Below are 72,089 nucleotides of genomic sequence, written 5' to 3'. Positions count from 1 at the left end.
CGTGTCCAAAAATGGTGTCAACACATGCCCCCCAATTTTGAAGTATAAAATCATTAATGCTCCGAAATTCTCTACAGTAATGATGCCTTTCCGCAATTAATTCTCCTAATTTGGTAACCGACAACCTCAATCTGAACAACCCTGATCCAATCCCTCCGTAGATTCCTCGAAATCCTCAACCTCCTAAACAGACATCTCCACTTTAGTCGCCCATCGGCAATGTTATCGTTACAGAGAGCTGCTGATGGACTGACCAGGACGCCCCGTACAGCGACGTGTCTTATCCTCCCCAACGGATATCTCCACTTTATTCGTCCATCGGCAATATTACCGTTACAAGGCGCTGCCAATGGACCGACCAGGAAATCTCGCACAGTAAAATATCTCCAAATCACGACCGCTTCCTATCAAATCACCTGCGCAATCCCTTGATTACCGTGCGAACAGTTACCATATCTTCCTGAGTATCCTCGGATTTCCCGGATACGACGAAGTGATAAGTCAGATTTACCCTTGCCCATTTTGTCCTATAAATAGTTCCATCTCGGGTACTCCTTCTCCATCACATTATTCTACAGCTCCGACTCCATTTTCCTATCGGCGGCGCTGTTCGAGAGCTCCGAGAACTCCAGCGAAGGCTTTTCTTCACCAATCTCGAAGTCTTCAATCTCCTTCCTTGCGAGGAAATGGCCATCAACTTCACCGTTCCTGAGGTCAGTTCATCACCCTGTCTCTTGTACCTTTACCACATCCATGTTTGTTCGCAATTTATTTTACTGAATATTCTTCTTTTTCTTCTTTTGTTCTTCTCTTCATCTTCAAAACCATTAGGATTTGTCTAACAAAATCGTCATCCCCACCGATCAGCCACACCTCCAATGTCTTGGTCCGTTAGGGGATCCAGATCCCACCAATCTTATTAACGCAGAAACAAACAGGATCCCCTTTAGAGCCGAGAATTTCTCTCTAGATCTGTGGAAGGATACCTTCCGTTCCTGGCCCAGTCCTACCTTGAGATGGAAGGATTGGTTTTTAAGAGTCAGCCACTCAAATGAAGTCCAGTGGGGTGAGAGAAAACTGGACCAATGCATCAGGTTGTCCATTGCCGATATGCATAGGAATGAGTCATTGTTGATAGCTACATCGTATTTCTGGTCAGACACACTTAATGCCTTTATCTTTGGCCACGACCCTGCTTCCCCTACACTTGCCGATGTGGTTATGCTCACCGGCCTAGATGTATCTTCTGCCGATAGCACCCACTTTTTTGATACCAAACCCAGTGCTAAGGTAGAAACTCGCTCCATCAGCGGTTGGTCAGGATACATCCAAAAATACAAACGAACAGGCCCTGTTAACATAAAGGAACAGACCAGCTTCCTGAACATGTGGTTGGACAAATTTGTATTTTGTGGTCGATCGGCAGGACCAACTTCCGTCTACCTAGCAGTAGCAGAAAGATTAGCCAATGGTGGCCGATTTCCCCTCGGCCGATACCTGCTTGGCGCAGCTTACCACCTCCTTCATCAAGTAACCAGGAAACTCCTGCTTGGCCAGTCCATCGGCAACTTGGGGGGTCCCTGGTGGTTTATCAACATGTGGCTCAGCCTCCACATGCACAAGCGTCTTGAGTTTGACCTCTTCGCACAGCGCTTCTCCAGGGACATAGCCGAGGACTATGAACTAGATGAAGAAGAATCGGCAACTCCTCCTCCTCTAAACTTTGGCGAGGCTGCCATAGTTCTGCCCAGTACAGGAGGCAATGCAGACCAGGTCAGCAGATTCTTCCAAACCCTGTATGAAGGCCTGACCAGAGAACAGCGAGCATGGATGCCTTATGAAGATCCAGACACCATGTTTCCTTTGGTTTTCCATCCGTTCAACGATGCTCTCAACAAGGATCACGAGGTGATGATGGCACTGATCACCCCCAGAGCTATACTAGTAAACTTCTTTGGCAGTGGGAAAACTTCCAACCAGACTTATGAGTTCTACAACCCATCGACAGTAGCCCGTCAACTAGCTTTCGGCTAGCTGCCGATCGCACTCTGTTATGCCGATGTGATAAAACCCAGGGAAGCCATCACTAACCTCCTCGAGTGGATCCGAGTAGCCCAGCTGTCACCGAACGCCGATACAGATGCAGATCTATCAGAGTGGGTTCCAGCCCTCTTCATCACTCAGGCGTACAAACAAAGGTGGGAAGAATGGAAGGAGCATTTGTTCTGCAGATCGGCCCTTTCATACTGTGGCATGATTGATCCCAAGTACAAAGTCCCTGATGATACTGTAAGTATCTCCAAATCGGCGTTCTAATCCTTTTATTCTCATCCTCATCGGTAACTTACTTTCTGTGTTATATTGCAGGTTGATGATACTCCCCCATCGGTCAGCAGGAGCGGCAAGCCGATTGATTTGTTCCCATCAGGTCCGATCTCCTCAATCGGCAACAATGCTCCCACTTTGGCTACCATAATGCACCGAGGTGTGCGCCTCAAGAAAGTCACCACCAAGAGGACTAAGACATCTCCATCGGTAGCTGCCTCTGCTTTGGCACAGGCTTTCAAGGTAAATTTTCAAACTTTTACATACCGATTTCATTTTGCATCTGTTACACTTGTACTCACAAATTTTTCCTTTCTGTATCAGCATACCGGCGCATCGGCAAAGACTAGAAGCAAAAGTGCCGATGCCCCCCAGTCCAGTCAACCGAAGAGAAAGGGTGCCAAGAGCACCAGAGCACAAGCAAAGCGCCAAAGAACAGCAACACCTTCTCCTCCCCCAGTATCACCAATCCCAGTAGAATCTTCTCCTTCCTCTCCAGAAACACAGACGCAGCATGTACCATCCCCTTCTCAGCTACAAGAAGCACCACAAGTGGAAGAACCCCAACCAGAAGAACCTCAACCAGAAGTACCTCAGCCAGAAGACATATCGACTGACGTGCATGAACAAACTACCGATCCAGCAGGCTCCATTATAGCATCGGTAGTTTCTTCCATCCAGACAAGTACTGCTCCCCCTCACGGTAACATACTTTTGTGAAATTATTGCCGATGAACTTATCTTCTCTGTCTTATAATTATTCTTGTTATTTTTTCAGCTGACATTGTTACATCGGCAACCCTAGCCGATCAGCCTGTAATCCCATCGGCATCTTCCAGTCAGAGGCGAGAGATTGCCTTGAAACAAGTAAGTCATCTTGCCTCTATCGGTATTACTCGTCAGTACTTGACTATGGAATGACCCACTTTATTTTCCTTTCAGGAACAGGATTCTCCTGACAGCTTGTTCTCCTTTGCCATTGACATCTCTGAAGACGAAGTTGAAGAAGCAAGTTCCTCTCGGACAATCAGAATCACATCGGCAGAAATCAGGGCGAAGTTGGAAGAATTATCAGCCCTCCTTCATCAAGACACAGCCCAACTGGTCGACGATTCTGACCCGGCCAAGGCTTTGTTCAAGACCCTCAGAGGCCAAATCCCTGCCGATGCTGAAGAAATTCTCTTTCAAGTTGCACATCTAGAGAGCCATCAGCTGCAGTACCAGAGGGCTACCCAACGTCTTGCCGATAGAGCTGCATATGCCCAACTCTCTGAGGAGATGATGAAGGTGAAGCTCCTTGCCGATGAGAAGCACAAAAACATCGGCATCTTACAGTCCTCAGGGGATGTATTGAAGCAAAAGATTTCTGACCTATCGGCAAGAAGAGAAGCCCTATTGGCAGAACTCAAGCAAGTAGAGGATGCCTTGTCCCAAGCCCGACAAGAGGAAAGCCAACTGCCGGAGGCAATCAAATTTCTTGAGCAAGAGCGAAATATTCATGGCCGTAAGGCACTGCAGATGAAAAAGAAGCTGAAGCCGGTGGAGGGCTCTGCCGATGACGACGTGAAGGAGATAGAGGAAGCCAACCAGATCCATCTGCGCGCCATATCGGCAATCCAGGCACTGCTGAACACATGAGCTCTTCATCGGCGATACATCACCCTCTCCCCTTTTGAGCACTCCTAGTACCTCAGTCCAGCCGATAGGACTGTTATCGGCACCTTTCAAAACACTAAGCTTAGCTCTACATACATTTTGATCCAGCCGATAGGAATGTTATCGACACTTAAACTTTCACGCATCGACCCATATGCTGGGGTAGTACTTCTTCAGATATTTGCCATTCAATGCTCTAGGAAATTAAACTCCTTCGAGAGTTTCTAGAATATAGGCATTACTAGGAGCCGATCGACTTATCCAATAGGGACCCTCCCAATTGGGAGACCACTTCCCAAAATTTGAACTTTTAGTCCCGATCGGTAAGATTAATTTCCATACTAAGTCCCCATCGGCAAACTCCTTAGCCTTTACCTTCTTATCATACCATCTGGCCACTCTCTTCTTATTCTCTTCTATACTCATTAAAGCCCTTAGCCGATGTCCTGCTAGATCATCCAACTCGTCTGTCATCAAGGTAGCGTAATCATCGGCAGCCAATTGATCTTGAAAAGATAGTCGCCTAGACCCAGTTTTAATTTCCCAAGGTAACACTGCATCATGCCCATACACCAACTGATAAGGTGAAACCTTGGTCGATCCATGACAAGCCATCCGGTACGACCATAAAGCTTCATTCAACAATGTGTGCCACCTCCTAGGATTTTCTTCAATCTTTCGTTTAATAAGCTTGATAATTCCTTTGTTAGATGCCTCGGCCTGCCCATTAGCTTGAGCATAGTAAGGAGAAGAGTTTAACACTTTAATTCCCATACCGATTGCAAATTCATCAAACTCCCCCGATGTGAACATAATACCTTGATCGGTAGTAATTGTTTGAGGAATCCCAAATCGGTAGATAATGTGCTCTTTCATAAAATCAATCATATTGGCCGATGTAGCTTTCTTCAAAGGAATAGCTTCAACCCATTTGGTAAAATAATCGGTGGCAACTAGAATAAATTTATGACCTTTGCTGGATGGCGGATAAATCTGGCCGATCAAATCAATAGCCCATCCTCGGAACGGCCAAGGCTTGATGATAGGATTCATGGCCGATGCGGGCGCTCTTTGAACATTGCCAAATTTTTGACAGCCTTGACACCCTTTGAAATGCTTAAAGCAATCCTCAAGTACGGTCGGCCAATAATACCCATTTCTTCTAATCATTCAGTTCATCTTAAAAGCCGACTGATGTGCTCCACATACTCCCTCATGGATTTCTCCCATCAAACTCTTAGCCTCCTCATCACCTAAGCATCTGAGAAGAATCCCATCAATAGTTCGGTAATATAATTCACCTTCATGGAGCACATACTTGGTAGCTTGAAACCGAACATGCCTCTCAACTTTCTTAGATGGATCCTTCAAATAATCAATGATTTCTTTCCTCCAATCATCGGCACCGATTGCCGATATTGCATTAATCATGGGCTGATATCCCGAGGCATGCTGAGCCAACCGATTGGCCTCTTCATTATGCAATCGAGGAACATGCTCTAACCGGAAATCCTTCAATTCCTTTAACAGTTGCATACTCCTTTCATGATAAGTTATCAGGACTTCACTTCGGCATTCATAGCTTCCAGCCAATTGATTTATAACCAGCATAGAATCCCCGAAGACCTCAACAGCATCAGCATGAACTTCCCTCAGCAATTCCAAACCCTTTATCAAAGCTTGATACTCAGCTTGATTATTTGTGGACGTGGCAACAATCGGCAAGGAAAACTCATACTTCCTTCCCCGAGGGGAAATTAATACTATGTCGATTCCTGCCCCCCGGTCACACGTGGATCCATCAAAGAAGAGCGTCCATGGTACAATCTCCAAAGCTTCCACTGTACCGCAATGTTGAGTTACAAAATCGGCCATAATCTGTCCCTTAACCGCCTTAGCCGATTCGTAACGTAGATCGAATTCCGACAATGCCAAAATCCACTTACCGATCCTGCCACTCATGATCGGCATAGACAGCATGTATCGGACCACATCATCTTTGCAGATAACCGTGCATTCGGCCGATAGCAAATAATGCCTTAACTTAATACAGGAGAAGTACAAGCATAAGCACAGTTTCTCAATAGCCGAATACCTGGTCTCAGCATCAATCAACCTCCTGCTTAAATAGTAAATCACACGTTCCTTCCCTTCAAATTCTTGAATTAACGCCGAACCGATGACCATCCCATCGGTAGACAAATACAATCTGAAAGGCTTCCCTTGCTGAGGTGGGATCAGAACTGGAGGATTTACCAAATAATTCTTGATTTCATCCAAGGCCAACTGTTGTTCTTTCCCCCTTGATCGGCCTTCAACTTAAGTAAAGGACTGAAAGCACGAATTTACCAGACAAATTAGATATAAACCTCCTGATAAAATTTACCTTGCCGATCAAGGACTGGAGCTCAGTCTTGTTGGTAGGAGCAACTATTTTGTTGATGGCATCAATGGATCTTCGACTAATTTCAATCCCCCTTTGATGAACCATGAAACCAAGAAATTGTCCTGCCGATACACCAAATGCACACTTATTGGGATTCATCTTCAACCCTTGCTTCCTTGTACATTCCAATACCTTTCTCAAATCGGGAAGATGCTTCGAAAAATCTCCAGACTTAACCACCACATCGTCAATATAAATTTCCACCAGCTTACCAATGAACTCATGAAATTTGAAATTCATGGCCCTCTGATAAGTAGCACCAGCATTTTTCAAGCCAAAGGTCATGACTATCCATTCAAACAACCCAACATGACCAGGACATCTAAATGCAGTCTTTGAGATATCTTCTTCAGCCATGAATATTTGATTGTACCCTGCATTGCCATCCATAAAGCTGATAATCCGATGCCTAGCCGCAGCATCAACTAGCAGATCGGCAACTGGCATTGGGTAGCCATCCATCGGTGTAGCCTTGTTAAGATTCTTGAAATCAATGCAGACCCGAAGCTTTCCATTTTTCTTGTAGACTGGAACAACATTGAAAATCCACTCGGCATACCGACACTGCCGAATAAATTTAGCTTCAATCAGTTTGGTTATTTCGGCCTTAATATTAGGAAGAATATTAGGATTACATCGGCGAGCTGGCTGCTGATGTGGCCAAAATCCAGACTTGATAGGCAACCGATGTTCAACAATCGATCGGTCCAAACCAGGCATCTCAGTATAATCCCAAGCAAAGCAATCTTTATATTCCTTTAACAAATCGGTTAACTGTTGCTTACACTCAAATTTTAATTTAGCACTAATAAAAGTAGGCCTAGGTTTATCACCACTACCTATATCTACTTCTACTAGATCATCGGCCGATGTGAATCCCTGGCCTAATTTTCCATCATCGGCGAACCTATCCATTAAAACTCTTCGTCAGAACCGACTGCTTGGATCGGTGGAATTTCATAATCGGCAACCTTGAGAAAATCCTTCTCCCAAACTTCTCCTGAAATACACCTAGTCCTCTCGTAGGTGTCTGCCTCTGCCGATGCGATAACATAAGAAGAATCCCCCGGGACTATCTCAATCTTGTCGCCTACCCACTGGACCAAGCATTGGTGCATTGTAGATGGGATGCAACAATTGGCATGAATCCAATCTCTCCCTAACAGCAAGTTATAAGCACCCTTCCCACTGATTACGAAGAAAGTTGTCGGCAAGGTTTTGCTGCCGATGGTCAACTCAACACATATTGCCCCCTTAACCGGAGACACATTCCCTTCAAAATCTTTGAGCATCATATCAGTCTCAGTCAAATCCTGATCTCCTTTTCCAAGCTTTCGATACACTGCATATGGCATGATGTTGATAGCAGCTCCACCATCAATTAAAATCTTGGTCATTGGCTGACCATCCACTCTCCCTTTGACAAACAGAGCCTTCAGATGTTGCCTTTCATCATCGGCAGGCTTTTCGAAGATGGCTGTCATCAAATCTAGAGCCAACTGAGCTATCTGGTCGGAAAACTCCAACTCATCATCACTGGATGGTGCAAGGAACTCCATCGGCAACATAAATACCATGTTAACATCTGCCGATGGGCCCTTTCCCTTAGGATCTGGTTGTTGCTGATCCCTAGACTGGCCAGAGTTCTCGCCCTTGCTTAACCCTTCTCGTCTTTCGCGCTGCAGTCTTCTCTTTTGCATCCTAGTCAACCCTCTGGACACCATGGAGGAAGTTGCTGCTGCCTTACCGATGGGCGACGATTTTTCCTTGACTCCATCCGATAAGTATTGGCATCCCTGCAAAATATGAACTCATCGGGAACTCAAGCATTAGCCATCTCTTCAAGTTCTTCCTGGTTCCTGGGAAAATATCCAACACGATCTCCGAGCCTGTCGTGCACACTAAGCCTGCCCCCCAGCCGATCATGAACGGACGCTCTCCCCCTAATCGGCCCATTAAATTGCCGATCATCATCACGATAGCGCCGATCAGACCTGTCATACTGGTCATAACCGTTGCACTCAGGACAATCTCTGACAGTGGGAAGTTTGATATTTTCCTCCCAACAATGGATGAACAACGGAGAATTCCAGTGGTCCCTATGCCGATTCCACTTCTGTCGGCGTCTTTCTTCTTCCCAACGATAGTCCTCTTGCTGGCGTCGATACCGATCTTCACGCTGCTGCCAAGTATCCCGAGGCCTTCTGTGGGTTATCACAATACCAGATCGGGGAGGCCTTCCTGAGTTAGTTCCTTCCTGGATCAAGCCCTTTCCTTTCGCATCGGCAGTAGTGATTTGATGCTGAGGATCTACCGATGCACTTCTTTCAGTTGTTTCCGATGTCCTTTCCTTGGCCTTTCCCTTAGCATCCAGCATGTTTGTTGGGAAAGGATGTTGATCGATCTTCATCGCCTTCTGGGTCTTGGAGGTGTCAAATTTGATCCTCCTAGATTCTATAGCCGACTGCAGCTGTTGTCTGAATACTTTGCATTCATTGGTGCACTGAGAAGTTGCATTGTGCCATTTACAGTACTTCATCTTTTTTAATTCTTCAGTCGATGGGATTACATGATTGGGTGACAATTTGATCTCACCTTCCTGAAGTAAAAAGTCAAATATCCTATCGGCCTTGGTGATGTCAAACGCGAACTTCTCTGGCTCTTTATGCCCGAAAGGGCAAGACATCGACTTCTTGTTTTTCACCCATTCTGCCAAGCCGATGACTGGCTCCTCATCAGAATCTGAGCTTGCTGCCTCATCAATGAACGATACCTTTTTATTTCATGCTCTCTTGGGCTCAAAAGGCTTGATATCTTGATCAGAAATTCTCTGCACCAAATGACTTAAGCTTTCAAACTCTTGAGATGCATACTTGTCCCTGATATGTGGCAACAAGCCCTGGAAAGCCAAATCGGCTAGCTGCCGATCATCCAAAACCAGACTATAGCATTTGTTCTTGACTTCCCGTATCCTCTGCACAAAACTTTCGACCGATTCATCATTGCGTTGGTTCAGTTTGACCAAATCGGTGATCTTCTTCTCATGAACTCCAGAAAAGAAGTATTTGTGGATTTGCTTCTCTAGATCGGCCCAAGTAATCACTAAGTTGGGAGGTAATGATATAAACCAAGTGAACGCCGATCCAGACAATGATGACGAGAACAAGCGAACCCTCAACTCGTCCCTGTTAGCAGCTTCTCCACATTGAATGATGAACCTATTGATGTGTTCCATGGTTGATGTATCGTCCTGCCCAGAAAACTTAGTAAAATCTGGCACTTTGTACCGATTTGGAAGCGGGATTAAATCATATGCGGGAGGATACGATGTCCGATAAGAGTAAGTGTTGACTTTGGGTTTTATCCCAAACTGGTCTCTCATTACTTCAGCAATCTTATCGGCCCAATAAGCATCGGCATCTTGCCGATGAGGCGGTTGTGGATCTGGCACCTGCTGGTAAGCTCCCACGTGTCTGTGCGGTGCACGATCTGCATGGAACATTGGGTTGGCCATCTGACCACCAACCTGCTGACCACCGACCTGTTGCCCGCCAAACTGTTGCCCGCCGATCTGCTGCCCAAGATTCATCGGCTGATTGGGCAACCCTTGATTTTGAAACCCAGGGTAGATCTGGCCTTGCTGGAACCCTGTAGCTTGATGATGCTGTTGGGGCATTTGTGGAAAGACTTGCTGCTCAGGCCATCCACTATTAGCATTCATCGGCATAGAGCCTGCCGATGACTGGTAATTGGGCATGATCATTGAGTTGACATACCCTGGCTGAGTCATAAATCTCTGTTGCATCAGCATTGAATCTGCCGATGTATTAGGCATCTGGAACGTTGGAGCTTGAGAATTCCCAGTGTAAGGTCTTGCAGTAGTAGTTGTAGTATACTGGGGACTCTGATTCATCGGCATATTGGGAGGTGCCGATGCCATAGGAGCCTTGCCTCTCGTATTAGCCGTCTGAGATGTGCCAGGTGTCTTCAATGTGAACTCTGGAGGCATACCAAAACCCCACCAGTTAGGAGGAGGAACTGGTCCTAACATTGCCGATGCCAATAGATCTGTAGTAAGCTTAATCTGCTCATCTGAAGTCGGTGGATTAGTCATCATCGGCGTAGATTGTGCATTAGTAACTCCCAACGTGCTTGGAGGAACGGTAGTCTGGGTACCCGCAGCGGCTGTAGCAGCCGGTGGAGCTGTGACCACCGGTGATCCTGGCTGATGATGAGAAGGGCCCACATAATTTGGTGGCAACTGTCCCTCTTTGAAAGTTCTAGCCACGGCATTGAGAACCGTATTGGACAGCACACCAGCTTGGTTGATCAAAGCACGGTTAATAGCATTATCAACGATATCTTGAAGTTTACCAGGATTGGCATCAAAAGTAACCTACCGAGGCATCGACAGTGCTTCCTTCTGGATCACCTCGCCGCGCCTGTCTATGCTGAAGGACCTTAAGCACTGCTGCTTGTAATCCTCCATGGCTTTAGCAATAGCTTGCTTCTGCTCATCCTTGAGATTGGCTTCTGTCACGGGGATGACGTTCTCCTGATCAAACTCAGTAGTCGACATGTTGATCTTGATCTGGAATCTGTCCCACTGGGCGTGCCGAAAGATGTGTTGATGCAAAAGCTGATCTGCAAACACAAAGGGCTAATACCCGATTTAAACGTTAAGGCGTGCCAGCCGATTTGACCTTACTATCGGCAAAGGTGATAACTCGAATACTTTGGTCCCGACAACAGTGATGTGCCCGGATGCCACGGCCAAGAGGTATTCACGCGGAACTTGAGAACGTGCCGAGCTTAAGTCGATGAATTCCTAAGAACTCGTAATAAAAGGAAAATATTACGAAGTCGTCGAAAAAGTAGATGCTGGAATATGAGTAAAAACTTGTGTTTTATTGATTGATTCGATTGTGTATTACACGGTACTAGGGTCTACATTTATACCCTGCTCAAAGAGCCACAACCAGACACGACTAGAATTCAAATTCTAAATTTAAACAGAATCCATGTACAAAATGATTTAACTAACTAAGGAAAACATAAAACTATCCTCCCATGCAAACTGGGACACCTCCACAGACCAATCGGTAACCTTCAGGTCCTTCTTCTGCGTCATCGGCAGACCCCCTTATCGTAGCCATCGGCACAGGTCAACGCTGACCATCGGCACAAACGCATCACCACCTGTGGACTTAGTCATAATCGGTTATCCCTTCATCCGCAACCATCCTCATCGGCAACTCCTCCTGCAGACCAAGTATTGCCACCCTATCTTGCCTACACTTTACCGATCCTGGATACGTGTCCAAAAACGGTGTCAACATGGGCATTGTTTCCTTATCTGTCTACTGACTCTTCTTTTATGGTGATGTTATGTGTCTTTTATGGCGATCTTACAGTTGGTGTTGTAGCTGATATGCAGTTTAGTCCCCTGTCTACAGAACTCATTGAATAGGACTGGCCGATTCATGGTGTGAAATGACTGAATGTATATACTCTGAACTACCTATAATTATCTCATGTCACCACATCACTGAACAATCTTTCTATGTTTATATTGTATTCAGATTGTTGCTTTCAGGTGCTACCTCATGAAGAACAATGGACTGTCTATGTTGGCTTATTGAGAACAAGTGTCTCCTGTATTCACCATTCAGATTCTTGTGTCCCCGTGCTACCTTATGAAGAATAATAGCCAGTCTATGTTGGTTTAGTGACAACAAGTTCCTCATGTAACATGTTGTGTTTATGTCAACCTATTATATATCAGTGAAATATGTTGTCATCAAATATTATATCTTCGAGTCACCTATTCTTTGTCATATGTATATCGAGACTAATTTTTATCAAATAGAGCTGTAAAAATATCACGTAAAATTATCACGCACGCAAATTACTAGTATCAGCTATGCACATCTAGTATACTTGGCTGGAAGTAAAGACGTGAAAAGGCCAACCTGATTGTTTTGTTTTTCTAGAGGCAAGTATGGCATGCCATGGGAGATGTACGTCTGAAGTGATGAAAATCCACTTTATTGTGCTACTAACACCCAGCTCAAATACTGACACAAGTGAAGTATATGTTAGAATTATATTCAATTTCCATATCATTTTAATTCCGTAAATTAAAAATATGATGATGACATATAAAACATTATTAAATGATAGCATGGTATGACACATGTTCATAACAACAATGAACATGTGAACAGGTAACATGTGCAGCATATATATAAATGAATATTTAAACATGGGACATCAATAGTACTGCATATGCAACATTGTAACAAAACTAATGAAACACAAAAGCAGTAACATGTGAAACAGAACAATGTATGACAGAAATAAATATGCAGACGACATAACTAGCGGGAACAGACATAAGACATCTTATGAAACGATGCAACAGAGCAAATGAAACATGTTCATAGCAGTATATGAAACAATACAACTGAATCACAGAAACATGCAGACATGGCATATACTTTAGAATGCTAACAGACAGCAACAGACTGACGAAACAGAACAACAAACCATATGAAACAACAGATAGAAACTGTTGAAACAAACACACTCTAGACGACATAAAACAGGGAGAAGATGAACGGTTCATACCCCGATGATCCCGACCCTTGTCGTGTCTCCAGCGTCATGTTGAGGAAGAGGGTGAAGACGACAGCGGTGCTCCTCCCGGCGTGACGAAGAAGCGATCCACAACAATTCACCGGGAAGAAGAAGAAGATGTCGATCGGCGGTGGCGGTGTTGGGCAGTCGCGTAGACGCTCCCCAGAAACCTAGTTGTCGTCCTCCCTGTGCAAGGATCACGAATGGCAAGGGCTTCAGAGGCACCTGCCCTCTCCCTTCTCCGTGTGCGTGGATCGAGGAGATGGAGAAGCCTACGTTGTTGCGGAATTGTGTCTCTGGATTGTGTTCTTCCCTCATTGTACCAAAGAGATGAGTCTCCTATTTATCCTTATGGCTGGAGAGAGAGGAGCAGAAGGGACTCCCATGTTGGCGGCTGAGGAGACGGGCATCTGAAGGGTTTTCACGCGGAGTTGAAACTCCCTCAATTACTTATCGAAACACCCGCAGATAATGAGTTGAAACTCTGACATAATTGAGTTGAAACTCCCGTACCGTCAGCCTACCACTCCAACCCTTAGACTTCCAATTTGGTACAATATATATTGTCCATAATTACACATCATAGAGTTTATTGATTTACTGAATATATAAATGGGTCTAACCCATAATAAATCTAACAATCCCCACCAAACTCTAGGGTTTGTAACTCTGTAGTTCTAGAATCACAATTCTTTGATATACCAGTGTTTTGATGGAGACTGTTAAGTTGAACATCCACCTAGAACAAGAGTTTCACCCAGTCACAACTGAATAATGGACTAAGCCTTGAATTGATAGTTTTGTGCAAGATGAGATTCACTCAAGTCCTTTGTTGTTACTAGGCTACATAAGACATCCCGCTGTTTTAAGCATATAAGTCATACTTTTGTGCCTTTCATGAGTATTTAGGGATTACCAAAGCCCCATAGACTGTGACTACCAGTCTGACTCATATAGCTGTACTCCTCCATAGATTTTCTGTAGGACAACATCTCACCTTTGGAATACATTAAGGTAAAAACCAACCTGCCTTACAGATAGGAAAGATGAGCATCAAAGATGAGTCAAGAAAAGGGATCTTTCTTCTCAATCTACTCATAGCTTGTTTCACCACTCTACTTCACAGGATCTCCGATCACATAGAGCAGGTTACCACTACAGTAGATTTCATGTGGGTCTCATAACCATCTCTCTCGATGCACCTTCTATCACATTGCGTGATAGACCCTTGGTGAATTGATCTGCCAAATTATTCGACGTATGGACATAGTCCACCGTTATAACTCCAGAGGTTTTCAATTTTTTGATAGATTTTAATCTTCTCTTAACATGCCTTGTGGACTTCATGTTATTCCTTGAACTATTAACCTTTGTAATCACAGTCTGGTTATCACAGTTCATGGAGATAGCCGGTATCGGTTTTTCAACTACCGGAAAATCCAATAGGAAATCACGTAGCCACTCAGCCTCAGACCCAGCAGTGTCCAATGCAGTGAGTTCTGCTTCCATTGTAGACTTCGTTAAGATAGTCTGCTTGCAAGACTTCCAGGAAACAGCGCCACCTCCAAGCAGGAACACATATCCGCTCGTGGCATAAAGCTCATCAGCATCAGAGATCCAGTTGGCATCACAATAGCCTTCTAGCACTCTAGGTTGTCTGGTATAACGAATATTGTAGGTCATAGTACCTTTGAGATAACGCAATACTCTCTCAAGAGCACGCCAATGATCATCTCCCGGGTTTGATACAAACCAGCTTAGCTTGCTCACAGCATAAGAGATGTCAAACCTTGTTGCACTCGCAAGGTACATCAGTGAACCAATGATCTGAGAGTATGTCAATTGATCCCTTGCTATTCTTTTATTTTTCCTTAATACCAGACTAGGGTCATAAGGAGTAGGTGCAGGATCACAGTCACTAAACCCAAAGCGACTTAGAACCTTATCCACGTAGTGGGACTGTAACAAAGTTACCCCACCATCACCTTCCTTTATAAGCTTGATGTTGAGAATTACATCAGCTTCATATCCTTCATTCAAAGTTGCTCGTCAACAATTACTTTACTTCCTCAATCACATTGAGCCTTGATCCGAAGATCAAAATGTCATCAACATAAAGGCACAACATTACAGCCTCACCCCCACCATACCGATAATACACACAAGTATCAGCCTCATTTACAGAGAAACCGACAGATGTCAAAGTATTGTCAAACTTTTCATGCCATTGCTTAGGTGCTTGTTTCAAGCCATATAATGATTTTAACAGCCTACACACCTTGTTCTCTTGACCATTTGCAATGAAGCCTTCTGGCTGATCCATATAGATCTCCTCTTCCAACTCTCCATTTAGGAAAGCTGTCTTTACATCCATCTGATGAATGATAAGACCGTAAGAGGCTGCCACTGCAATTATTGTGTGAATTGTAGTCAATCGAGCAACTGGTGAGTAGGTGTCAAAGAAATCTTCACCCTCTTTGTGGGTATATCCTTTGGCCACAAGCCTTGCCTTGAACCTCTCAATTGTACCATCAGGCCTAAGCTTTTTCTTGAGGATCCATTTGCAACCTATAGGTTGACACCCATAAGGACGGTCAACGACCTCCCAAGTTCCATTAGACATAATACAATCCATCTCACTCCTTACTGCTTCCTTCCACAAGTCAGCATCAGGAGAGGAATATGCCTCTTTAATGGTGGATGGTGTATCTTCCACAAGATACACTATAATGTTATCACCAAAAGTTTTGGCAAATCTTTGCCTCTTACTCTTGTGTGTGACTATAGTGTCATCCTCCTCAGGGATGTGCACATGAGAATCATCAGCATGATCTATAGGAATAGACAATTCATGCTCATGGGCAATTATAGTCTCATGACTTGTTTCACTAGGTGTATTCTTCATGGCAAACTCATTCTCAAAGAATGTAGCGTCTCTTGATTCCATGATAGTATCAACATACATATCAGGCACATCAAATTTTATAATTAAGAACCTATATCCAACACTATGGAAGGAATAGCCTAGGAAAATACAATCAATAGTTTTAGGCCTGAGTTTACACTTCTTGTTGATTGGCACATTCACTTTAGCCAAGCAACCCCAAGTGCGCAAATAAGAGATCCCATTCCTCAAATGGAGTGATTTCTTTATCTTTCATAGGAACTCTGTTCAGGACATGACATCCAGTCAGTAGCGCCTCACCCCACCATTCCTTGGATAATCCCGCAGTGCTTAACATGGCATTCACCAACTCTGTTAAGGTACGGTTTTTCCATTTAGCAATCCCATTAGATTGTGGTGAGAAAGGCGGCATCCTTTCATGAACAATACCATGTTCCACACAGAAATTATCGAAATCACAAAACAAATATTCTCCACCTCGATCAGACCTTAAACGTTTAATTTTCCTTTCAAGTTGGTTCTCAACCTCAGCTTTATAGGCCTTAAAATAATTAAACGCTTCATCTTTTATTTTTAAGAGATACACATAGCAAAATCTTGTGGAGTCATCTATAAAAGTGAGAAAGTAACGTTTTCCACCTGTGGTTAAAATTCCATTCATCTCACATAGATCAGAATGAATAAGTTCTAGAGGTGCCAAATTCCTCAGCTCAGCAGCCTTATGAGGTTTGCGAGTTTGTTTTGATTCAACACACACATGGCACTTAGACTTTTTAACCAAGTTAAATTTAGGAATTAGATTCAGATTTGCTAAGAGCATAAGACAGCCATAACTTGCATGACAAAACCATGAATGCCATAAATCCAACTCATCGGAAATATCAATAGAATTCACAAGTTTATTACAAACATCATGCAACGATAAGCGGAACAAACCTCCGCAATCATATCCTTTACCCAGAAACGAACCATGTCTTGACACAACACATTTATTTGATTCAAGCACAACTCTATAGCCATCTCGGCATAGCATAGATACACTAACAAGATTTTTCTTGATGGAGGGAACATGCTATACGTTCTTCAATGGCACCGTCTTTCCTGAAGTAAACTTCAGAATGACCATACCAACACCAAGAACATGAGCACGTGACCCATTACCCATCAGCAAGGTGCCAGACCTCCCGACCTGGTAAGTGGCAAACAAAGAGACATCAGCACATACATAGATATTTGCACCACAGTCCATCCACCACTCAGGTGAATTACAAGCTGAAAGAACAAATGGTAAAGAATTACCATACCCAGATGTTCTATCTTTAGTTTCAGTAGTAACCATGTTTACAGCTTTCTTCTCCTGTTTGAACTTACGATCAGGGCACTCACTTGCCCAATGATCCTCACTGCCACACACAAAGCAGTCACCTTTCTTCTTGTTGTTGTTGTTATTTTGTTTCTTGAACTGTGTGGTTTGAATGGGTTTAGGAGTATTCTCCTTCTTTTTCTGGTTCTTCTTCTTGTTCCACTTGCGAGTTTTCTTCTGCACCACATTGGCAGATGTGGTCACCTTTCCCATTGTCCTTTGCTCTAGCCCTCTCCTCAACATCTAGAGTGCCAATGAGTTCCTCAACATTGAAATCTTGCCTCTTGTGTTTGAGAGAGGTGCCAAAGTCCTTCCAAAAAAGTGGTAACTTGGCGAGAATACCACCAGCCACAAACTTATCAGGCAAAAGACAAGGGAACAATTCAAGTTTCTTAGCTAGTGCCTGAATCTCATGAGCCTGTTCCACTACAGATCGGTTCTCAGCCATCTGGTAGTCAAATAGCTGCTCCATGAGATACAGCTTGCTACCAGCATCAGTAACTCCAAACTTTCCCACAAGTGCATCCCACAGCTCTTTCCCTATAGGATGGATGATATAGCTTTTCTGGAACTTAGGATCAAGTGCGCTAATCACTGCACCTCGAAAGAGGTTGTCATCAACCTTAAACTTTGCCTCATCCGCAGGAGGTAAGTTAGTAGGTTTGCCTTCAGCGACATGATAACATGTCATTGGTGTTAGCCACAGTTCCATTTTAGCTTTCCAAAGCAAGAAGTTTTTCCCATCAAAAGGACCAGGCTTCAAAGCAGCAACAAAACCTCTGACAGAAAAATGTATATTATAATTAGGTTTTTTGATTGTTAGAAAAATTTCCATATCATTTTAATTCCATAGATTAAAAATATGATGATGACATATAAAACATTATTAATAAATGGTAGCATGGTATGACACATGTTCATAACAACAATGAACATATGAACATGTAACATGTGCAGCATATATATAAAATGAATATTTAAACATGGGACATCAATAGTACTGTATATGCAACATTGTAACAGAACTAATGAAACACAAAAGCAGTAACACGTGAAACAGAATGACTGTATGACAGAAACAAATATGCAGAGACATAACTAGCAGGAACAGACATAAGACATCTTACGAAACGATGCAACAGAGCAAATGAAACATGTTCATAGCAGTATACGAAACGATACAACTGAATCACAAAAACATTCAGACATGGCATATACTTCAGAATGATAACAGACAACAACAGAACTGACGAAACAGAACAACAAACCATATGAAACATATTCATGACAGCATATGAAACAACAGATAGAAACTATTGAAACAAACACACTCTGGACGACGTAGAACAGGGAGAAGATGAACGGTTCATACCCCGACGATCCCGACCTTTGTCCTGTCTCCAGCGTCATGTTGAGGAAGAGGGTGAAGACGGCAGCGATGCTCCTCCCGGCGTGATGAAGAAGCGATCCACATCAATTCACCGGGAAGAAAAAGAAGAAGACGTCGATCGGCGGTGGCGGTGTTGGGCAGTCGCGTAGACGCTCTCCAAAAACCTAATTGCCGTCCTCCCCGTGCAAGGATCACGAACGACAAGGGCTTCAGAGGCACCTGTCCTCTCCCTTCTCTGTGCGCGCAGATCGAGGAGATGGAGAAGCTTACGTTGCTGCGGAATTGTGTCTCTGGATTGTGTTCTTCCCTCATTGTACCAAAGAGATGAGTCTCCTATTTATCCTTATGACTGGAGAGGAGAGGAGCAGAAGAGACTCCCCTGTTGGCGGCTGAGGAGACAGGCATCTAAAGGGTTTTCACGTGGAGTTGAAACTCCCTCAATTACTTATCGAAACACCCGCAGATAATGAGTTGAAACTCCCACATAATTGAGTTGAAACTCCCGTACCGTCAGCCTACCACTCCAACCCTTGGACTTCCAATTTGGTAAAATATATATTGTCTATAATTACATGCCATAGAGTTTATTGATTTATTGAATATATAAATGGGTCTAATTAACCCATAATAAATCAACAGTATAGGCTAGCTTAGAAAGAAGCCCAATCAGGTTCTGCAACCACGAGACACAATATAGTCAGCTCTCTCAACACATATCAAACACATGCAAGAAGTTGTAGAGCAAACGTATAGTGCACGTCGATGGAAAGGGCCTTGAGTCCACCAGTGTGGATCAAAGGTAACCTTCTGTATAACACCCTGGTGACAGAGCTAGTCGAAGATCAATTGATGTGCTAAAGGAGTTCACGATGCTTATCAAGCAAGCAGCAACCTTCTCCACTATCTGGAAATTGACATCACATAGAAACAAAAGCAGAGCACCCTTTACATGCCAAAATGATAGTTAGATGTGGGAACAACTGTACCACTTCGTCCTCAGATTGTAGAAGATTACACAGAGTTGGGACCGAATCCAGACAGCTAATACTGCAACCCTCTAAACTATGGAAGTGGGCATCAAATTAGCAATTGTATTAAATTCTCAGTTTCAAAGGTGATTTCTTTAACATTCTAACCTGAATACTTGTATCGAAGAAGTCAATGAATGACAGCACAACGTTGATCATACCCGCCTGCAAGCACTGGATAGGTTGGATCCGTGATATCTTCTTAAATTCTTGCAAGCACTGCATACACAACAGAAAGGTCAGATAAAGCGCCTTAGATAAATGTGATCGGCCGATCTGGTCGTAAGAGCTTTTGGGTTACGTCGACTCGATGGCTAGCAGCCGGGAGGAGAGCACGGGGATGAGGCCGTTTGGGACGATGGCGTCCGCGCGGTGAATGGCATGGCATCGCAGAGGTATGTGATGGCGCGCATGGACAACAGAATCACGTCCGGGGTAGACACTGTGCCATCGTTGCTGCTAGCCGGCCGCATCAACGCCCGTTATGACTGCATCCGTGGGGATGTACCCAACTTGTAATTTCCACAATAGGGTGGGCGCACACCCCTTATCCCACTATTTATTTTGTTCCGTGATTCGTGGAGGTAAAAAAAGCACTCCTATACTGATTTTAAAACACTAGGGCACAAATTTTGAAACACTCTAGCACGAATCTTAATGTGAAATGGACACTAGGAGATAAGGGGAGGGTGCCCACCCCGTTGTGGTTTTGTATTTATTGGGATGTACCGGCCGCCGTCCTCCGCGTAGAACGACAGCGCCCCGCGGGGAGCGACAGGGCTGGTGAACGTTTGCCACGATTGCAACAAGGGAGCACGGGGCCTCGCGAGCGCGGGCGCTAGCGGGGATCGGGCGCCTGACAAGGATTGCGCCGTCGAGGGTGTCCACTGTCGTCTGCCGCGATTGCGACAAGGGAGCACGGGGCCTCACGAGCGCGAGCGCTAGCGGAGAATAGGTGCCTTACAAGGATCGCGCCGTCGAGGGCGTCTAGCCGTCCACTGCCGTCCCCTCACAGATGTCGTTCCAAGAACCAGCTTGGCATTCTCTTCCTTCCCGTACGCCTCCCACTGGCAGTGAAGCACCGCGACTTATATGGCAGTGAAGCACCGCGACTTATATGGGTAGGTCTTCGCCTTATGGATAGGGATGGTGCTCTAAATGAATATTCGCGGTTTTTCTTTAGTCCAACTTAATGAACTAAATGAAAAAATAAGAAAAGAAATTATCTATTTAGACTAGAGAAGGTCCACGGGTACCTATTTGGTACATCATCCACATCCTTACTTTGCCTTTCCAACGGCTAGAGGCACCATATCAGTGGAGACCCGAGAAGCCCACACCAGGTAACGTGGCTTCCTCCCCTCCATGAAGGGCGTGGGGCGCGGGCAATCGGAAGGATTCGAACGTGGACTGGTGCGGCGGAACCAGAAGGCTTCGAACGTCACTTTTTATTTTTATTTTTTGTTCGATCATGATTGGCTTTGAATGTCTATCGAGCAGAGTTGTGTCGCGTGTTGAAGTGAAGAGGAGGGCGCGGGGTGAGAAGCCTACATCACACATCGAATGGTGACCATCGGATTTGGTTTAGGTGTGTTATTAACCCTTGACCTTAATAGTGACAAATTTCTATGTATATTTTCATGGGTGCATAATAGTTATAGTCTTCCAGCGGGAGATGTTATACCTCGAAGACCTAGTATAATTTAGACTGGTCCCATTACAGTAGAGATTTAGATGGGGATTGAGATAGGGAAAGGAAATCGAGTGGGATAAAAGGAAGGTGTATGACCAGGTACGCTAGTCTTTATTTTTCTATTCATGTCTCCATTTTCCATTATCCAAACAATAGATCAAATCTATCCCACCACTTATTTATTTCCTTGTCCCATCTACCAATTTTCTATTTCCCATACGCACCCTAGTATTGTGTAGTACTCCCTCCATTCATAAAGGAATGCAATTCTCGTTTTTCGAGAAGTCAAGTCATTTGAGCTTTGACTGAATTTATACAAAAAAAGTACTAACATTTATGATACAAAATAAGTACCACTATATTAGTTATAGAAGAATATGTTTTCATAATAAAATTATTTGGAGACATACAAATTAATATTATTTATTATAAATTTAGTTAAAGTGGAGTAAGTTTGATCGACATGTATCCTATAATTGCATTCTTTTCGCCAGATGGAGTAGTTGCTCACCTTATGCTTGCATAACTCTAGCTATAAGCAGTATTTATCTAACCCTTTATCTGGTATCGTGCGTTGCTAGAATCTTTTAATTAGGCTATTCATCGTCGGCCTTTAGTCATATAGACCCTTTCAACCCTCCATAACACTATCTGCTTCTCCTACAATGATGGTCATCCTAAGGCCTTGTTTAGTTGCCAAAATTTTTTGGCAAACACTACTGTAGCATTTTCGTTTGTATTTAACAAATATTGTCCAATCATGGATTAACTAGGATCATAAGATTCATCTTGCAAATTACAGATAAACTGTGCAATTAGTTTTTATTTTTGTTTATATTTAATGCTCCATGCATAGGTCGTAAGATTCGATGTGACGGGGAATCTTGAAAATTTTTGGCACTTTTTGGAACTAAACAAGGCCTAAGCAGAGCCACATGCCCTAGACCCTTCCCATGGGGCGTTCACATAGACATGATCCCGTGAAACATCATTACACGAATGGCAATCCTTGTATGGCTAGAAGAACTATGTTCTCTAAACGGTTTGCACAAGACTCAGTTCCCTTGGCGGCAAAGTCTCCACAACACCTCCACGTCCACAAAGTCGTACCCACCACAAGTACCATCACGGAGTCTGACATGCCATATCAGTAACGTCCTGCCTCCACGAGGCTGAGCCCACTTACATTATGTAGATTTTCTAGGACATAGTCTATACTCACATATCAACACTTTTCTTTTCTACGGATTTTGTCCTCACTCGTGCGCACCTAGGAAGAACATCCTAGTCAGTCACCTATCCCTAAATTTCTCTAGGTCAAGCACGCTTAACTTTAGAGTTCTTTGGAGATGGGCTTCCGGAAAAGAAGTTGCAACTTATTGGTATGAGTATCCTATTAATCCTATTATGCCCTGGACCGGGATGTTACAATATCAACCACTCTAACTTAAGTTCTCCCTCATACCTCAAATATAACACCTCACTCCAAGGAAAGGAGAAGCACTCATCCAAGGATCACACGCTACATAAGGCGTCGGTGGCATGGCCGGTTCGGCTCATCAAAAGCCTCCACTCACAACAACCATACATCATCCACCATCAAGTCTCAATAATCAAGTAAATTAGTGGCATGTACATGCAAGTAATAAAGATATAGCATCCTTCTCAGAGTACCTTCTCACCGTTGACGATCGTTTGACCATAGTTGGCTCTTGATTGTCTTGAGAGAATAGATATAGATGATTAGCAAATTTGGAGTCTTTGCCCAAGTAGAGAGCACTAGGAATTCTTTGAGGAGAATGATAAAGCGGTTCTTGGGTGTTTGAGGCAGTGTGCAATGTCATCATGTTTTGGAGAAAAGTTTTAGTTGGAACGACTTTTGGTCATATGACACTTTGCACTTGGGTCCAATTTCATCCATGAACTACCAAAGTGTAGGTACTAGATTGAAATGTACTTTGATACTTCAGGTTTGAAGATTGAAACGATCACTTTAATAGTTCTGGATGAAACTAAGCATAAAAGTAAAATCTGCAGACTTTAGAATTTTAAGGATGAAATTGAGTCTTGGACAATAGTTGAAGGGGCAAGATGACTATTATCCCAAATAGAAAGCTTTGCTTCCTTATTCTCTGCAGTTGAAATATACTAGTATTGACTAGTGTTGTCAAAAAAAATTATTCTAAAAGTCATACCATGCTCCTCGTAGTAGGTGTCGGCTCTTTTTTTTACATCTTTCCGTGACACTCCTCCACCTCCATCGCCACACAATTGTTTAACCACGAAGATTGTCCGCTCGTTGCCGTGAATATAAATAAAGAATATAAATATATAACTCGTTTATTAGCATAATCAGAGAGATTGTATCTAATAGTAGATGATATGTCTCTTATCAAGAGAAATTGGTAGTGACAAATGATAGTGGACTGCTGAGGTGGATGCTTTGTATTTTAAATGAAATAGATAGTGAACTTGATAGTGGACTGCCGAAGTGGACACATTTCATGTTAAGAGAAATAAATAGTGGAATTTTGCGAGTTATAGATTCTGCCCGTCTCTGGTGCGAAGGTAACCGACATGCCGCTCTTATCTCGTCACGATGTGATGACTCCCATTTCACATAGCAATACTGAAAAAATAGCTTTCATATGTGTTACCTTTTTTTCATCGATGAGTGTATCAAAAACCATCTCCTACAACTAAAAAAACAAAACTAAGATAATTTTTTGGTGCGACATTTGTTTTGGTGTCACCTCTCGGTCTACAAGAAACTTGTCAATCCGTGACGATTTTTTGGTGACAAATTCATATATTGTAACTGATAGACGCAATCTGTGACGATAATTTTTATTTCATCATGGATATGCCTAATGGGTATTTTTAGCCCGCTATCTCATGACGATTTTATTAGAATCGTCATGGTGTATGATTTTAAATTCGTCATACTATAGTTAGCCTAAAACAATCGGACTGCTATCATATGTTTGTGGCAAAGAAAAAATAAAAATGTGTTTGCAAAAACATTCAAACCCAAATGATGATTTGTTAAATTTTTTGAACTAAGTAATTTTGTTACTTTGTTGCATGTATTTGGTAAACCTAAAAATATGATGCATATATAGGATGTGCGTATGATGTGATGCTAACTCTATTTTATTTGTTTGCTGATGTTCTGTGACCACAGCGGCGTGGCCCATTCAATCGTGCTCAGTAACGAAAAAAATAAGTTAAAAACTGATGGCCAAATAGGAGTCGAACCCAGCACAAACACAAAAAATCAAACAAACATACCACCGCACCACCTGTTCACTCATGGTTGAGTAGTATTCTATTTTGCTTTTGTCTATTACGGATTTACGGCAAGGGGCAAGGCCGCAGGGGCACAGGGCCCAGTGGCCCAGTATACCGTGATGGCCTTTGTTCTCTGTTCCCAGTTCCTCACGATGCGGGCGGCGACCGTGTCAAGTCAGCTCGTGCTTCCCCTCCCTATTCCCCAATCCAGCAAACCCTAATCTCGCCTCTCCGTTCTTGCTCGGCTCCAGCGAGCGGCGGCGCTCGACATCGACGAGCGGCAGCAGCCGCCAGGGCGGGCGGACGGCAACCGGGGGTGAGGCCTCCTGCTAGGCTGTCACAAGAGCGGCGGCATGGCAGATCTGCAGAGCGGCGCTGCCGCGGACGGGTAGCGGCGACTGCAACCTGCTAGGCCTGCCGAGGGACGCCAGGACATGCCGCTGACCTGCCGTGCAAGCAAGTAGTGGAGGTGAGGGACGACCACCGCAAGTATGCAGCGGCCTGCGTGCAAGCAAGCAGCAGCTCTGTAGCTGAGCTAAGCAGCAGCGCAGCACCAGGCCACTTGGACGACCAAGAGCTCGAAGGTGAGGGATTTCCCAATTACCTCCACTTTTTTCTGATCTTGTAGGTCATCTATTACTTCGCTACAAGTTTAATAATTCATATTGGATATTTTTTATGGTATGTAGGTAGTAACAGTAGCATTTGTTTTTCAGCAGGCACACAAAAGGCAAGACTGGAAATTGGGATTTCAGAAAAGTTTGTTGGTTTCTACTTCAACTGGTATGTCTTGGTTTCTACTTCAACTAGTATGTCTTGATTTCAGATAAGTCTGATTGGGATTAAGGTGATATTGCCTTGCTCTTTTGTTTTGTTAATTTCAGTTAGCAATAGTGGCATCGGTGGCAGGAAAAAGTTCCATTCTCTTTGTTTTGTCTGCTAGTAAAATCTATCAATTGTTAGCTTAAAAGTTGAAATTTTAGAGCTACAGATACAGATGAATGACTGCTCCATGTGTATGTATCTTGATGGTTCCTGTTAGAAGAAAGAACATGTATTTCTTTACTGTAAACTACAGCAGAAATTTCCTGAACTGAAACTGACAGCCCATCTACTACTTTGCTAGTAGCAGTTAAGATTGAAAAGTCATTTGCTTTGTGAGGGTGACAAGTATGAATTGATTTTTCTGTCAGATTGGTTTGATACAAGCTAGTTTGCTGCTGCTGTTACTGTCTTCTAAATCACTAAGCAGTAGTGCTATATTATCTTGTCATTGCAGTGATATTTGTTCTTGGAATCACCATTTGATTGAACATGTCTTTTTCATGGTTTTCAGGAAAGGAATTGGTGAATAAACAATATGAAGAAGTGCTTGATGAAGGAGCATTATTTCAAGCGTCATTCTACCGAGGCGGCTGCATTGATTATTTGCTTATTTGCGGCATAGTGGAGAGACAATATTGGCTATTTGAATTAGTGTTTTTTTAAATTGACTCATCATCAATGTGTAAACCTTGTGTATATAAACATATTTGCCAAAATGGTTGTAAATCTATAATTTGAAATGCAATAAAGAAATGTCAAATATTTCATATTTGTCATTCAATAAATTTTTGGGATTTCTTACAACAAATATAGATGGGCTAACTAGTGATATAAGTATCCATGTCATCATCCACGTAAGTAGTCTAGATGATGTGGCAATTCATTTGTGACGATTTAGAACCGTCAAAGGTAATGAGTTTGGGCTGGGCTAACTAGGTCTTGGGCTCAACTGTGACGGTTTGAGATCGTCACAGATTCTATTAATCTGTGACAGTTTTGTAAAAATCGTCACAGAGGTTAATCCATGACGCTCAATAGGTGACGTTCTTTGAAACCGTCACAGGTGCTACATAGTGACGAATTTTTTGTGATCTGTGACGGAAATTTTTCGTCATGGATTAACATATTCCTTGTTGATCTACTCGTGCGATACAATGACTTCCCCTGCATGCAAACCTCGTCTCCTGCTCACGTGCAAGGGAGCTAAATTTGAAAAGCAAGCAATCACCGGGAGGAAGGCTGTCGACGAAAGCTAGTCGGCAGTCTACCTTGGGGTATACCCACGGCAGTAGTTTATCGGTAGACGGTGCGCAAGCTACGGACTTGATGGTGACGCAAAACACAGACAAGCTTTTTATCCAGGTTCGGCCGCCGTGTGGGCGTAATACCTACGTCCTACGTCTGATTGTATTGGATTGTGTTGAGAGATAATGTGTCCTAAGGGAGGTCCCTTGCCCCTCTAGTCCGGAGGGCAGGGTTACAGATCTGGAAACTAATCCCAGTCGGTTACAATTGCCATAGATAGCACGATATCAATTCCTATTCTAACCGACTAGAATCTGGCTTGATCTCCACGTCTTGTTTCCTTGCGCGAAACTCCAAGCAGTTGGATCAAACCTCAGACTGTCTTCGTGATGGGCTAAGCCTCCTGGCCCAAGCCCAACCGTAAGGGTATAGGGGTTTATACCCCCACAGCTAGTCCCCGAGCACCATGTATTGTGATGTAACACGCCGTCTTGAACTTCTTCGACCAGTGAGGCTTGACGTCTTCAATAAGCAGGAAAGTCGCCCAAACAGTTGCAACGGTATTTTAACCAACTCAAAAGACAGTTGATCAATATTGACATCGAAGAAGCAGGTTGTTTGAAGAATGCATGGTGCACTTAATCAAAAAAGATTTATTTCCTGGTGAAGTGTGCCCACTTTACTTTTCTGAAAAGTACAGACTTTCAAAAAGCAAGCATGTTCACCGCAAAGGTAAAGTGTGCCCACTTAGTCCTCGAGCCTGGTAGTAGGTGACGTAGGCATGTGGTGCCAGGGTCAAAAAAGTCTTCATAGAAATTCTAAAACTGAGATGCGTCGCCAGATGCATCGTACCGATGTAGTCCCCGAGCTTGCTGGAAGGCAAAGTATGAGCCTTGTAGCAAGGTCTAAAAAATTAAAATTATCGAGTTGGAAGTTATGCAATTGAATTTGTATCATGCTCGGTGGTCGATACAGTCCCCAGACTTTCAAATGGGCGGGCTGGTCGACCAGTCCCCGAGCGTATAATGCTCGGTGGTCAGTACAGTCCCCAGACTTTCAATTGGGCGGGCTGGTCGACCAGTCCCCGAGCATATAATGCTCGGTGGTCGGTACAGTCCCCAGGTTCTCAACCTGGTGGGCTGGTCGACCAGCCCCCGAGCGTATAGTGCTCGGATTGGTCGGTACAGTCCCCAGGACTGTCATACACAATTTTCCACCAAATGTACTTGTCTCTTGAAAAAAGCATCTCGCCGCATTAATTCGTGATGTGACAAGGCATCCTGACTTATTGTCAGATTGGTGCATGAAAAGGTGCACCGGGTAATTATGCAGCCGCTCTTTGCGTGGTTCAAGAAAGGGAAACCACCAATTATGCAGAAAAGCCACCGTATTAACTGCCGGTAATTATTGAAAACCGAAACGCCGCATCCGCCGTAGGGCCCGCCCACTTCCCAAGAATGCGGGAAGTGGAAGAGGTGGAGCCGTTGCTTATAAAAGGCTCAACACAGCGCTCGAAATCTTTACCCTGCCTTTGCCTTCAAACCTTCTACTCTTGCCATTCCTGCCTTCTGCAACCTCCATCTTTAATCGTCCAGCTCGAAGTCCTTAATGGCAAAGAGTGACTCGAAGAAAAGGGCCAATTTGATGGCGAAGGAGTGGAAGAAGTCCCGGAGCAGCACGAGGTCCCTCAACGACCTCATCGGGATGGGGCTGCTGCATAACCAAGAGCTAGGCGTCTGGAGGGCACCGGAGGGCGAAAGCTACCTCGACCCCTGTGCCGGTGAGATTGTCGTTTTTGAAGATTTCTTCAAGCGGGGTTTTGGGGTTCCCGTCCATCCTTTCCTCCAGGGCCTTCTTCTTTACTATGAGATCGGGATCTGCAACCTGCACCCGAACTCTATTCTTGTCATCTCCACCTTCATTCATTTGTGCGAGGCTTATGTTGGAATAGAGCCGCACTTCGACCTTTTTCATTATCTTTTTTATCTGAGGAAGAAGGGGGCAGTTGGAGGCTCCAAGATTGCAGGTGGAGTATACCTCAATCTGCGTGATGGGATGAAGAACCGGTATCTCAGCTGCCCGTGGAACACCTCTTTGACCGAATGGTACAAGAAGTGGTTCTACATCAGGGAGAAATCGGGCAGCGCCACGTTCTGCGACGTGGACTACATCCCCGAGAAGAGGGTCAGCTGGACAGACCGCCCAGAATTCACTGGGCATGTGGCGGACCTGATGGGCCTGATCGACTGGTCCCGCCTAGACGGGCCAGGAGTGGTCGGGAACTTCATTGTGCGCCGGGTGATGCCCTGCCAGAGGAGAGTACACTCGGTGTATGACTACGTGGGGAGCTAGGACCCGACCAGGATGAGCCCTGAAGGTATGGAGAAGACGGAGGTGCAGCAGCTGATGAACGAGTTGTGCAACTTAACAGACGACAACTTCGTTCGAAGCAGTGATCGGATGCACGCCTTCAAGTTGGGACGACCAGTCCCCAAGGTAAATAAATATTGTTATTGGCTAGTACTGCCATGTAAATACTATTTATTCCTAGTTGATGACTTGTCGTTGATCCCATCGCAGATTGGAGACGTTGACCGGTGCGCAGTGTACGTGTCACTGGCACCTGGTATGGAAAATCCTGCGGGGATGGACCCGCCAGAAGGCGATGCTGCTCGGTGTCCTCAATACACCAGCAGTGAGGAGGAACAGAACCTCCCCGCCCCGACCACCGAGGACAGGGTAGCGGGGAAAAGGCCACTGGCGGTGGATCCGTCCCCTGCAGAGGCGCTGCCGGGAGAGAGCAGCCAAGCTCCAAAGCGTCGTCGGCTCGTCAGGATCGCCGACGACGAGGAGGAGGAAGAGGAGGCAGCGCCCACTTTGGTCTGAAGGTCGCGCAGTCGTCTGGACATCGCGCCGAGCACTGGCGATTAGGCGACTAGTGACCCCCCTGCCCCTCACGCCGAGCCGACGCGTCTTGGGGCGACAAAGGTGGCAGCGGTGGCCGGTAGGACCAGGAGGAGGGTCTTTATAGCGACGCATAGGCGCTCCGATCTATAAGTAGAACAATCTTGTCTTGACACATTCTCCTATCGTTATTATTGTTTTTGCGTTTGTTACTACAGCATTTTCACATTGGTAAAATGCCATATTTCTATTAGTGCGGCATCTGACGTTGATCCCGACAACGTCGCTGGCCAGAGGACAGCCGAGCCGGCGGCTGTGGTCGAGGATGCAGCGCAGCAGGCCGCCCAGGAGCAACCCGAGGAGCAGCCCACGGCGGTGACCGCGGCTGAAAGTGCCGAGGAGCACCCGGCTCCGGTGAGGACTCGAGCGAGCACCCCTATAAGGGGTGATGAGACTGTGAGGACGCCTCCCCCGAACAGTGTCGTGGAGGAGGACAACAGAGCTCCGACTACCCCGCCTTCTGAAGGGAGGAGGGTCCCGAATCCACCCCGAGCAGAGGCCTCTTCACCAAAGGGCTCCCCTAGCCGAGATCAGGGTCCGGTAATACCTGTGACTGCGGCTGGGGGTAGCACGGAGGGCAAAGAGACCCGGGCGGCCTCCGATGACGAAGTAGAAGAAATCCAAGGCCGTCCTGATGATGGTCGCCAACACGTTTACGTGTGGCGCCAACGTGGGGACCATTTCATTGGTCATGAAGAACTCGTGGAGACGGAGGAGGCCATGAGGGTGGAGCGCGCAGCCAAGCGTCTTGTTGACGAGGTTAAGGTAAGTGGTCTTGCACTCTGCCCGAGATGTATATGCACTGTTGCTTACTTTAATGCGTGATTCCTGTAGGGCGCAATGAAAACGGCGAAGTACCGGAAAAGGTGCTTCGACCAGATTGAGGGGATCGTGGCCGAGAACAAGGCCCTGTCCGTGGAGGTAGACCATCTTTGGTCGGAGGCCGAGGAGAAGACGGCCGAGATGGGTGCTCAGGAAGAGCGCCTGCTCGATCTCAATCGGCGGTTGGCCGACAAGGATCGGGAAAGGAAAGGTCAGTTATGTATTTCGAACAGTTGTATATAACCACGTAGTCATTTTTGTTGACCAAAAATTGCTCTTGCAGACTTGGAGGAGGAGGTTGCGCGCCTCCGACAAGAAAAAGAGAGGCTCGACCAGGAGCGTGCCGACACGCTAGAGGCCGAGCGTCGAGCTGGTGAGGAATTAAACAACATGAATCAGGAGTTGACTGGTAAGAACCGTGTTACCCTCTTCTTTGATTGCTCAACGTCCCTTGTCTTGTGTGTGCACTGACTTCCTGCTTGGTTCACAGTGCTCAAAGTAAATACCAAGAAGCACCTCGACGAGCTGATCAAGGACCGGGACTCCTGGAAGGCAAACTGCATCAAGCTTTGGAAAGGATTGGCCTCGGTTCTTGATTTGATCGGCCCCGAGCTCCCTGAAGACCAGCCCCACGCACCAAAGCTGACTCCGGTCGAGAAGGCGCAACGGGCGTGGGACTGGCTCCAGTAGTTTGTCAAGGACGTCGGGGAATTCGCCGGTGCGCACATCCTCAGCATGGTGCGCGCTCACTATCCTCTGGTCGACCTGTCCCGACTGGAGAGGGGATACCCTAAGGAGGTTGGTCCGTAGGAGGCAGACGACCTTCGTGTTGGTCTGCTTGATCTGTCGTCGACAGTGATCGGCGACATCAACCTCTGTGGGACAGCAAATACCCCCGACCAGCCCGGGTCAGATAGTTCGGCCAAGGAGTTGTCGGGAGCGTCCATTGCCGGAGATGGGCGGTCGACGCCTGCGGTCTCGACCAGCCAGGCACCGGTGGCCCCGACCCCTTCGACTGGACGACAGGGCCGTGCGGGTGATCAGCCCGAGCAGTAGGCCTATAGAGTAGTCTGTAGGAATAGACTAGGGACCGCCCAGAGGGGTGTGTATTGTAAACTTTGTATATAAATATTGTAATAAAGATTGATTTGTCATAACCATGGTTTTGAGCGCTGCAAAGTTGTCTGAGTGATGTATCACTGAGTCGGGTTAATAATCCTTAAGGATCTTGGTCCTAGAAGGAGATTGTTGCACTTGTCGAAAGTTCTACGTGTAAAAAAGTATATAGCGAAAAAAAAAGATTTTATTATTGCTAATCATAAGAAATTTACAAACGAAAAGTACTGGAACTTATGGATAGCAACGGCGCAGTTTCTCTATGTGCCAAGAATTAGGCAGGCGTGTTCCGTCTGGGTACGCCAGTCTGTAAGATGTAGGGCGTGTGACTTCGGCGACCACAAAGGGTCCTTCCCAAGGTGTGGATAACTTGTGTGTTCCTTCTTGGCTTGTTTTCCACTTGAGTACCAGATCACCGACCACGAAGGAACGGTCTTTGACGTTCCTGTTGTGATACCGCCTAATGGCCTCGAGATACTTTGCTGTTCGAAGGCATGAGATTAGGCGCTTTTCTTCCATGCAGTTGATTTCAAGCTCCCTGGCGATGTCAGCCGAAGACTGGTCGAAATTTTTGACTCTTGGAGATCCAAAGGTTACGTCGGACGGAAGCACTGCCTCGGTGCCTTAAACCATGAAGTAGGGTGATACACCCGTGTTGCGACTAGCCTATGTTCGGAGACCCCAGACCACAGCTGGTAACTCTTTCATCCATCGTCCTGGTGCTCTGTCGTTCTTAGTGTACAGCCTTTTCTTTAAAGCATCGATAATCATTCCATTCGCTCGCTCTACTTGACCGTTGGCCCGTGGGTGAGCTACTGACACGTACTTTATGACTATGCCCCTGTCATCACAGAAGTCCCAGAATGTAGTGCCAGTGAACTGAGTACCCAGGTCAGTGATTATGCTATTGGGGATCCCGAATCTTTGTATGATTTGATTGAGGAACTCCACAGCCTTCTCGGAAGTTGCTTTGACCAGTGGCATGTACTCAATCCACTTCGAGAATTTGTCGATTAGTACGAAAACGAACTTGAAGTTGTCGGGGCAGGCTTAAATGGCCCAATCATGTCGAGACCCCAGCAGGCGAAAGGCCAGGACGACAGAATAGTTTGAATTTCATGAGCGGGCACGTGGGTCCTCTTGGCAAAGAACTGGCATCCTTCACAATGTCAGACCAGTTTCTCGGCGTCGGCGACCGCAGTTGGCCAGTAAAAACCTGCTCGGAAGGCCTTCCCGACCAGTGTTCTGGAGGCAGCGTGGTTGCCGCAGGACCCGGCGTGTATGTCATCTAAGAGCTTGATGCCGTCATCTTGGGATATGCATTTGAGCAATACTTCGGAACTTGCGTTCTTTCGCATAAGTTTGCCATTCACCAGTATGTAATTCTTGGACCGTCGAATGAGGTGCTCGTTCTCCGTTTTATCTTGAAAACCCGATCCATCCGATATATACCTGATGAAGGGGGCGCGCCAATCATGGCTGCTGGTTGCCGGAGTGGTGTCGTCTATGAGCATTGCCTCATTGGGTTGCTTTTCGACCAGGTCTGTACCCACACTTGACGCGTGGATGTCCTGAACAAAAACGCCTTGTGGAATCTGGGCCCGAGATGATCCTAACTTTGACAGCGCATCCGCTGTCTGGTTCCTATCCCAAACCACGTGGATGTATTCTATGCCGTAGAAATTGGATTCCCATTTGCGAATTTTTTTACAGTAGTGGTCCATCTTTTCGTGGGTTGTGTCCCATTCATTGTTTAGCTGGTTGATGACCAGGGCAGAGTCGCCGTGGACGTAGAGGTGTTTGACTCCCAGTTCGACAGCCAGTCGTATGCCATGTAGGCATGCTTCGTATTCGGCGACGTTGTTCGACGCCGGAAAGAGGATCCTAAGGACGTAGCGTAGTTTGTCCTTGTTAGGCGTCACGAAGAGTATTCCGGTGCCGGAACCATTGATGTTTAAGGACCCATCGAAGAACATTGACCAGTGGTCGGAAGTTTCTGAGAGGGGAGGTTCGTTGAGGTCCGTCCATTCTGCGATGAAATCGACCAGGGCCTGGGACTTAACGGTAGTGTGGCTCTGGAAATCCAGGGAGAATGGGCATAATTCCATTGCCCATTTTACAATTCTGCCGTTAGCGTCCTTGTTGCGCAAAATGTCCCCCAGGGGGAAACTAGTGGTTACCAGGACCCGATGACCATCGAAGTAATGCTTCAGCTTCCTTGAAGTTATTAAGATGGCATAGATGAGCTTTTGTATCTGAGGGTACCTAGTCTTGGACTCATTTAAGACTTTGCTTATGAAGTAAACGGGTCTCTAGACTTTGTATACGTGGCCTGGCTCATCCCGTTCGACCACCATTGCCATGGAGACAACCCTATCAGTTGCTGCTATGTAAAGGAGCAGATCCTCGTTGGGTTGAGGTGCTGTGAGAACAGGTGGTGAGGTGAGGAAAGTTTTGAGCTGGGTGAACACAGTGTTGGCTTCCTCTGTCCAGGAGAATTTTTCCGATGCCTTTAGAAGTTTGAAGAAGGGGAGGCCTTTTTCTCCCAGTCTAGAGATAAAACGGCTGAGAGCAGCCATACATCCGGTGAGCTTTTGAATATCCTTGACATTCTTGGGTGGTCGCATATCGAGCACTGCTTTTACTTTTGAGGGATTCGGTTGTATGCCGTCGCAGTTGATGACGTTGCCGAGTAGTAGACCAGAGGGGACCCCAAAGATAAACTTTTTGGGATTAAGCTTCCACTTGTATTTATTTAGTGCCTTAAAGGTTCAGTCTAGGTTGTCGATTAGAGTGCTTGCGTCCCTTGTTTTGACGACGACGTCGTCTACGTTAGCCTCGGCGAGGTCATCACGAATCTCGTCGTGGAGGCATTGCTGAATAGCCCGTTGATAAGTGGCTCCAGCATTTTTGAGTCCGAAGGACATGGTCGTGTAGCAATACGCACCAAAAGGAGTAATAAAAGATGTTTTGATTTGGTCGTCTTCCTTTAGTGAGATCTGGTGATAACCAGAGTAGCAATCTAGAAAGGAGAGGAGTTCGCATCCAGCCGTTGAGTCGACCACCTCGTCGATGCGAGGGATACAAAAAGGATCTTTAGGATAGTGTTTATTGAGATCAGTGTAATCAACGCACATTCTCCATTCATTGTTCTTTTTTCTTACAAGAACTGGATTGGCAAGCCAATCGGGATGATACACTTCTTTAATGAATCCGGCTGCTAGAAGCCGTGTTATTTCTGTCCTAATAGCCTCCTTTTTGTCACGAGCGAACCGTCGTAGTTTTTGCTTGATGGGTCTTGCGGTCTTCGAGACGTTTAAGGAGTGCTCGATCAGGTTTCGTGGGACGCCGGGCATGTCTGCGGGTTTCCATGCGAAAACGCTCACGTTGTCCCTTAGAAACCTGACGAGCGCGTCTTCCTATTTAGGGTCCCAGTTGGCCCCGATGAGGGCCGTCTTCTCAGGGCTACCGTCGACCAGCTGTGTACCTCCTTATGCTCTTTGGACTTTGAATTTTTCCTTGGAGTCTCCTACTTGGGTAGTCGAAGCTGGTCGGGTGGAAGCTACGCGGCTTGGGCTGCGGTTTCTGCCATGCGGATCGAGAGGTCGATTGCTTCGGTGATCTTGAAGCTTTCCTCCTCGCAAGTGTATGCGGTATAGACATTGCCTCTGACAGTTAGGACGCCCTTCTCTGTTGGCATTTTGAGGACCAGGTATGAGTAGTGTGGAACTGCCATGAACTTTCTCAGCGATGGTGGGCCTAGAATTGCATGATAAGTGCCGTCAAAGTCGGCGACCACAAAGTTGACAAATTCAGTTCGAAAGTGGTTAGGTGTTCCAAATTGGACAGGCAATGTTATCTGTCCGAGGGGTACTGAACTTTGACCTGGCAGAACTCCCCAGAATTGAGCGTCATACGGCTTTAGCTGTGTCGGGGTTATCTTGAGGGCATGCAAGCTGTTGCGAAAGAGGATGTCGATGGAGCTTCCCCCGTCAACGAGCACGCGCTCGAATCTGACGCTGTTGATGCAAGGGTCCAGGATTAGAGGGAAACATCCTGGCTCTAGGATGGCGGCCCATTGATCCTTCCTGCTGAAGGAGATCTCCCTGTGCGACCAGGGTGAAAATTTTGGATCGGCGATCAGACTGTCTGTGCTGTCCACATTGAGGCAGGCTCTCTTCAGGAGCTTTCTTTCTTGCTTAGACTTGATGGAAACTTTGCCTCCGAAGAAGGAGTGGACCACGTCGGTGGGACTGACATACTGGTGTCGTGGGTCCCTATCCTGGTCGTCGTCTTCGTCTTCGTGACCACGCCCGTCCTGCTTCCCGTTTTTCTTGGCAGAATCGTCTTGAGCAGCCTGCTGCGTGTAGATGCTTTTGAGGACACCACATTCTTCCATCATGTGATTGGACTTGGGGTGGAGTTGGCACGGTCCCTTCAACGTCTTGTTGTAATCTTCCTGGTAGTCTCGCCACCAATTGGGGCGCTTGACCGTATTCACCTCGTGGTCGTGGTCAAGCGCCCTGAAGTCATCGCGATTGTCACGCCGCCTATCCCAACCTTCTCTATGGTCGCGGTTGTCTGGGCGACGATGGTTCCTATTGTCAAAACGACCACGACTGTCGTCCCGTCGAGGAGGCTAGTCGGGACCTCTCACATCCTCTCGGATGAGCTTTTCTGCGTCATCGGCATCAGCGTAGTTTTTTGCCGTGGCAAGGAGCTCAGCCATCGTGGTCGGCCTTTTGCGCAGTAGCTTGTTCCTCAGTGCTTCCTAGAAGCGTAGCCCTTTGATGAAAGCGGATATGGCCTCGTTGTGAGAATTTTTCAGAATTTTAAGACGCATATCCGAGAATAGTCGGATGTAATCGCGCAGAGGCTCGTTTTTCCTGTCCCTTATTCTCTCGAGGTCGTACTTGTTCCCAGGCTGCTCACAGGTAGTGATGAAATTGTCGATAAACGCCTGGCGCAGTTCTTCCTAAGAGTCGAAAGAGTCCTCGGGCAGGGCAAGGAGCCACTGATGACCAGCCTAGTTGAGGACAACTGGGAAGTAGTTAGCCATGACGTGCTCATCTCTTGCTGCTGAACGGACTGCAATCTCGTAGAGAGTGATCTAGTTTTCTGGGTTTTCCTTGCCGTCGTATTTTTTAAGCTTCTCGAGTTTAAAGTTGCGGGGCCATACAACTTGGCGAAGGTGTGAAAAAAACTATCTCAGGCCAGGGGGGCTGTGCGCGGCATCGTACTCAATGCGCCGCAAGTTTTCGTGCACCGCTCTTTCCGTGGCGCGCCTGTTGATGCGGTCCCGGGCGTCCTTGGGAGGGATGTTGTATCGTAGATCCCTGTCCTGGTTTACTTCCTGACCACACCCATGCTTCTGCTCGCGGTAGCCGCCGGCGTCCCGACCACGGTTGCCACGCCCCACATCCTTCCTACGATTATTGGGGGAGCGGCTACGGTGGTGCTCGCTGGGTTGTGGTGAAGTCCGGCTGCGAGGAGTCTGGTCGGAAGAGACCTCTGTGTAGGAGATAGCTTGGACCCTTTTGAGTAAGGTGGCTGTCTGTCCCATCGCGGCGATCAGGTGTGCGCGTACGCTGGATCGGACGCCCTGGCACTCGGGAGTATCAGGGAGTCGGTCCAGGTTTGCCATAGCAACATCCACGTTAGCACTTGGCGTTTTGTAGACTTGCTGATCTCCGACCATGTCGAAAGCGTCACTGAGGTTATGCGGCGCAAATTGCCGTTCCTCATCCACGCGTCACCGAGCACGGTCGGCTGTGCGCTGTTCACGGAGCTGCTTCTGCTCGTCTATTTCTCCATCGACGAACGGTTTGTCGTTGCTGACATTGAAGATAAGATCTACCCGCCGGGGCGGAAAGACTGGGAAGCGAGAGAAACCCGGAGGATACGGTGGTAAATCCAGGTCGTAATCTTCGTTCTCAGAGTTTATAACCTCGGTGGGGATGGACCCTGTGCTGGAGTTTGTGCTGGAAGCCTGGTCGTTCGGTAGTACTTGGATCGACACCATATTGACGTAATGGCGAGCTGGTCAACTGTTCTGTCTCGGTGACCAACCCGCCCCGTTGAAAAGGGGTTGGATGTGCCGTGAGTAGAGAACGGCCGAGTTGTTTAGTCTGTAGGGAGGACTCTGGTCTGGGTCTGCCTTGAACTCGACGGACCGCCCCGTGGGGGTGGACGTTATTGTCAGAGACGTCCCCAGCTGTTCATGTGTGACGACACGAGTTGGCCGGTAGGAGTCGAAAGAGTCTGTCAGCGCGACTTGATCAGATCGGTGCGAGATCCCATCTACTAGTCGGGAAGCTTCAAGGAGCCTGAGATCGGCGCGATCAAGGGCTTAGAAAAGATCCGAGTCGTCGACCTTTTTTCCCCTGTAACGAGGGAGAGGAGGTCGAGTGCTTGGTGTCGGCGTGATCGGAATCGACGCCGCTGTCGCCCCAGATTGGATCTAGGTTTCTTCCGAAGTCGTGGTCGTGAGGCCGCCGCCATGAGTCGTCCACGTGATCTGGCCGACGGTGAACGTGAGGCACGGCCGCGGAAGCTTGAACGATGACCATCTTGTTCGTTGAGAGAGCTGTACGCACACCCCCTACCTGGCGCGCCACTGTCGACGAAAGCTAGTCGGCAGTCTACCTTGGGGTATACCCACGACAGTAGTTTATCGGTAGACAGTGCGCTAGCTAGGAACTTGATGGTGACGCAAGACACATACAAGCTTTTTATCCACGTTCGGCCGCCGTGTGGGCGTAATACCTACGTCCTGCGTCTGATTGTATTGGATTGTGTTAAGAGATAATGTGTCCTAAGGGGGGTCCCTTGCCCCTCCTTATATAGTCCGGAGGGCAGGGTTACAGATCTGGAAACTAATCCTAGTCGGTTACAATTGCCATAGATAGCACGATATCAATTCCTATTCTAACCGACTAGAATCTGGCTTGATCTCCACGTCTTGTTTCCTTGCGCGAAACTCCAAGCAGTTGGATCAAACCTCGGACTGTCTTCGTGATGGGCCAAGCCTCCTGGCCCTAGCCCAGCCGTAAGGGTATAGGGGTTTATACCCCCACAAAGGTTTTCCTCCTGCGTCGCGTGAAGGCCACGTCCCGCAACAAAGGAAAGCATGCTCCCAATCAGCTCCCGTCACGCGCTCCAGCTCTCATTACCAATCCTGCATGGCCTCCACCAGCGCCTGGCCACCGCCACCGGCTCCTTGCGACCCGTGCTTCAGGCCTTCCCCGTAGCGTCCCTTCTGCTGCCTTGCTGCTCCCAACCCGTCTCACTTCTGTTCCGCCGCCGCCCATGGCTTGATCACATCTCAGTTCTGTCACCCTATCTTCATCATCTGATAATAGGCATGGTGGTTTGTTCATTGATTTGTCGCTGGTGCCCCTGTGCTTAGCGCAGCAGCAGCAGCCCCCAGTCTTGATAGGCTCAGGCTTAGGGGCTTCGTCATCTGTCGCCGATGGCTTCACATGCCAGAGCATCGGTCTGGTTTCCCCGCCCACTTGCTTAGGCGGTCGCCGTCGTCGTCGGTGTCACCAGCGTTTGCTCAGTACGGTCTCCCTTCACACAGGTACGACCGGTGCCGACTGTCGCGTTATACCTCCACATCCTAATCCATGTTGACCCAGGGCCTTGCTTCCCTCTGGTTTGTCTTTGATTCCACAGATTTCCCAGGTTCAGGTGTCGTCGAGCTCAAACGCCGACTGTTCAGCTATTTGTTCGTGGGAGAATAGCGATTCTTAGGTGCGCCCCTGTTTGTTCTCGCATTGTTAACTCGATCTCTCATTGTGCTCCCCACAGGACCCCAATCTTTGATTATAACCATCTCTGGTTCTAATTACTAGAAATTTGTCACCTTTATAGATCATGTGTCTCCCCTTCTTCCCACCCTTGCTCTTGGATTATAGATACTCCAAAAAGAATTGTGTCGCAGCAGCTAATTTTATGCGGTTTATATGTTTTTAGTGATAGTCTAAGAGACCTATGCGATATTGACTCCTTACCGAGTGGGCGATGGCTCCTCTGATATCCCCAACTAGGATTCTGCTGATTTCCACACTATATTGGAACCATGTTTCTTTTACTGCCCAACATCCTTTTTTTGCGACACAAATGGGATTCATTCACTGTTAAGTACCGGGATTACAATCAGAGACTAGGAGTGTTGCCACACAAGTCGGTTTTTGCTGCCACCACCCGACCTGTGACTCCGTCACCTGCTTAGCCAGAGAATGGTCTACTCTATTACAGTTTCTACTAATTGATGAGAATTTAAAATCTAGAAACAATGAACCCAACTCCCGGATTTCTTCCAGAATAGCCATGATGCTTGAGCGTTGATTGTCTCCTGCTTGCCATAGCTTCAGTAACTCCTGACTGTCAGTTTCCAGCCAGAGCCGCTGTGCACCCACCTGTCTTGCTAACAATAATCCATCTCTACACGCTAAGCCGTCCATGCTCAGAGCATCGAGACAATGACCATACCATTTGGCGCCTCCTCGAACAAAGTCACCAGCTTCATCCTATAACACCGCTCCCGTTGCGCCCTGCCACTGGTCTTCATAGAAAGCTCCATCCGCATTGCATTTCAGCCAACCTTCAGGCGGGCATTCCCAGCGTTGGGTATGGCCTCCCTTCACTGAACTTGTTTCTGCTCCATCCACCATGGCTGACATATTCCACAGATCATAAGCCAAATCTATGGCCCATCTTACAGCTTGACTGGTTGGACGAGTTTGCTCTCCATGTTTCCATTTGTTCCTCTGCAGCCAAAGTGAATACATCCCTGACAGGATCATCGTCTGGTTCTCCCCGGAGACAATTTTACCATCAACTAGATCATATGCCCATGATACCGGGTGAAGCTCAAGAAGCTTGACACCTGACAGTGATTTAGCATAAGCCCAGAAAGCCCTCGCAGCTGTGCATTCACATAAAACATGTCTTATGGTCTCTTCCTGTGCACCACAGACTTCACAGTTTGGAACTGGTTCTATATGCCTCTTATGCAGGATTTGGCGAGTAGGGAGGAATTCCTGTATAACCCTCCACCAAAATGTACAAACTTTCGGTGGCACCTTCAGTTTCCATATTTTCTTCCAGACGTCGTGCTCAGATACACTCGCCGTATTCACCACTTCCTCTCTGATTCTCCTTCTGTCCAGCATCTTATATGCAGACTTCACTGAGTAGAAGCCATGCTTTTCAGGTTCCCATGCCCAGAAATCAGTAACCTGAGGTCGAGGTGGGATGTGTAGTATCGCTTCAGCATCAACTGGGATAAAGCTTTGGCGAATTTTGGCTCCGTCCCAGCGACCATCTGGATCCAAGAGGTCTGACACCAGCACAACATCATGGCCATCCTGTGGTGTTAATGGCCTGGCGTCAAAGTGATTCGGGATCCACCTATCATCCCAGATGTTTGTCAGAGTCCCATCCCCAACTCTCTTGATCAAGCCCTGCGCCAACACCTCCCGTCCTGCTAGGATTGCCTTCCAGGTCTGGCTCGCATGCTTCCTTCTTGTGCTTGTCAAGAAGTCCCCATCATGGTAGTACCTTCCTTTGAGCACCCTAGCACACAGACTATCCTGATTCGTCTGTAGTCTCCACCCTTGTTTCCCAAGCATTGATAAGTTGAAATTTCGGAGATCACGAAACCCCATACCCCCATCTCCTTTGGGTAGGTGAGTCTCTCCCATCTTTGCCAATGGAGATGATTACCACCGGCTGAACCTCCCCACCAATAGTTTGCAATTGGTCCTTTCATTTTCCTGCAAGTAGTTTCGGAGAGTAGAAAGCAGCTCATAGAGTATGTCGGAACTGCTTGGGCCACTGACTTAAGAAGGATTTCTCGGCCAGCCTGGCTTGCCTCTCTACCACTCCAATTCCTAATAACCTTTCTTATTCTTGATGGCATAAATTCGAAAGCCTCAGTAGTAGATCTCCCCACAACCATTGGAAGGCCAAGGTATTTTTCTGCCAAGGCTTCCTGTCCTATATTCAGAGTTTGCCTAACACAGTTCTTCATGTCATCGGTGCAGTTTTGACTGAAGAATACCACTGATTTTTCTCGATTCACCAATTGACCCGATCCCTAGCTGTAGGTCTCAAGCACCTCATGAAGTCTCTGAGCCCCCCTCTGCGATGCTTCTGAGAACACTATACAATCATCCGCAAAGAGTAAGTGTGAAATCCAGGGGGCATGGACACCCACGCGCACACCTCTGGAGAGATACACCGGTCCCAAAGACTTCAGTAAGCATGATAGCCCCTCAGCACACAGCAGGAATAAATAGGGGGAGATTGGATCTCCTTGCCGAATACCCCTACTTGGTCTGAGGCGATCTGTGAGAACCCCATTAACTCTGATTGCCATAGATACTGAACTCACACATCTCATAATCAATGAGACAAAAGCCGTATGGAAGCCAAGCTTTAGCATAATCTGCCTCAAGTAGTCCCATTCAACCCGATCATACGCTTTTGCCATATCTAGCTTGACCGCACATGCACCAGCTTTCCCTTTCTTTCTTTTCAGGTAGTGGATGCACTCATAGACGATTAGTACATTATCTGTAATCAAACGCCCAGGAACGAAAGCACTTTGCTCCTCGGACACAACTTCATCCAGCACTAGTCTGAGTCGATTAGCCAACACCTTGGAACAAATTTTATATAGAACATTGCATAAAGATATTGGCCTAAATTTTTTCATGTCCTGTGGGTTTTTTACCTTTGGTATGAGCACAATGGTCGTTTTGTTCACCTCCTCCGGCATTTCCCCACCATTAAGAAAATCCAACACTCCCTTGGTGACACTCGGTCCCAGGAGTTTCCAATGACACTGGTAGAAACCTGCAGTAAAACCATCAGGCCCGGAGCCTTATTAGCACCCATCATAAACAGTGCTTTCTCAACTTCCTCTTCTGAAAAGGGTTTTATCAGCTCATCATTCATAAGATCAGTCACTCTTCTCGGAACATGGTCCAGGATGGGCTCCAGCTCCAGGTCTTCCTGGCCTGTGAACAGGTCCGAGTAGAATTCCCGTGCCACTCTCTCCAGCTCCTGCTGCTCTGTAGCCAGAGAACCATCCGGGCAGTTCAGAGCAACGATCCTATTGGATTTTGCTCTCTCTTTGGATTTAGCTTGGAAGAAAGATGTGTTGCGATCCCCCTCCCTCAGCCATACGACCCTAGAACATTGCTTTTCCATCGCTTCTTCCCTAGAGAGTAGCTCAACAATTTCCTTCATCAAACGTCTTTCACTTCTGGTTGGGCCACACCCAATATTTTGTTCTCGCACCTTCTCCAGCTCCTTTCTGAGCTGAGCCAGCTTGATTCGGACAGACCCAAAGGTGGACTGGTCCCATGCTGAAAGAGAAGAACCTAGCCTACCCAGATTGCGAGCGAGGCTTTCCATTGAAGCATTCACATGTTGTTGTTGCCAGGCCGTCTCCACCGTTTGGGTATAAGATGGATCGCGACGCCACATATTTTCATATCGAAAACGCCGCCTCCCTCTATGTCGCCTTTGCCTTCCCTAGTCCCATTCAATGACGAGGCTGCAACGAACTGACTCAGTGGTTTGCACATGCCAGACACGCACATTAAACAGGTTGTGAAAAGCTGCACACGCCAAACCCCTGTCGAGCCTAACCTTCACATTATGTACCCCCTTTTGTCTGTTATCCAAGGTAAAAGGCAGTCCAATGTAACCCAAATCAGAAAGACCACAGAACTATATGGCTTCTCTGAAGCCCTCCATCTGTCCTTCTAATCTAGTCTGCCCCCCAATTTGTTCCTGGGCTTCTAGGCATTCATTAAAATCTCCTGCACAGAGCCATGGGAGGTCACTTTGGGCCTTGAGATACCGTAGACACTCCCAACTTCTATGCCTCTGCTCCCTTCGTGCCTCGCCATAGAAACCCGTGAATCTCCATTTAGCTTCTCCTGTACTATGGTCCAAGATCAAAACATCAATGTGGAGCTTGTCACAGCTTTGGAACTGCACCAGAATTTCACGAATCCAAAGTAGTGCCAAACCTCCACCCCTGCCATAACAGCTGACCCCTATGCCATGAGCCATCCCTAGGGATCGCTTCAAGCCATCAACATTATCAAAAAACAAACGAGTCTCCGATAAGAACACCAACCAAGGGCGATGTAGCTCTATGAGGCTACGAAGCTCTTGAACTGCCTCGAGTCGCCCCAGACCCCGGCAGTTCAGACATAATATTTTCATGGCGCCCGGCGGGGACTGCCTTCCGCAGTCGCCGCCGATCTCGCAGTTTGGTTGGTTCCCCGAATTTGTTTCTTCAAAGTTTCGATCATGCTACTCCCACTGTGCTCCTCGCTCCCCCCTAGCTGATTCACTCTAACGTTTCCCAGCCCTGCTGGCACAATGGCAGTTGATCCCTCCAATGGAATATTCAGGTCTGGTGTTTGAGTATTCTGTCCAGATCCTTTTGACTTCCTTTTCCGTGGCGGTGGTTGCCTGGTCTCAGAATCCTGCATGACCAGCTCACGACACACCCCTTCACTAGGTTTACCTTTTCCTTTAACCTCCCCCAATTCTCAGTTTTATTCTTAAGTGGTGACTGCACTTCCTCCTGCTCCTCAGTCTCGCCCACAAACTCTGAGGAGATATGTTGGCTCTCATCACCCATCGAGGACCGTCCATCGCCTGAGCGACTCGCATGTGCCCTCGGTGGTTTTGACACTGAGGAGGATCCACTACCGAAAGACTCAGCAGCTGCTCCAGCAAAGGATTGCCTTCGCTTTTTCCGGTCTTCCGGTGCCCTTAACACGACATCATAAGGTAATTTCCCTTGATCATCCCGCGCCCCTGGATGTAGGCACTCCACTTCCGAGTGCCCCATGATTCCACAGCCGAAACAGTAGTAAGGGAGTTTCTCGTATTGAGCATGAAACCACCGAGGTTCTTCAGCTTTGCTCATACGCAGCAGTACTCCCCGTCTCAGGGGTTTATCAATCTCGATAGCAACCCGGGCTCTCAGAAAAGCCCCACTAGCCTTGCCATCATCGTCCACATCCATCCTCACCACTGGACCGATCAAACTCATGGCCCGAGAGCCCCTGGTTTGGTTCATCCATCCAAGTGGTAGGTTTGGGATCCTTACCCAAATCTCCATACGATCAAAGACAATCTCAGAGGCACTCAATTTCTCATTATAATCTTTCAGTATAACAGCGTGTCTTCCAACAATCCAAGGTGTACCAGCTAAAACCCTCTCCAGGTCTGATTTGCATCCAAACTCCGTTATAAACATGTTGTCCACCTTCTCACCAATCACGCGGAGTTTGAGACCCATTGGGTTCCCCCACGCAGGTTTTATTGCCGAACGGATCGTGGTCATATGGATAGGGGTTGGGGATAGCACCTTCCCCACTAGCAACCACTCTTCTTGCGGCAATATCTCCTCATCTTCCTCATCGCTGAATTCCACAACAGCTTCTTCTTGCTCCGTTAAAATCAGTTGATGGAACAGATCTATCACACTGGGGTTAGGATTCTCCTTCCCGGCCCCCTTAGTTCCATCTCCTACTGGCGCCATGTGGGCAGATCGGAGAGGAAAACTGTGGAAGCTGCACGTCTGGGATGGTGCAGTCACAAAAACGGGTCCCGACCTAGGGTTCCTAAGCGGCGCTAGTCCCTAGGGGAATTGATGGTCGACGGCGCCAAGGACGGCTAACCGGTGATCTGCGGTGTCCGGTTCCAACCTTAGGTCAGAAGCAGGGCGTGGACGTCAGTGATCGGCAGAGATCACCGTCGTAGCGGTCTAGGTCACCGTCGCGGCGGCCTAGACTACGGTCGGGAACGTGATTGCTTTCAGAATCGCCTCACCCTTGCTTCGGAAAAAGCGGGTCATGATTGACACCCAGAGTGTTCTTACTGCCCAACATCCACGTACGGTGCTTATCTAGAAATGGCTGCGATCATTCGTTCTTATCTTATATTACTATGATTGTTATTCACATGTATTAAGCAGCAAATGGTTTGATAGATCGAGACTATACCTTAGCGTTTTCTTCAATGGTTTGATGGTTTATTGCCTAACCAGGACATTCTCCAGCTTTTGCTGCAGTACATTGGCTTTTAGTTCATCCAAAGACAAGAGTGTGGCAGCTTCACCTTTCAGGCAGATATATCTCTAGGTAGAATCACTGATCCCGAAAAAACCCTTCCATGGATTTGGTTGTTCCATACAGTTTTCTGAAATTGTTTGATGGTTTATTGCCTAGCCAGGACGTACTCTAGCTGTTGCTGCAGTGCATTGGCTTTCAGTTCATTTAAAGACAGAGAGTTCAACTGGTGCATCAAGCTTCACCATACAGGAAGGATGTATCCCTAGGAACAATCACTGCTCCTGAATCGTCAATATCTCATATGAAGCCTACCATACATGTTTTGTATTCTGTGTTGCTTTATCTCTGTTTGCATAATCTAACTTATAACGGCTTCGTCCGGCCGATAATCCTGTTGTGGTTTCCGCCCCGACAAGCATAAGAAATTATAAGAGCCTTACTTTGTCCCTCACACATTCATTGCTTGTAGTATCCATTGCTTGAACGTGCCATCACATACGATACATATTACCTGCCATTTTTAGCTGTTATTTACTTCATGTCATTCAAACTTCGTAACATATGTGTTTTAACCTAACTTCATTAGGCAAGAAGTACTTCCAAGCGATTCGTGGCACACCAGCTGTTGCAGAATATTTATTATTTTGATCTTTGTCCACGTATGCTACGTTCTCATTTCACCCTTTTTTTACACTGTACTCTTCTGATTACGGCCAAGGATCTGGGATTCGACCGAGACAGTCCGAATTTCAGCAAATTTCGTCCATTTCGGTTGTCTGCTATTCCTAATCAGTTCACCTTGTCTTTTTTTGTTCTTTTAATAAAAATGAAAAGGAAAAAGCCCAAAAATATTACCTTTTCGGATCTTCATTTACATTAGAACATCCTTTTCTGAATTTTACTATGTGAGCCTTACTTTGTATTACCATTTTCTTCTATTTTTTGGGTGACTCCTCTTCTTGCTTCTGCAGTATTTTGAGACTTTTCTATACCATCAGCTTGGAGGCCAATTGGATGATTTCTTTTATCCTTTATTTGATTGTAGATTCTCTTGACGCAAGATGATTCATATTTACTCCTTCGTTTTTCCATGTCCAGCGGTTGTCCTACTCAATCTAATGTCTCTTGCAGTCCGGCTCCAAGGAAGGTACCATGCTCTCTCAGAATACTCGTGCTCCATCCCTCCGAACACCTCTTTTATATATAATAATGTTGCAGTGAAGCTTTGCTTCTTTTAAAAAACAATGGTAAAAACTAATGCTTTTGCACTAATAGGTTATGAAGCTGATTAGTTGATTGATCAATTTGTGTATCATTGATTTATATATAATAATCTCTACTTACCCTTAGTTTATTGGAATAAAAAATGCATGTTCATTTTCAGTTTTCACACTCCTAATGGCTACCTCCTGATTCTAGAACTGTTTTTTCTTTCAAACTGATTAATTCATGTACAAGCTAAGATTACTATGACTCTTACCAATGTTTCAGCATATAAGCGCTATTTCTTAACTTGCCTTCAAAAAATGAGCTGATCATCGTGTATTGTCTTTTGTTTCCTATTTGGTTTTCATAGGGAAAAAAACCCCGCGGCCTGTGCTGGGGGCCTCCGCTGCCACTGACATCGGCGCATGGGTAAGTTTCAACTATGTAACCACGGCACCGCCTTCTGTTGATGAGGTATGCCATCTCTTCTCCCTTCCTGCTCTATTGGAACCAATGTTCTCTCCAAAGTGGCTCCCTGCTCTCCTTGCGTGTTAGGTTGACGTACAGAATTGGTTGTCCAATTCCAATCTACTAAATGGAATGGGTTGCAAAATTGTTGCGGGCTCAACCTTGCCTTCCCCTAACTGGTCGCTCCGGAGGATTGCCTTCATCATAAACCTCCGTCCTGTGATCCTTCGGCTGTTATGGCTCGAAGGTTCTGGGTAGAACTAACGGTAACACGTCTTGTGTAGTGCTGGGTGATTGCAGGAACCGAGCCGGTGGCTGAGGCCACAAGGAATGAAGGAGAACACCTTCGGATGTCCCCCACGTCGGACGATGGGAGAAAGCATGTCTGAGGATGCTGAGACGACAAGGAACCTTTGGCGCCCTCGAGCCAAGGGACCTTCGACGCCTCCGGGCCGAAGGTTCGACGTCTGTCCGGAGGTTCGTGTCCTGACAGGATGGAATTCCGAGCTTGGAGCGCGTGTGGAGCTCGTAGTGTGAAATTACTTAAATGACTTGTAGTCAGTAGACCATAGCGAAAGGATATGCCGGGATATTCCCCGCCGCCACGGGGCATTTTTTTAATAGTCTTAGGTGAGCAGGTTCCTCGTGCATCGTAAGGAGTGCGAGAGCGCATTCCCCAACAAGAATACTATTATACTAGATGACATTGGGCAGGAGTAGTTCTTTGGTTTGCAGCATTGATTGTTGTTCGATTACAAAGATACTCCGTTTGCATTTTCACTCAGTTTGCAATTGCTAGGCGTCACAAAAAAATATTAATTGGCATGCTTTTTATTCAAATCATTTGATCCAGTAAAAACACGGATCTCAAGAAATCCACCTGGTGGAAATACTTTTTGACGGCAAGTCTATTAGGAATATGTCCTGAAAATAGCTTAAGCATACTCATGTGCTGCTGACCTTCGCTTACAAGTTACAAACACAAAATCTTCATCGGTCCATTCACCAGGAACGTTCCCAAGGCTCAGATATGGGTGGTGCCCAAGCAGTGGAGAATGACGCCACACCCTACGCTGCCGAAATCAAGCAGAATGTGGTTACTCTTTAGAAGTTGGTATTGTGCCTGCAAATGTTAGTATTGGTTCGTGCATTGTTGCATAAATTTCTCTTGGAAGTTTGAATGAAACTTTTCTTTTAGGGATTGGGCCATATGTGGAGGTGGCACTCTACCATAAGCCTTCACGACACTATTGGTGATTGATGTTATCACCTATGTTCCTCAACAACCATCGAGTATATCACAACAAAGAATCGTTGTTGGCATCCATGAAGAAAGGCTTGGCAGTGGAGATGAGCAAAGGGAAGGAGATTCTCGATAAGCCCGTTGTTGACAAAAGGCTAAACCATCAAAAAAGGTAACTGCTAAGAATAGTCAAACTTTTTTGTATGAAGTTGTTTAGTTCACTACATTGCAATACAAGAAAGTAAAATAAATGAAATTTGCTGGCGAAATTCTTCATTAATTTCAGATGCTGGTATGTGATATTTCAGGACAATGGCTACTTATATGTTGCTCTTGCCTGGATTTCAGTGTGTACATCCATTGTTCTTGCCCTGCATATTTTTCTGCTTCAATATGACCTAAAACCAGATGAAGGTAACATATTGTGCTTCAGCATGCATCTGAATGTTTCATCACCACACTTGCCATCACACCCTGCCTTCTCAATGCGGAGGCCCAGCGGGTCGCGAAGTGATGGAGCAAAGGGAAAGATACTGTCGTCCACTCTGACGTATCAAATTGGGCATCGTCAAGGAAAACACTAGAGGCCTTATATAGAATGATACTGGTCACCCACAACATATTCTAGGTAGGGAATTCTTTGTGTCTATAAACCGCACTTTTGTTTTTCAATAGAGATTCAGAGGGTATTAAGGGGACCTTGAGTTTTGTACTAGAAAATAACCTACTTGTTATCAACCACTTACATGTCCCTAGAAAATTTACCCTTAAGGGAAAAAATAACATTCTATGCGCTTGTGTCTCATCAAGTGTTTCTTCCTTGTAGATGGTTAGATTTCATTGGCCTCAGAACCCATTTAAAGAAAATCTCAGTAATGCCCTCTCAGATTTGCAAGTATATAATATCTGCCATTTGGTGGGTGCAATTAAAAAAGTGATGGAAATAGGAAGAGAAAAGTTGAATGAGCATGTTCTAGATGTAAGTTGCTACATTTCAAGAAACAATTTTGCCCTTATTATTGGACCAGAAACAATTTGTGAGGCATTATTGTAATCTTATTGTGCGATCCATGTGTTTTCAGTATAAAAGTTTAGTTGTCCCGTAGCAACGCACGAGCATATACTACCTAGTTTTTATAAAAGGTCGTAGTGATGGTCCATCTCTGAATTTTTTTTATAGATTAGTGATGTTTCCTACCATCCTAGAAACAACTTCTATTTGGTAGTTATAGGAGTCTGCAGATAGAGACATTTCTAGAGCAGATGGACAAACCAACTGCATCTAATTTGAGTAATCTCTAAAAATTTCATAACTTTTTAAACTAAAATGGATGCAGATGAAACTTATATTAAAGTTGTAGAGTTTCAAAAGATTTACAAATTTTTAGTTGTTTTTTAAATTTAGAATATTTTAGGATCTAATGTATTTTAATTTTCATATTTTGATATTCAAAATATTCAAACAGGCTCCAGAGCCACTATATTCAAATGTAGGGGGAGTGTGCAATCGCGATCAAATCCTATTGGAGGACAAGTCTTGCCTGACACACGTGAAAAATAGGAGGCTGCAGCTCCACTAGCTATTGCCTTCCCCTATCTTTTCATCGCCTCAGACTCGAGGGGCTCATCACTGATGAGAGCTTTTGTGACGACAACATCACCGCCACGCCATCACTAATGAACGTGGGGCTCGGTATCGGTATTCACATTGACCTGGACTTTGCCCCACCATTCCTCTCTTGGAGGCTCTCTATCCTAATGAGCCCGTTTGCTTGTCTTCTAAGCCGTATTTTTTCTGTCAGTCAGTATGTTTTTCTCTTATAATAAATCAGTGAATAATAATTTTAGCCATGACTTTTCAGACAAACGAACTCTGTCTTGCCATCAAGTTCGGCTCAAGAGTTTGCTATTAGTGTCAACATCATCGAAAATCCCATCTCGATGCAATAACATTCAACTCTAAGGTTTGTTGTCAGCTTCACCAATGTCATCAACTATTGTATGTAACACCCTAAAAATTGTTTCTGGGAAATAGAGTGAAAATGATTTAATTTTGTATTTTTGTGTTCATGAAATATAGAGAGATAATATTTTTCATTAGATTAAAAATTATCATAGGAGTTAGCAATGTGTTTGAGCATGCATGCCTTGGCATTTTATTTAATGTGATGAGTGTATTTAAGCTCAAAATTCAAAATGATTCAAAAAAGGATTTTTAAATGAATTTCAAATGGCTTCTGAAAAAAATGAAAGAAAAGTAAAACCTCTCCTTTCTCTCTCTCGGCCCGAAGGCCTGGCTTTCTCCCCCGCGGCCCATTCTCCCTAAATCTGGCCTGAAGGCCCACTCCTTCCCTCCTTTCCCTTTCTTCACTGGCCCAGTACCCCCTCTTCCCCTCTTGTCCTCGGCCCAGCCCAGCAGCACAAGCGCGCTGGCTCCCGTCTTCTCTCCATGGACCGCTGACACCCGGGCCCCACCTGGCGGCCGCTGCTCCTCTTCCTCCTTGCGCCGTGGACGAGCAGGATTCCACTAGGGGGAAAACCAACTCTGTCCCTTCCGTGATTTCCTGCCTTTTTGCGCCAAGCGAAGCCCAATAAAGCCCCAGCTCCTTCCCTGCTCCTTACTTTCCCATCTACGCAGCTTATTAGGGCCCTAGCTTCGTGTGTCCTTGAGTTTGGATCTTGCCGAGGTGTTACGCCACCGCCACCGTGGAACTCCCTGTTCGAGGCCAGGAACAGCGAATCCAAGACCGTGCCGAGCTCCGGGTTGAGGTGATTGTTGACGGTCCTTAATGCTCACATTTAACCATCAACTAATCATGGAAAAGGATCCAAATGCAACCAACACCTAGACTTAGGGTTTTATCTGACAGAATTCCACGAGTTTTGGTGTTTGTCTATTTCTGCAGGGGGTTATCAGGAAATATAGAAGAAAGGCCCACACGTCGGGTTTACATAGAGATATTAACGTGCCGCACAATTATCTACCATCTAGAAGACTCCAGAAGCCACGGAAACGAATGGGAAGGAAATCGGGCTCGGAGGCAGGGCGCCCACCCAACTCTCCTGGGCGCCCGCCCAGCTACAGTGCCCAATCAGGACACGTTTCGCGGACAACGCTCCACCGACCTAAAGGATCAAGGAAAACCGTGCGATCAATGTCAGTTTGATCCGACGGCCCAGATTCATTTGAAGGGACTATAAAACCAGACCCCCCTGGCCCCTGGAGATCATACCTCTTCTACAGAATCAAAGCAAGGGTTTCAATTCTTCATCCAAGTAGAGAGGATCCCTCTAGTTCTTCTAGTTCTACCTCTAGTTCATCTAGATCTAGTTCTAGTTCATCTAGTTCTAGTTCTAGTTCCTCTAGTTCTAGTTCTAGTTAGTTCTAGTTGTAATTTAGAAAATAGGAAGAGAGAAGAGGAGAGCGGAGGAGGAGCCGGATCTGTCGGATCTTCCTGAACATTGTACTTTTGCAGCAACTGGTTCGTTCTTCGTCGTTCTCCAGGTTCTTCAACTCATAATTCTTGAGTTCTTTTATTACTTTTATTTACATTCAAGTTATTTATTGGATTCCCGCTTGCATCAAGTGCTCTAATCTTTGAAACATTAGAGTAGTAATTAATAGATTAGTAGTCTTGCAATTACCTGGAATTGCACCCAGTCCTGCGGATTGTTGTGGTAGCCTCAGGGTAGTGACAGCCCTAACGTTCGACGTATTCCACCACGTTCGGATCGGTGTTTGTAGGACCGCAGTCAGAGCTTCCTAGCCCCCTTCTCATCTCTTTCTGTGGTTAGTGTTCTGATGTCCCGAAATAGATAACCTTGAAGTAATTCTTGATTCTTAGATCAACTAGAGAACTCTCAGGAAACTTCCTCTCTTCCCACCAAAAATAATTATATAGTTATCCTTGGGCGATCTTAGATCTTAATTAGTACACTCACGTTCTCTGTGGAAAATCGATACTCTGGAATACTCCCGGGTGAAAGCTACATCGGTATCCGTGCGCTTGCGGATTTTTCTGTTTGCGTTTAAAATACCCAACAAGCTTTCTGATGCCGTTGCCGGGGAACGGTAGCTGTGCTAGTTTCGAACCAAGTCGTTCGTGTATCCTTTTTCTTTTCCTTTTTACCACACTCACCTTATCACTTTCACCATACCACATGGATTTCACTCTAAGCATTAATGAGCATGGAATTTATTTCATAGCCACTTCATTTACTCCATGCTCATATGCAACATCTTCACAATCCATTGGTCTCTCCAACATCACCACATTCGAGATCTCCAACCCCCTCTTCCTTTCTATTCATAAAAACTTTAAAAGGGCGGTTGTCGATGCATATGTCTATAATAAATTTTGCAGATCTCGTTGAGTTGATCTTGATATAGGTCAGCGTTGGAGGGGAAACCACTTCACTAACATAAATTGATGGTTTCCCAAGGACAAGCTTAGTGTCCTAAAATAAGCACTGATCAGATCGTAACATGAGCTTTTAATTATTTACAACATTACCTTGTGTATTGAGCATATATGGATAACTGTAAAAAATTCCTTCGGGTATTCTTGTCACTAACCTTTTCAGGATTGGAGCAAGAAGATCGGATGAATGACAAGCACAAGGTATGTCCAACCAATCATCATACAACATTGAATTAAATTCATCCAAACTTGAATTTTGCAAAATTCAAGCTTGGGGGAGTACTTTACATTAAAAACATCCTTTGCCATGTTGCTTTGTTGGTTGTCCCTACCTTTGAGACATGCTCAATTTGTTAAATACTAATCACACTACTTCATCTCCACTTGAGTAGAACTCTATAAATGCTCTCTTGCTACCTTTATTTGCTTTAGTATATGTCTAGGTTTGGAGTAGTTTCATTTATCTCTTAATTAAGCATGGTGCTTAGTTTAGGGCTGATGATCTTACTTCCAAGAGAGTTTAAATTAAGCATGATGCTTAGGTTAAAAAGCCCTCCTAAATCAAATTAGACATGGTGTCTAGGTTGATTTTTGAGCCGATAGTATGCTATAGTAGATATTGGATATTTTGTTGGACTAACCCCTGCAGGAAAACTTTCAATATCGACCTGGGAAGTCCTGAGATAAACTCACATTGGAGACAAAGAGAGAGACACATGAAGTTTAACAATTTGCACGAGGAAGGCATAGCTCACAAGAGATGATCCATGGAGGGTGCCACAAACGTGATGCACAACCGCTAAGAAAGGAAAGCTTCCACAAGGTGATACTATACCATCACTCTTCAAGTAAGGTAACATCTTAAGGTACTTGACTATCGCTTTTATAAAGTTTCTCCTTAGTTCTAGCATTCACATGAATAAAAGAGACAAACATATATGATTTATAACTCTAGATTAACCAACCCAATCGATTCAACATGATTAGTCCTTCCACCTTTGTGATCCCACACTCCTAATCTTATGAGCTAAAATGTTGCACATTCAATCTTTGGAAGATATAAACAAAACATAAATATAGATAGATTATCTTTCCATTAGGTTGAGCGATCTGATCTGACAAATGCTTTAAATGCTACACTCATGATCTTATTATCCATCAGCTTTGTCTTGCTCACTATGCTTAAGGTTAGAGAAGAACAAATACACTTTTGGTTCTGTTGGTGTTTTCCACCAACAGGGCCCATGCACTTGATCTCTGCCTTGTCTCTATGAGCAGGTACACTTCGAGCAAAATATGAAGGACTTTTATAACTCCCAGACTCCACCAAGTGAAGAACCTAGATCTACGAGCACAAACACACTGGAGATACTGGACACTCAGGCAATCACTGCCCTGAGATGCTTGAGGATGTAACTACAGAAGTAACCCCGTTGTGGAAGTAATTACTGACCTTCTGCCGGTCAAGAAAGACAATCCAGGACGCACCGTCATCCCGATCTTGGCCATCGGCATGATGGACTCCCCAGAAGCACTCTACAACTTTGGCTTCAGCGTCAACATTATGCCCAGGGGAATATTGAAGAACTTCTACGTCTGAGTTGGTACCTTGTACGCCCCAGCAGACTTCGTGGTGATAGAGACTGGTACTGATGAGAGGGCACCCATCATCCTAGGGAGGCCATTCCTGAACACCTCGGGAGCTGTCATCTACGCTAGTGCTGCCAAGATCAGTTTCTACATCAAGGGGAAGAAGGAGACGTTTTCCTTCAAGAAACAAGACTACACAAATCCCAGAGCAATCCCGACATGAACCAAGGAAGAGGACCAACAGGAGGAACAAGAACAAGCAAATGTGTACCGAGTCAGCTAAGATGGTCACTGCAGCTCAAGGAGGTCAAGATCGTCAACTCAAGTCACCTTTCTTGATCAAGAAGGACGACCCTGGTGTTCCAAGCATTGAGTGCACAATCAACGGATATTCCTTTCAGAAGACACTCTACGACACCGGATCTGACGTCAACATAATGGCCGCAGTCACTTATCAGCTCCTGCATGGAACCATGCCCCTACAATCAACATACATTCAGCTCCAGATGATTTTCAGGTTATTGACATGGGAGAAGACGAGTACGATCCACCCGTCATCCTTGGAAGACCGTTCCTCAGCGCCGTTAAAGCAATCATCTACATTGGAACCGGAGAAGTCCACATGCACTTCCCTCTAAGAAGGTACGCCACTGTTTTACTGACCCTAACTATATAGTTGAAGACTCTAAGCAGGTCAGGACAAGAAGGAGACGGCGCAACCGCAACCAGAGAAGGCAAAATCATCAAGGACGGATGGGTAGACTATGATGGAGAAGTTGTAAGGTCTGAAGACATATAACTTGAACAGAACTGTCCTGAGGAGACCGTAGCATCGAGTGAGGTGTGGAGAAAAAAGATAGTTATAAATGAAGAGCAGGCTCCACCGGAACCACCGACTACACCATCCAGCAAATCCCAGGACAACTGAGAAAATGGAGAGTCCCGTTCGGAGGACTTAAAAACACCGAACGCCTTGCCAAGAGGTAAACTTGGTAGTTATCTTTTTTCTTTCAATTATTTAAAATAGTTTGCTTAGTTAATCAGGTTCACATCATCTTGAAAAGAAAATAAAAATGTTAAAAATAGTAAGCCCCATGTGAGTATGCTCATGGCATAAAACCCATAAGTACATCCATTGTGGTGGCATAAAAATGAAATAAGTATATTCCTGTCCTATAAAAAAATTAAATTATAAAAATAAATTTATGATCCTACTAAAGAGAGTAATATTTATTGAGGAGGCTCAACATGATAAAGGCTAGATATTTATGCTAACACTTAACGAGTTCCACAAAGCTTTGTTGTCTATTTGAGCTCCACAGAATTCAAGGATCAAAGAAGACTAGCAAACGGAGGACATTCTAATCGCTGTCAGGGTGCTGCTGACATTCAAATACACCTCCACCACTTGCTAGCTACATTAGAAGAAACTACGTCAAAATCCAGCTTGGGGGAGAGCACCCCCATTTATCCAGCTAAGTGCTCTACTCATGTTTATACTTTACTTAATAATAAAAAAGATACACAATCATAAAAACCCAAATAAAGATTTTGTGCTTATATATCTTTGCTTAGTTTGCTAAATAAATAAATAAATAAAGTTTGTTATGAACCCTCATGATAAGCTCTCACATGGAAATGATGAATAAATGCTCTGCCATAACTAGTTCTCAAAATTGAAATCACTCTCAAGTTTAGGCATGACTGTATTAATTAAGATTTGCTCTAAACGTGAACTTGTGGGAAGAGTACTTGATCTAAAGTCTAAGTCGTTAACAGATACGATATGGGAAGGTTGAGCTACTGTTTATTGTTCCTAGAGATGCTAGAATTCTGGAGAATTTTATCTTTAAAAATCTTTAAAATATTACATGATGAGTTCCTGTATGATGAGAGTTTAAATTCCTACCACAGCCATATATACATGCTTGCTAGACTTTGAGCCACACATTTACTTTTTACTGCTTATGAGCATTGAGTGTGGTCAAGCTGTGTAGACCCTTAGGAGCTTGTCATGTGGTTAAGTCAAGATTCACTTGCACGTTCACTCATACATGCTGCTTCTACTCTGGAAGTACGCATCCACACACATCCACACATTTCCATCTCCAGAGCCACCTAAAAATATTCTACTCCTAATCCGGGAGAGAATAGCCAAAAATATTTCTGTTTTTCCCCTGTGAAATAAATGCTCAAGTTATCTTGGTTACTACCACTTGCTATATTATTTCAGGAGATGAGTGCTCTAAAAAAAAGAAAGAAAAAAAAAGAATACGAGGAAATAAAAAGGGGCAAGTGCCCGGAACCTCGAAAGAAAAGGAAAAGTGAGACGAGAGGTAAAAATGGACAAGTGTCCGACAGTAGAATTAGGGGTACAAGATACCCACCTGAGAGAAAAGAAAAAAAAGAAGAAAATATAGAGCATCTCATTCCCCTCAAAAAGCTTCAGAGTGCAAGAAAGGTATGTATCCCCTCAAAAGAGCATAAGTAGAATTAGACTTTCACCATTGTTATCACCATCATACACCATTCATTCGCCACACAAGCACATCTTGATTTGACTTATTGACTTGTTCTTCTGGATCCATGGTTTGACTATGCAATAAATGTCTTGTAAGTATGTATTAGCTGTCTCCCACCTATGAGCTCTAGATATCAAAAGCCTTATTAGAGTAGGGTGAGAGAGAAGGCAATGCCACTATGCCTTATACCACAAATACCACATACTTTGAGAGAAGGCATACACCATTACTGCCTTGGTAAGGATCCAGAAATACCACAAAAGAGAGACTAGAGAGAGTCATACAAGGAATCTCTGAGTTTTATTTGAAAATCTGCAAAAACTCTAGAGCTATAGTTAATCGAAGAACAAGAGACATGGTGCTTGACTAGACCGTTCTATCTTTTAACTGCTCAAGACACAAGTGACGGTTGCAAGCCCCATGGTTGAAGGTAAAATGAGTAAGTTTAAATCTTAAAAGTTTACCCTAACCTAGAGATGAGATCTTGTTTAAACGCATGTGTATCTTTAAGTTATGAAACCACTGCAGAAACTCTTGAGTTCATCTTTGCTCAGGGACGAGCAAAGGTTAAACTTGGGGGAGCTTGTTGACGGTCCTTAATGCTCACATTTAACCATCAACTAATCATGCCGCACTATTATCTACCATCTAGAAGACTCCAGAAGCCACGAGAACGAACGGGAAGGAAATCGGGCTCGGAGGCAGGGCGCCCACCCAACTCTCCTGGGCGCCCGCCTAGCTACAGTGCCCAATCAGGACACGTTTCGCGGACAACGCTCCACCGACCTAAAGGATCAAGGAAAACCGTGTGACCAATGTCGGTTTGATCCGACGGCCCAGATTCACTTGAAGGGACTATAAAACCAGACCCCCCTGGCCCCTGGAGATCATACCTCTTCTACAGAATCAAAGCTAGGGTTTCAATTCTTCATCCAAGTTGAGAGGATCCCTCTAGTTCTTCTAGTTCTACCTCTAGTTCATCTAGATCTAGTTCTAGTTCATCTAGTTCTAGTTCTAGTTCCTCTAGTTCTAGTTCTAGTTAGTTCTAGTTGTAATTTAGAAAATAGGGAGAGAGAAGAGGAGAGCGGAGGAGGAGCCGGATCTGTCGGATCTTCCTCAACATTGTACTTTTGCAGCAACTGGTTCGTTCTTCGTCGTTCTCCAGGTTCTTCAACTCATAATTCCTGAGTTCTTTTATTACTTTTATTTACATTCAAGTTATTTATTGGATTCCCGCTTGCATCAAGTGCTCTAATCTTTGAAACATTAGAGTAGTGATTAATAGATTAGACGTGGTGTTTAGTCTTGCAATTACCTGGAATTGCACCCAATCCTGCGGATTGTTGTGGTAGCCTTAGGGTAGTGACAGCCCTAACGGTCGACGTATTCCACCACGTTCGGATCGGTGTTTGTAGGACCGTAGTCGGAGCTTCCTAGCCCCCTTCTCATCACTTTCTGTGGTTAGTGTTCTGATGTCCCGAAATAGATAACCTTGAAGTAATTCTTGATTCTTAGATCAACTAGAGAACTCTCAGGAAACTTCCTCTCTTCCCACCAAAAATAATTATATAGTTATCCTTAGGCGATCTTGGATCTTAATTAGTACACTCACGTTCTCTGTGGAAAATCGATACTCTGGAATACTTCCGGTTGAAAGCTACATCGGTATCCGTGCGCTTGCGGATTTTTCTGTTTGCGTTTAAAATACCCAACAGTGATGATGGTTCCGAGACTTCTCTTTCGCTCTCCATCGCGCCCTATTGTTCTCATATAGCTGTCGAACCTCTACAGTAGCTTTGGACCGCCGTCGTGCGTGGCTGCCCCTTTCAAACCCATCCCCGATGTGGTTCTTGCGTTGTGTGAGTCCGCGTTGATCTCCTGATGCTTCCGGCGTTTTTGCCGTCGAAAATCGTGACCTCTAGGGCCAAAATCGCCAACTCCGGCGAGCCTTTCAACACCGGCCATAGCGTCCGCCGTATCTGGCTTCACCGCCGGCGGCCGAACTCCCTTCTTCCCCCTGTATCTAATCCGAGCCGTCCATCTCTAATCCAACGCGCCACGTTAGCGGATACCCCTTCGATTGCGCGTTTTGCTAAAGAGCCCCAGCTCTTTTTAAAGTCTGAACCCGCAGTCCAAAACAGGTTTGGAAGAATACGCTTTCTCTTTCAGAAAACTTAAAAGCGCCGGTTGACTCCGAAAATACGCTTTCCATTATTTACATGTTTGCCACTAAAACTGTTTTGGCCATAAAATATTCATTTTAAATCCGTTTTGACCCATTCAAACTACGTTGGATCCGTATTAATGAGCTCTACATGTTAGTAACCTTAATTCTTCAGTTTGAAACCTTTTTAGTTTCGTGACTTAATTAATTAATTTCTTTTCTACATAAAATCTTAGAAAATTCATATATTCTCCGTTTCAACTCCGATTTCTGTGATCTTTACGTCTGTGAGATCGTAGCGATGTGTAGAATCATTTTTATAAACTTTTCATACTGTTTTTATATGATTGGTGTACTGTTCTAATTGTAGCTTTGTTTGCTTCATATATGTTTGTCTCCGGATGATTGTGTGTGGTTGATCGATGATCGAGTTTAGTCGGAGAGCAGTTTTTGATGATCAAGATCGAAGCTTTGGCAACAAGTAAGACCAGCAGAACCAAAAGGATAAAGCAAGAGCTGTGATCAAGGCAAGTATAGTATTTGGATTTTACTGCTGTGACCATGATCTCGTGACTTGATTAATGTTTAAGCAACAAATGATAAAAATGACTTTTTAGCCACTTGATGATTTATCTGTAAGTGATAACCGGGACAACAGTGCAACCATGAGGGCTATAATGGCTCTAGCTTTAGTTAAGTATGAGTAACTTTTCTAGCTCGTTAGCGGTTACCCGTGTGGCGCAATTGGGGAATAGCAGACCGTGGATTTCTGCGGGTGAATCACATGGACTGACTAATGAAACCAAGCGGCCCTAACTTGTTAGACGAACCTTTGAAAGACTTCAGAGTTATCCCTACCGACATCCCTAGGAAGGGGGTTAAGAGATTAGCTACCTCAGGCAAAAGGGTAAATCATGACTCATGGGTAAAGATGTACAACCTCTGTAGAGTGTTAAAAACTGGTATACTAGCCGTGCTCACGGTCAAGAGCGGCCTTGGGGATTCTTGCATCGACGATGATGATTCTTGTGTGTTAAATATGCCCATTATTTATTATTCAATGCTCTACATTAATTATGTCACATTGATCATGAGATTATGGGAGCTATACAATCTAGTTGCTATACTTGTGGAGTTCGACATGGACTCACTCTTGCTATTTTCCCCAAACCTCAGGAGAAGTTTAGGCTTGTGATCAACCAGTCAGTTGGATCCTGTAGAGTGAAGTTAATACCCAAAGTTTGGAGTTGTCTATCCGTTGTTTGCTATCAAAGGATATCTCTTTTATATTATGTACATTATATATTTATGCATTGTCTTTTGATATTACCCCTTACTTGTAGCTATATGTGAGATTTGACTTCTAAAACTCAACATATGGTGCATATCTAGTTTTGTCCTTAAAATCGGGTATTACAAAGTGGTATCAAAGCAATGCTAGCTGTAGGACGCGAGCTGTAACACTCCTAGTGTTAGCTTGCATGTTAACCATGAGTATTACATCAACATAAGCATTATCATGCTCATTCATAAGCATCCATCATGATCACATGTCATCTTATGTATACCATGTATGATTCAATTGCTTGTATGGCTTGTTATGAGGGATAATAATGTGGGACCAATGCATATAAGTGCACATTTCCTTCCAAAATACTTTAATCATGTTTATAATAACATTTTGAACAAAGTTTATGTTGGAGGTTTTGTCAAAAAATACCCCTAAGTCATGGTTAGCCCTAGGTTGACCTAATTGACCCCCTAGACCTCTTTTCAAAGATGTTTTATGAAACTGGAGTTAGAAACCTTACATGTAAATGACACCTGAAACAAAGTGGTAGTAAATTTCATAAGATACAAAAGTTATGTTGATGACTTTTTATGAAAAAGCTCGGAACACATTCAAATTTAGCCGACACGCCATTGCCTCGGCGAGCTCCGCCGCGCTTCGGTGAGCTCTCCCGGTCGTTCCACCGTGTCTCCGGCCAAGCCAGCCCTCCCAGAGCTCCGCCTTGACATCCTCTACCTCAACGTCCACTTCTTTCCCTTAGCCGAGCACTGGTGAGGCCGCATTGCCAACTCCGTCGCGAGCTCCACCTCGCCGGAGTTCGTAGAGATCACTGGCAACGTGGCCAGACCTCTCTGGTTCACCGCTGGCCGTGATTCTTCTTCCTATAGCTTCGCCTTCCTTCACTCTTGGTCGTCCACAACCTCTACCGCGTCGCCGTTGCCTAGGTTTGCCGGCGTAACGCCACGCCGCACCGCCGCTCCGCCATTCGCGACGGCGAGCACCCTAGGGTCCAGTAGAGCGCGCGTAAAGTAGGTCAACGAGTCCGCCTTGAGGAGAGGAACACGTAGATGCCCTTGGTTTCCCCGGAGACCTCGCCTTCATCGAGTTTCGCCGGCGACGAGCTTATCCTCTGTCTCTGTGTCGCTGTCAAGCGGGTCCCGCTGAACCGTGGGTCCCCTGTCAGCCTCACTCTCACACACCCTGGTTTTCTATTTTGCAGATCCTGTATTGATTTTGTAAAATTCATAACTCGAGTTATACAGATCCAAATGATGTGATTCCAATTTTGCTAGGTTCCTGTGTTAATTTAGTATTTATTAAAAATAGGAAACATGCCATGTTTTTGCAGAAATAAATAGATATGATTTAATCTTGATTAAATAGGAGGTAATTATATCTTGAGATATGTGGATCTGATGGCCATGCAAATTTAGGGTATTGTTACTTATGACATGAATAAGCTCTGCTAAATTTAGCATGATTTTTGGATGTCTGTTAGTGAAGTTATGAATATTTCTTGTTTAAATAGGATATTCTTGTAGTATTTTTAGTAAATAGATTATAACTTCTGTTTTGGTGAAACTTGCTGAGTGATGTAATCATGTGTAGACAAAGCTAAGAAAAATCTGAAATCTGTTGTTTGACACTTTTTGATAGGGTTTCACATTTATGACTTGAATGCCTTTGCTTGCTTGTTATTTTTTATCTCACAATATGCATGTGCAAGTGCCCTGAAAATTTTACAGTGACCTTATGATGGTATAGATAGCATGCTGTAATTTTATTGGAATTTTGGAGCACTTATGGTAATGTTTATTAAATCATCTTAATAATTAAATAAATAGAAAAGGTGATGATAGAAATGAGTTTAAACCTTGCCATGATGTTTTATGGTGTTTCTTAGACATGTTCTATCTACTGGTGCATTTGGTTTGAGCCTATGTTACATTCTTAATATGTGGAAAATATTATTTTTGCTATTTATGTCTTTCCTAGAGCATTTCTGTGTAGCTGACAGCAATTGTTCAGGAACAGCTTGAAGATAAAGTTTTCTGGAAAACTTGTCTATAAAAAACTTGTAGATAACTTACTTATCTACTTCGTGTCCAAATTTCATGACATTTAGTTGAGTAGTTTAAAAGTTATGAATGTTACAAGTAGCTGCTGCGAAATGCTTGCTCTCTGGATTTTCCAGGACAACCAGCCAACTTTGTATGTTTTAGCATATTTTGGTAGGGAATCATTCTGGGATGTCTAAAAGTGAATTGTAGAAAATTTGCTAAGCTTTCCATAAAGTATCTACTTGCTTAGTTTGGCCACCTTATGCCGAAGTTATAACTGAATCTTGAGACTCATTAATCTGCCCATGAAACCAGTGACTAAGTAGGAGTAGCTAAGGTTGATTAGCTTGTTTGGTTAGCCTCTCTACCAGAGAAGAAGTATACACTTACTTGTTATTCTGTGATTCACTTAATTTTAGGAGTTTATGCTCATGTTTATACCTTGTGATGTGTTCCTTGGCTCAGCATCATGACATATTACATCTTATGTGCATTCCCTATGTTTATCACTTGTCATGCATACATAGGTGCACCCAAGGGAGTGACGGTCTTGGAGTACGAACTGCCCGAGCCGGAGGAACAACAAGGGGAGCCACCTCAAGGAGCTGAGGAGGAGGAGGTTCTGCCGGAGTGTCCCGACCACCGCCCGTCCACTTACGTTGAAGGCAAGCCCCGGAGCATTATAAGCCTCCTACTATTTTGTTATCATGTCCAGCTATTATTTGACTATGGTTATGTATTGTTGCATTAAGTGTTAGGCATTGATATGACACCCTTGCTGCATAATGACAACCTTGTCCACCTTATACCTTGCCTAAGAAGGTCCAGGATCGAAATGATGCTTAGCCATGCTTAGCTCGGTAGAAGCCACACTTACAACTAAAGCTTTTCAACTAAAGCTTTTCATGCAAAAATGGGAGTCAAACCAGCCCACAAATATTTTGCATACTCCTTGGTGTCACTTTATTTCTGGTTTATGACGGGTAAATCTAGCTGAGTACATTCTCGTACTCAGGGTTTTATTTACCCTTGTTGCAGATGATGTCGTTTACCACGGCTACTGTGCTAACTGTCATCATCCGGCTGCGGACGATGAATAGATCATGGACATGATCACCTCCTTTATCTTCAGTTATGCTTTTGTGGGTTTGACTACGAAGCTGGCATGTAATTTAAACTGAGTATGTGATGTTTCAAAACTACTTTGCTTCCGCTACTAAACTAGTTTGTAATAACTTTGTTTAAACTCCGATGTGTTGTAAAACTATGTTCTGTGATGAATGGATGTAATCTGTGATGGTGATGCTTGATCATGTACGATCTTGGTTGTATGTTGGTTGAATTGAGGTCTTTTGAGATTTCGTCGGACTACCGGGTTTCTATGGGTTCAAGTCCATTGGCTTCACTGCTTTGTGGTTGCTAATTCACTTGAGTTCTTATAAATTGGACGGTTCTGTTACAGCTGGCATCGAAGCAAGATTAAGCAGTTAACCATCATAGATGTATTTAAAAACAAATGAATTTGTTTTCTTAAACTAATTGGCAAATTTATACTATACATAGGGTTGTTTTAAAAATGTTTTAATAACATATACTCTGCCAGTGGTCATAACCTTTATGCCCGTTTAAGGACTTCTAGGTGGCTTAATATTACTAACATGGGGGTTTTCCTTTCGTCGTCCATACGGCGTGAAATTGTATGGACGCCACTTGCTTGAGTGGTAATGAATGGATCATATACCTCTACGCCATGGTAAGCAATGTTTGTTTTCTTTCGTCGTCCATACGGCGTGAAATTGTATGGATGCCACTTGCTTGAGTGGTAATGTATGGATCTATATGCCTCTACGCTACGGTAAGTGTAAGCTGTGAGAGCATGACCGTCCAACCGTCGGTCTTGGGGAGTGTTAGCTGTGGTTACTGGAATATTTACATGTTTCACACATGTATATATGAAGGTACTTAATTATGGGTAGTAGGTGCAGCCACATATACATGTTTGATGTATATATGGGTGTATCCCAATTGGGTAAGTGTGCTGCGATATATGTTAGGGAAAATATATCGGAGTACCTAGCTTGGCTGTAGATGTTTCGACTTTCATTTCTGCAAATATACTCTTGTGGGGTTGGGCTGAAATGAAAATTTTCTGCAGGTACACTAACAACGAAACGGTAGACCGTGTAGTTGCGTATAAAGAGTGCACGAATGTATGCCACCGACTATACCGTTAGAACTTTCTTCTAGAAATGGTCAGGACGTATGGAACGTGCATGCATCATGAATCATTCATGCAACCTTGGTGCACTACTCAAATCTGAAATTCTAAAAATTTATTTAATTACCTACCCTTATAATTAATCTCCCTTACTCAAGTTGTGGTCTTTCCTACAGATGACAGCCCCACATGCAAGTGAGACTTTTCTCGATATGTTTGGGACTCCTACCTTGTTGTGGAGGGTGCTAAGTTCAGTGGGATATGAGGAACCACCTCAGTACACTTGGACAGAGGCCGAGCATGCAGGATCTTTACCTTGGGTAGATGTCCAAATTACAGTTCCCCCTTGTCCAAACAACCCACAGTGGCTAGGTTGGATAGTAGAGTCTGATGGTCAAACTCCTTGGGAGGGTGCCCAAGTAGCAGCTTTAGAAGTGCTGTTGGAAATATGCCAAGACTATGGGGATGAGCTAATTAATGGCCCAGCTGGATCATTTCCTAGAGTGAGTGTAACTAACACCTTTGTGTCCCAGATAGGAACTGAGCCCCTGGAGATGAGAGAAACCATACTAGGGTATAGTTCTAGCCCTGCTATGAGTGCCATGTTGACGGTACTTAAGCTGTACTATGTATGCTAAGACACCTACATAGAAGCCATGCTAGCGCTCCAACAAGCTCAAGTTGGGCAGCGCAAACTGCGCAAGCGCGTGCGCAAGCACCGCAAGGCCTTTAGCGATGCACAAGCTGAAATTCAAAACTATCACACCGCTTTGTAAGCCCACCACAACCAAGTTGAAAATGCAGTTAGATGGCGCAATGAGGCACAGGCCCGCATGATGCAAATGACTAGAGAGCAAGATGAGGCTATGTGCTTGGCTGAAAATAGAGAAGCTGCTAGAGTTAGAGTTTTGTTCCATGCTGAGATTAGAGAGGAAATCACGCATGGCGTTTCCCTCATCCTCGCAATCCTCTGCCTTCCTCGGCCTCGCATTCATTCCTGTGATCGAGAAACTCAATCGTAACAACTTCCAGCCATGGAAATCTCAAGTCCTTTCAGCGATTAGGGGAGCGCAAGCGGCCAAATTCATCCAACCTGGGGTAGAACCACCATCGGAGTTTCTTCCCAAGAAGACTGCCGATGACAAGGAGCCACCGATCTCAAACCCGGAGTACGAGATCTGGGTGGCCAAGGATCAGTAGGTTCTGAGCTACCTGCTGTGGGGGTATAAACCCCTATACCCTTACGGCCAAACTTGGGCCAGGTGGCTTGGCCCATTACGAGACGAGTTCAAGGCTTGATCCAACAGCTCGGAGTTTCGCGCAAGGAAACAAGACGTGGAGATCAAGCAGGATTCTAGTCGGTTATAATAGGAATTGATATCGAACTATCTATGGGAGTTGTAATCGACTAGGATTAGTTTCCAGATCTGTAACCCTACCCTCCGGACTATATAAGGAGAGGCAAGGGACCCCCCTAGGACATCATTATTCTCTCAACACAAATCAATACAACCAGACGCAGGACGTAGGTATTACGCCCACACGGCGGCCGAACCTGGATAAAAAGCTTGTCCGTGTCTTGCGTCACCATTGAGTTCATAGTTTGCGCACCGTCTACCGATAAACTACTACCGTGGGTATACCCCAAGGTAGACTGCCGACTAGCTTTCATCGACAGTGGCGCGCCAGGTAGGGGGTGTGCGTACAACTTCTCCGGCGAACAAGATGGTCATCGTCCCAGCTTCTGCGGCCGTGCCTGAAGGCCTCACGTTCACCGTCGGCCAGATCACGTGGACGACGCGCGGCGGCGGTCTCACGACCATGGTTTCGGAAGGAACCCAGATCCAATCTGGGATGACGGCGGCGTCGGCTCCGACCACACGGATGCTGGCACCGAGCACCCGACCACCGCTCCCGCGCTACAAGGGAAAGAGGGTCGACGGCTCGGATCTTCTCCGAGCACTTGATCGCGCTGATTCCAAGCTTCGAGAAGCTTCCCAATTAGTAGATGGGATCTCGCATCAACCTGATCAAGCCGCGCCAACGGATTCTTCCAACTCCTACCGGCCAACTCGTGTCGTCACATACGAACAGCTGGGGACGTCTCTGACGATAACCTCCACCCCCTCGGGACGGTCCGTCAAGATCAAGGCCGATCCGAAGGAAGGTTATCCTTGCGATCTGAACAACTCAGCCTCTCTCTACTCACGGCACATCCAATCCCTTTTTAACGAGGCGGGTTGGCTGCCAAAGTGGAACTGCCGACCAGCTCGTCACTACGTCAACATGGTGACGATCCGAGAACTAAGGGACGGCCAGGCTTCCAGTACAAATTCGAGCACTGGTTCTGTTCCCACCGAAGTCATAAACTCCGAGGACGAGGACTACGACCTGGATTTGCCTCCGTATCCTCCGGGTTTCTCTCGTTTCCCGGTCTTCCCACCCCGGCGAGGACACATCGTTTTCAACGTCAGCGCCGACGAGCCGGCTATTGATGGAGAAACAGACGAGCACAGGCAGCTCTGCGAGCAGCACAACGCCGACCGTGCCCGACGACGCGCGGACGAGGAACGCCAACTCCCGCCGCATAATCTCAGCGACGCTTTCGACATGGTCGGGGATCAGCCTGTCTACAAAACGCCAAGCGCCAATGTGGCTGTCGCCATGGCCAATTTAGATCGACTCCCTGATACTCTCGAGTGCCAGGGCGTTCGATCCAGCGTTCGAGCACATCTGATCGCCGCGATGGGACAAACAGCCACTCTGCTCAAAAGAGTCCAAGCTGTCTCCTATACAGAGGCCTCCTCCGACCAGTCCCACCGCAGCCGGACCTCACCACAGCCCAGCGGGCACCACCGCGACCGTTCCCCCAACAATCATCGAAAAGACTCACGGCGTGACGATGGCGGTCGGGATGCTGGCGGCCATCGGGAGCAGAATCACGGGCGTGGTCAGGAAGTAAACCAGCACAGGGATCTTCGATACAACATCCCTCACAAAGACGCCCGAGACCGCATCAACAGGTGCGCCACGGAGAGAGCAGTCCACGAAAACCTGCGTCGTATTGAATACGATGCAACACACGGCCCCCCGGGCCTGAGGCAGTTCTCTTCACACCTCCGCCAGGTCGTGTGGCCCCGCAATTTCAAGCTCGAGAAACTCAAAAAATACGACGGCAAGGAAAATCCAGAGAACTGGATCACTCTTTATGAGATCGCCGTCCGATCAGCAGCAGGAGACGAGCACGTCATGGCCAACTACTTCCCAGTAGTCCTTGACCAGGCTGGTCACCAGTGGCTCCTCGGCCTGCCCAAGGACTCATTCGACTCTTGGGAAGAGCTACGCCAGGCCTTCATCAACAACTTTATCGCCACGTGCGAGCAGCCTGGGAACATGTACAACCTCAAAAGGATAAATGACAGGAAAAACGAGCCTCTGCGCGATTACATCCGACGATTCTCGGATATGCGCCTTAAGATACCAAAGATTTCCCACGACGAGGCCATATCTGCTTTCATCAAGGGGCTGTGCTTCCATGAAGCACTGAGGAACAAGCTGTTGCGCAAAAGGCCAACAACGATGGCCGACCTCCTCGCCACAGCTAAAAATTACGCCGACGCCGACGACGCAGAAAAACTCATCCGGGACGATGCGAGAGGTCCCGACCAGCCTCCTCGGCGGGATGATAGTCGTGGTCGCTTCGACAACAGGAACACCGCCGCCCCGACAACCGCGATCACAGGGAAGGTTGGGACAGGCGGCGCGACAATCGCAACGATTTCAGAGGAAAACGCCCCCGCGACCATGACCACGAAGTGAATACAGTCAAGCGCCCCAACGGGCGGCGGGACTACCAAGAAGACTACAACAAGACGTTGAAGGGACCGTGCCAACTGCATCCAAAGTCCAACCATACCATGGAAGAATGCTGCGTCCTCAAAAGCATCTATACGCGGCGAGCTGCTCAAGACGACCTCGCCAAGAAAAATGGGAAGCAAGACGGGCGCAACCACGAAGACGAGGACGAGGACCAAGAAAGGGACCCGCGACACCAATATGTCAGTCCCACTGACGTGGTCCACTCCATCTTCGGGGGCAAGGTCTCCATCGAATCTAAGCGAGAAAGAAAGCTCTTAAAAAGAGCCTGCCTCAACATAGACAGCTCGGACGGTCTGATCGCAGATCCGAAATTTCCCCCCTGGTCACACACGGAAATATCCTTCAGCAGGAAGGATCAGTGGGCCGCTATCCTAGAGCCAGGTCGTTTCCCTCTAATCTTGGACCCTTGCATCAACAGCATTAGATTCGAGCGAGTGCTTGTGGACGGAGGAAGTTCCATTGACATCCTCTTCCGCAACAGCCTGCCCGCTCTCAAGATATCTCCAGCACAGCTAAAACCCTACAACGCTCAATTCTGGGGAGTCCTGCCAGGTCAGAGTTCAGTGCCCCTCGGACAGATAACACTGCCTGTCCAATTCGGCACGTCCGACCACTTTCGAACAGAGTTCGTCAAGTTTGTGGTCGCCGACTTTTGACGGAACTTACCACGCTATACTGGGCCGACCATCGCTGACAAAGTTTATGGCAGTCCCACATTACTCATACCTGGTCCTCAAAATGCCTACGGAGAAAGGCGTCCTAACCGTCAGGGGCAATGTCTACACTGCATATATTTGCGAGGAGGAGAGCTTCAAGATCACTGAAGCAATTGATCTCTCAATTCGTATGGCAGAAACAGCAACCCAAGCTGCACAGCTACCTCCCGACCAGTTCCGACTACCCGAGCAGGAGACCTCCAGGAAGAATTCAAAATCCAAGGAGTACAAGGAAGTGCAGCTGGTCGAAGGCAGCCCCGAGAAGACGGCCCTCATCGGGGCCAACCTGGACCCTAAATAGGAAGACGCGCTCGTCAGGTTTCTAAGGGACAACGTAAGCGTTTTCGCATGGAAACCCGCAGACATGCCCGGCGTCCCACGAAACCTGATCGAGCACTCCTTAAATGTCTCGAAGACCGCAAGACCCATCAAGCAAAAGCTGCGACGGTTCGCTCGTGACAAAAAGGAGGCTATTAGGACAGAAATAACATGGCTTCTAGCAGCTGGATTCATAAAAGAAGTGTATCATCCCGATTGGCTTGCCAATCCGGTTCTTGTACGCAAAAAGAATAATGAATGGAGAATGTGCGTTGATTACACAGATCTCAATAAACACTGTCCTAAAGATCCTTTTGGTCTCCCTCGCATCGACAAGGTGGTCGACTCAACGGCCGGATGCGAACTCCTCTCTTTTCTAGACTGCTACTCTGGTTATCACCAGATCTCGCTAAAGGAAGACGATCAGATCAAAACGTCCTTCATTACTCCTTTTGGCGCATACTGCTACACGACCATGTCCTTCGGACTCAAAAACGCCGGAGCCACCTATCAAAGAGCCATCCAGCAATGCCCTCACGACGAGATTCGTGATGATCTCGTCGAGGCTTATGTAGACGACGTCATTGTCAAAACAAGGGACGCAAGCACCCTAATCGACAACTTAGACCGAACCTTCAAGGCACTAAACAAATATAAGTGGAAGCTCAATCCCAAAAAGTGCATCTTTGGGGTCCCCTCCGGTCTACTACTCGGTAACGTCGTCAGCCGCGACAGCATACGACCGAATCCCTCAAAAGTCAAAGGAGTGCTCGATATGCGACCACCCAAGAACGTCAAAGACATTCAGAAGCTTACCGGATGTATGGCCGCCCTCAACCGCTTTATCTCCAGATTAGGAGAAAAAGGCCTCCCCTTCTTCAAACTCTGGAAGGCGTCAGAAAAATTCTCCTGGACAGAGGAAGCTGACGCTGCGTTCACCCAGCTCAAGACTTTCCACACCTCGCCACCTGTTCTCACAGCACCTCAGCCCAATGAAGACCTACTTCTTTACATCGCAGCAACCGACAGGGTCGTCTCCATGGCAATAGTGGTCGAGCGAGACGAGCCAGGCCACATCTACAAGGTCCAGAGACCCGTTTATTTCATAAGCGAAGTCTTAAATGAGTCCAAGGCCAGATACCCGCAAATACAGAAGCTCATATACGCAATTCTAATAACATCGAGAAAGCTAAAGCACTACTTCGACGGCCATCGGGTCTTGGTAACCACTAGTTTTCCCCTTGGGGATATTCTGTGCAATAAAGACGCCAACGGTAGAATCATAAAATGGGCAATGGAATTATGCCCATTTCCCCTGGATTTTCAGAGCCGTACCACAGTCAAGTCTCAGGCCCTCGTCGACTTCATCGCAGAGTGGACGGATCTCAACGAGCCTCCCGTTTCCGACGTCTCTGACCACTGGTGAATGTTCTTCGACGGGTCCTTGAACATCAACGGCGCCGGCGCTGGGATACTTTTCGTGTCGCCTAACAAGGACAAGCTGCGTTACGTCCTTAGGATCCTGTTTCTGGCATCAAACAACGTCGCCAAGTACGAAGCATGCCTGCACGGCATACGACTAGCCGTTGAGCTGGGAGTCAAATGCCTCTACGTCTATGGTGACTCCGCTTTAGTCATCAACCAGCTCAATAAGGAATGGGATGCAACCCACGAGAAGATGGATCTCTACTGCAAAGAAATTCACAAATGGGAAGCCAACTTCTACGGCATAGAATATATCCACGTGGTCCGAGATAAGAACCAAGCAGCGGATGCATTGTCAAAGTTAGGGTCATCTCGGGCCTAGATCCCGCGAGGTGTTTTCGTCCAGGACATCCATGAGCCAAGTGTCGGCTCAGGCCTGGTCGAAAAGCAACCTACTGAGGCAATGCTCGTAGACGTCGCTACTCCGACAACTAGTAGCCACGATTGGCGAGAACGAGCGCCTCATTCGACGATCAAAGAATTACATACTGGTGGACGCCAAAACTTATGCGAAAAAATGCAAGTTCTGAAGTGCTGATCAAATGCATATCACAAGACGATGGCATCAAGCTCCTCGACGACATACATGCCGGATCTTGCGGCAACCACGCTGCCTCCAGAACGCTGGTCGGGAAAGCTTTCCGAGCAGGTTTTTACTGGCCAACCGCGGTCACCGATGCAGA

At 45.8% G+C, this 72,089-nt stretch overlaps 1 long non-coding RNA gene across 2 annotated transcripts; it reads left to right on the top strand.

Moving 5' to 3' along the window:
* LOC110435521 lies at positions 24,838-26,330 on the top strand. 2 transcript variants are annotated; one of them, XR_002453239.1, is made up of 3 exons: positions 24,838-25,320; positions 25,453-25,519; positions 26,073-26,330. It is a non-coding gene; the product is annotated as an uncharacterized LOC110435521 (long non-coding RNA). The 2 variants fall into 2 exon arrangements; XR_002453238.1 differs by having other exon boundaries at positions 24,845-25,320; positions 25,456-25,519.

The sequence above is a fragment of the Sorghum bicolor genome, chromosome 5 (genome assembly GCF_000003195.3).
Source record: "Sorghum bicolor cultivar BTx623 chromosome 5, Sorghum_bicolor_NCBIv3, whole genome shotgun sequence".
NCBI classification, from domain to species: domain Eukaryota; kingdom Viridiplantae; phylum Streptophyta; class Magnoliopsida; order Poales; family Poaceae; genus Sorghum; species Sorghum bicolor.
The sequence above is the reverse complement of the archived record's forward strand: the minus strand, read 5'-3'. Positions and strand labels throughout refer to the sequence as shown.